Below are 72,089 nucleotides of genomic sequence, written 5' to 3' on the forward strand. Positions count from 1 at the left end.
CTTCAATCTTACTGTATGTGAAAGGTTTTATCTTAGATGCTGACGAGCTTACACTAAAATGTTGAGCTGTTATCTCTATCCTCTGAGGGACGCTGGAAACTTAGAGTGTTATTGGAAAGCTGTGAATGGTCACTTGATCATGACTTTAAAAAAAGGTACTTTTGTGTTAATTCCTGCTATATTCATAATTGGTTATTTGGGGAATATTTTATAAAATGAGAATATTTCCAGATGTCATCATAAATTCAACATGAGCAGTGTGTCAGACTAAACTGCATTCTGTTTTTCCATTTATTAAAATTATTTGCCTGATAGAGATGTCTAATGTTTTTGAAAATAATCATATAGACCTTAATGTATTACAATTTTTTTTTTAAATCTGGATAAGGTCATATTACTAGTTAATAATAAAGATGGAGTTGAATCTGTTTAGACTCCTGGCTCAGTAATCTTTCCTTAACCTCATGTTTATCATTGCACTTGGATATTATGGTGGCTTTAACAGATATCTATAACTTCTTGGAAACTTCTGCCATCAAAAGATGAAAAATAGAAAATGTACCCAAGGAATTGAATGATTCAACTGAGAAGATTTCCAGGTAGAGTGCTTCAGTTGTCATTGAGCTTTTTCTGGTTGCTCCATAGTAAAATGTAAGGGAAGAGAGAAAAAATAAAGGAAGGAAGGAAGGAAGGAAGGAAGGAAGGAAGGAAGGAAGGAAGGAAGGAAGGGGGAGAGAGGGAGGGAGGGAGGGAGGGAGGAAGGAAGGAAGGAAGGAAGGAAGGAAGGAAGGAAGGGGAAGAAAAGAAGGAAGGAAAAGGAAGGAGGGGGGGAGGGAGGGAGGGAGGGAGGGAGGGAGGAAGGAAGGAAGGAAGGAAGGAAGGAAGGAAGGAAGGAAAAGGAAGGAAGGGGGAGGGAGGAAGGGAAGGGAAGGCAAGGGAAAGGAAGGAAGGGAGGGGAAAATGAAAAAGAAATAAGAAAGAAAAAAAGAAAAAGAAAGAAAGAGAGAAATAGAAAGAAAAAAAGAAGAGAATAGTTAAATATAAAAGGACGTGGCCTTGCTAGGTTCAAAAATAAAATGGTTTCTTACTCCCAGACGCTCCAGATTGCAAAAGATGCTGTAATTAAATAACAGCTCCCAGGCAAAGATCAGATCTAGGGCACTCACAGAGAAACATGGTCTAAAGATGAAACCAAGGATGTAACTGTAAATCCCTTTGTTAAGACCTCAGAAAGATTTGAGGGGGTGCTGTATAGACCCTTTCAAATAGACCAAAGGCCTTCTAAGAATCTTGAGAGAACTGTCTCCACAGCAGTGTCCAGGGAACCTAAAGTAGAGCAGGAATGATCTTAAGGACATTTGTTGAAGGGGCGGGGAGCTTTCGTCTAAAGATTTTTTTTTTTTTTTAATTGTATCAGCTTGAACTAAAAGAGGCAGAGACATTACAACATGAAGAGTCCTTTGGGTTCTGAAACCATTATGGGCAGTAAGAAGGCTAAGGAAAGTAATCAGCTACAAACAGCAGCCGTGTTTCAGGTAAAAAGAAGGATGACTCAGAGGATGGAGTCACGAGCCCCGAGGGCAGCGCTACAACCTTTTGAGAACTGTTTCCAGAAATTGGGACTAGCGGCGTGTGCCTGACTAGAATCTGACAGAAGCCTCATGTCACCACAACCTGACAAAGGCAGTGAAATCCTAGACTTCCAGTGTGAGGCCAATGCTGTAGAGCCTTTTGGGAAGCCTTAGGAAGGGATGAGTATTTTTCATGTTGAAGAAATGCAGGTAATTTGTGGCACACAGAACAAGGACTACAGTGCTTTTAAAACATGTCTGCACTCCTCCCACAAAAAAATGAGACTATTTCCTCTCCCGTGGAACAAGGTGTCTGGTCTTAGGTACTTTCTTTTGATGAATAGAATATTCCTTGGCACCGCGTGACTCTATGGCTAAGTTAGAAAAGGCACCACAGTTTCAACTAAGCTAACTTGGGATTCTTCTCTTTGAAATCATCCTTTGGGTCACGTGTCATGAGACAGGTGAGATGACCTGGAAAGGCCACATGAAGGCATTCTGGCCAACAGCCCCGGCCAATCTTCCAGTCAGCAGTCAGATTCAATTTCCAGACTTGTGAGACAACAGACCTTCATTGGATTCCGGTCTTCCAGACATCCCAGTTGACAGCCAAAGGAACAGAGGCAGAGAGGCTTGTTCAAATTACAGTTTCAGGAGCAAAATACCTGTTGTCTCCATCCAAGTTTTAGGATGTTTGTAACATAGCATCAGATAATTAATAGACAGGAGGAGTTTATTAGCAAAAAGTAGAGATGTTACGATATGGTTTGTACAAAAAAAAAAAAAAAAAACACCACGGGGACAAGCACATTAGATATAATTATATATTGTAATTTTATTCATAATTTTATTGTTTCTACAAGTTTAGATCCTTAAGAGTAAAGCCTAGGTCTAATTTACCCCCGATCCTCTACACCAAACAGTTTCTGGAACATTGCAGCTACTAGGTCAAAAAAGGCTTTGCTCTTAGGAGTGAGCATACATTCTACTGACAAAAAGAAAACAAACAAACAAATAAACAGAGAAGGAGGGAGGGGGAAGAAGGAAGAAGGGAAGGGAGGGAGGGAAGCAAGAAGGAAGGGAGAAAAGATAGTCTCACCTAGTGATAAGTAGCTATGAAGACAATTATAAATGTTGACCTGATAGAGAATGGCCGGTTGTAGTAAAAGCACCAATTCTTCAGATGGTTTTCACTCAACCTCACGTTAAAAAAAAAAGCATGTATAATGAGGACCAAATATTACAGATGCAATAGCAGACATCATTCAGCTAAATATCCAAGAAGGTCATAATCTCCAGGGGATGGAAATGGCACTCCTCTTGTCTCAGCAAATGCCTCCTCTACCTATGGCCCATCTGAACACAGCCCCATGTGGATTAATCTGAGCTCTGGCTGCATTTATCATTACTCCACAAACCCTCTCCAGCTCACAGGACAATGAGGAAGTCACCAGAACTAGAGGGATCACCTAGAACCTGGAACAGAGAAGGAATAGCCTGGACTAGGCTTTTAAAGGTAGGGAACCAGTCCATTAGGCACTGAGTGTTTGCATCTGCTTTTCTAGAATGTCAAGCACACAGCAGCCCTTACCGATCTTGTTGACACAGTGTACAGTTAGTGAAAGTGAAAGCCACAGACAGCAGGGGTAACGGCTTCAAAGCAACCTCTCTCCTCCAAGTGCAGAAAGGAGTCTTAATCGAATTCATGAGTCAACAGAGTAATGTGGCTGTTCATGAACAGTTCATTCAGTCATAGAATTGGTTAGTAGACTACAGTGTCCAAAGAAAGGGGGTCAATAACCCCACTCGATTGCTTGTCTGACCATTTTGGGAGAGATTTATTAGACTGTAAGTCTAAAAAGCCACAGTCTAAAAAACACATGGATACATTGCTGAGAAACGTGGAAGTATGATTCAAAATCCTGTCTTATCACAAATAGTCAGGTTTAGGCTGGAGAAGAGGCTTTTGTAGGAAGTTTGAAGGGTGAAATTGCCTTAGTATGTTAAACGTAGTGATGAGCTACAGCAGGGGTCAGGAAGCTATAGCCCTTGGGCCAAAACTGACCTGCCATCTGTTTGCGTAAACAAAGTTTTATTGGAACAAAGCCACATTCGTTCATGGTGTGTATTGTCTATGGCTGCTTTCTCCCTACAACAGCAGAGTTGAGTAGCTGTGACAGGGACCATATGGCCTGCAGGGTCTAAAATTTCGACTGTCTGACCCCTTAAAGAAAAAATAATTACATCTGTGAACTAGACTGATATAAGCATAAACCTAGAACCAATGGATGAAAGTTACAAGAAGGTTATGAGTGAAATTTTTGCCAAATAAAAGAAGCTCTCTGGGAATTAGGGCTATCCTAATATGAGGTGGGCTGCCACTTGTAATAGGGACTTCTACATCACAAAACATATTTAAGACCCAGCTAGATTACATAGAGTATGCATACGCTGATAGATTTTTACCACCTTGAAATTTTTTTCCATCTCCTATAGTGAGTGATTTACCAGTTCTTTCAATGTTTTTTCTTTCTTTCTTTTGTGTATGTGTGTGTGTGTTTGTGTGTGTGTCTTGTTTTTTCCCCAAAGGTCTTGCTAATCCATCTATTTCTTTCTATTCCACATTCGTTGTTATTGACCAGGTTCACCTCACTCAACAGTTTGTGTCCTAAATAGTGTCTTTGCCTCTGGTTTCTCCCATTTAAATTTTTCCTACCAATTCTGTTTCGGATAACTGTTCTTATGTAGTACTTTGCCTCTGAAACCTCCCTACTTAAAAATTATCAGTGTTTTGCCCTTTGCCTATATGGTAATATCAAAACTTCTCAGACTGCTCTTCAAGTCTTTTCACCCTTTGGCCCTTACCACATCTCCGAACTTTATCATCTATACTCTCCTCCATAGATTCTGAGATCCGAAGAAAGGAAGGAATTACCCATCCCCAAATATTTGTACATACTTTTGTCTTGAATTTTTTTATGTCTTTTCACCAGCTGGATGCCAAACTTTTCCAAAGATTACCTCTGAATTCTTGGAGTTCTTCCTGTACCACAAATTTGGCTCTAAGCGTGTATGACGTATGTATGGCTGGTCACTTTGTATGTGTTCACCTCCGATGATATTTCTTTTTTTTTTTTTTTAAAGATTTTATTTATTTATGTGACAGAGAGACAGCCAGGGAGAGAAGGAACACAGCAGGGGAGAGGGAGAGAAAGAAGCAGGCTCCCAGCCCAGGAGCCTGATGTGGGACTCGATCCCGGAACGCCGAGATCACGCCCTGAGCCAAAGGCAGACGCTTAACCACTGCGCTACCCAGGCGCCCCTCCGATGATATTTCTTAGTCCTATATTTAGAAGAGAAGCTCTTGGCCCCATGTGTGGAATGAAGTTCTTGATCAGTACATGCAGTGGAGGGTCCTGGTCCTGTACTACGTCACGTGCCACGTGTCTGGCGTGTCACCCTATCCACGGAAGCTACATAATAAATGCGTGTAGATAATGACAGAGTGCCTTCCGAAAAAGAAAGCACCACATTTAAAACATTTTTTTGTAGGATTTTGTCCTTTCTGACCCCTGTGGAAAACATTATAAGATAAGGAAATTAAGAATTAGAGTATTATTTTCCCAGCTGTAACATTCATTAGTTGCTTGACTGTGGGGCAATTAGTTTAGCCTCTTCATGCCTATGTTTTCCCATTTGTACAACAGAAATAAGAATATGTAGCTTATAGGAAGATTGTGAAGCACAATTAATGTTTGTAAAGTACTTTTTAACAACTTCAATGTCATAGAAATGTAAAATAACCTTAATTAAAAATTTAAAAATATGTATGCATAATGATTCACTTAATAAACACGGAAAGAACTATTTATATGAATTTACATGTATGAATCTGCTTTGCAATATTAACAATTTGTCTTAACTTGGAAATAGACTTTGCTCATTTTTGACATTTTGCATTTGCATTTTGATATCTCCTCCTAACAGTGACTGCTTATGTGATTCGTGTGGGTCAGTGGTGCTCAACCCTGGCTGCTGCACAGTACTGTGTGCTTTGGAAATATACTGATGGTGAGTTTTTGAACACACTGATGGCCAGGCTTCGCCAAATTAAATAAACTCTCTGGAGATAGGGAGCCCAGGCATGAGTATTTTTTAAAAACTTCTCAGGTTATTCTAATATGTAGTCAAGATTGAGAATGACTAATGTCTGTCTCAATGTGTATGTACATTATCATAAGATCTGCTTGATGAAAATATTCATCTATAATGTATTTAAATATATTTTGATTGACATTTTGAACTGCATGATGAGTTTGTACTAAAAGATTTCAAAATTCCCTTTTGGCCACCATCAATGAATCTGTGATGCCCTTTTTGAATTTGTCAGATGGAATAGCAAAGAACCGTGTTAGTAATGCTCAACTATTACTTGTGGAAGGAACAGGGGTGTTTACTCTCGCCTTCACATGCTCGTATTTGTCTGCTTGTACACAGATAAATGCTAAAGCAGAATTCGTATGTGAAAGCATATGTCATGAGGCATATACTATAACACAATTATATTGGTTTTCCATGAGAAATATCATTTTATAAATTGCTCTCTATTTTTGAAATGCAAGTTGATTTTCCACTGTCATTAAGTTAACTGTTACGTCTTCATTCTCTGCTATTAATATAAGATGAAGGGATGTATTTGATGTTAAAAGAAGGACTTTAAATATAACTAGGCAGGTGAAATGTATTACAAATAATTATATTTATGTATGAGAAGTCTATTATATAATTTTCAAGTCTGGTATTCTATTTTCAAGTAGATTTTAGAAAGTTGGTTTTAGGCTTTATGTTTACATGAACATGATTTAGAGAGATGTAGATATGGGTGTGTGTGCGTGCACATTTAAATAAAATAGATCTTTGGAAGTCTGTGACTGTCCAATTAATGAATTTTAAGAATTCTTTTCATAATTCTTTGATGCAAAAAGAGGTTAGGAATCTGACTAGAATATGGCCATGTTTAAATCGGCCGGTAGCTTTTCAAATTACATTTCAAAGTGGATAGAAATGTGATTTCTGATGATGAAAAATGAAGCTCTTGTCCATCCCAGGGTAACTACATTCATTTTGAGAACTTCAGTTAAAAAATATATATATATTGCCCTTTTGCTCCTAAGGCAGAAAAACTTACCTTTCTACTTTGGATGGCATAAGATTTTCTCTTTTCTTTAGTATTTTTAATACATGATTTAAAAATTCAGAGTGTCTGGCCAGAAGTGTAAGTATTTTAACAAAATACTTTCTGAATGATCACAGATCATGCTCACAGTTCCTAATTATTCATCATGACATTTAAAACCAATCCACTTGCCTTGATAGGGAGAGCATATATGGTGATGTTCAGATTTGCTAGAGACTACATTTTTCTCCCTTTGTTACATTCTGGTAACAACCCGTCCAGTACAGCATAATTTTTGCTTTGATACCAATTAAGCAAATTGCAATACAGCTATAATCCAATTGCTGATGAATGATGTGAAACCATAGTTTATCATAATACAGTGATACAAAACACAACAAAAAAGGACAAATGGGCTGCAACGGTACGGATAATATTTGCTGAACTATTTACGTGATTAATGTTCTTATAATGTTTGCATTCTTATTGTCCTACATCATCTGTATGTTTTTAGCTTTTTTTCCCCCCTGAATAAAACAACCTCAATGTTGTACAATGAAAAGTAGAATATCTCAAAGAAAAATTATGCTAGGACAATAAAATAGTACCCTAGTATCGCCTATGTCATGAAGAGATCGTTCCTAAAATAATTTAATTTTAGCTTAATTTAAGTTTAAAGACACTATTTAAAATAGTGGAATTTTCTTTCTTTGGAATAACAGAAACTGACTTCCTATTTTCTCTCACTAAATAACTGGACTTACTTCAAATAAACCTATCATGCTTTGTTTTCGTCGGAAGCCAATGAAACAGTCCATTAAGTATTAATAATACTGCATCCTAATAAACAGGTAATTATGCCTTCTTAGCAGTGTTTTGATTATTAAGAAGCAAAAGGAATATTTTGAAACAATGTTAGATAGAGTCTGACTCATAAAGCCATGGTTGTGAGCTGACTTTTTGTCACTGTTTGACTCCTGATCGGCCCCAAACAGAAAGCTGTCCACTCTGTGTTTTGTCCCTACAACCGCTCATGGGTTTATTGTGATTTAGCATTCTTGGAATGCTACCTTAAGATACAGATTTTCTCTGTGACAGTTACTTACTTAGAATTTACTATCTGGAATTAGTAATGGGTGAAAGTTTTAAGACCTCTTAATGCTCCTGCTCCAGGCTGTTGAATTTACATCTTTTTGATTGTATTTCTTATAATTTTGTTCAGTTCCTATCACATTGCAGGTCATTCTTGAATTGCATGTTGTACAAAACCATACATGTTTCTGAATGGCATAACATTTTGCAGAACTGAATTGGTGATATATTTATGCACTAAAGCAGGTATTATTTTTTAATTGATCTCAGATATAACAAATGTCATAAATATTTGCTAATGTCTAAGAGCTTTTAATCCCGCTGCATTTTGAAAGACTCCAAAATGTTCCTGGACTTTTCAGCACCTTTTCCTGGTCTTTTTCTTTCTTGTGATTGTACTGATTTTTGATAGTCTTTGAATAGGAAGTTTGTTTCGTGTGAGAACGTAAATCCCTTTCCAAACGCCACTCTGAAAGAAGGCTAGATTTGCTCCCTGGAAAGTAAGCATTATCCACTTCAAGCCAAAGAAATGACAGTTATGGAAAAGACAGGCTGGAAATGATATGGATTTGGCTATATTTCATCCCCACAAATGCAATACTTCATAAATATGGAGAACTGACAATGTCGACAAACCCCTCTGTGTTAAAGGATGCTACATAGCCTTGGCCTGCTGAGAGACAATAGCAGTGAGAACAATCTGGCATTGTGCAACCAGAATGGAGTGGTTCTTTATGAGCAAAGGCATTGACCATGATTCAAAAAGGCAGAGATGCAAACAGTGCCAGGTTCTGCAGAGAGCAGCTATAGCTTTAAACCCAAAGATAATATTTCCCTGAATGCTACATGGGATAGACCTTCGGTCAGTTCAGTTAAGCCGCAAGCACACCTATGATCAATTCCCTTTTTAAGGAATTAACTGTTAATTTTGGGGACCTAACCTAGAAGTGCAGTCTTTGCATGTTTGAAATGTGACATCGGCAGATTAGGATTAGAACCCAGGCATGCTTCGCTCAGTAATATTTTTTAAAAATGCATGCCAGTCATGCAATGCTATAAACACAAAGATTTCTTCACATGGTTTGTTTTAATCTAGAATAGACAACATCATCCTTTAACAGTAACTCGACAAGTATTTAGTGAATACATACGATATGCCGAGCAATTAAATAATCCTTACATTTGGGAGATGCACATCAAGTGAGCTAGTTTTTAGATATTATTCTATTGCTTTTCCCAAATCTGTTTCAAATCTAGCTTTTCTTCTTGGGTTGCTGGTTCCTCAACTATGCAGTGAGATAGGTGAACTAGATGACTTCTACGGGGAGTTTTCAAGCAAGAATTCTGGAGTTCTGTTCTGTTTAGAACTATTCACTGTATAACCACGCCCTTATTTATATCGTATGTAATTTTGGATTTTTTAGGTGTCAAGTTTGCTTGAATATATAAAATCTCCCTTTTAAAGGATTGATTGTAGCAATATTTGGTGAGACTGTGGGCAGTAGCACATAAATATTTGGTGTGCATTTGGAGAGACATTAGATACTTATATATATGTCAGTCTATAACTATATCCTCGATAGGAGATGAAATTGCAGCTTGTCAGACTTCCAAGGTCAGGTGTTGGAAACATAATAGGAAGAATTCTAAGCAGGCAGTCTTATCCAAACTGGACCTGTCTGCAATATCTCCACAAGAAAAGTATAAAAGGAAACATTTTGGGAGGGTAATATTTAGTTCTAATGCTAAGTATGCACATAATTAAAGTACAGAGTGTTTTAGGTTTCATGTAATAGATAACAAATACATCGAGATGTATAGAGCTGGGGCAAACCGTGGTGATAAATTAACAAAGGGAAAAATACATAAGAAAGTTATTTAGCCAACGTAAGAATGATTCTCAAGCACATGGACTAAACATTTATTCAGTTTGATTAGAACTTTTTCAAACTGTACATGAATTTGAGGGTTTTTAAGGTATATAATATATTTAACATTTCTATATTTAGTAAACGCTAATTGAAATAAATTAAGACAATTAAAATGGGCCACATTAGAAATTATAAATACTTTATGAGCCTTGCTACCCCAGCATCTCTGTCTAGAAATGATGAAGTTCCAGAAGGGATAACTAAAGGAAATGCTGGCAGATCACAGACAACCCTAATTTAATGGGGTGAAGAGCGGAGGCAAGGGTGCCCTGTTCATTCATTCAATAAATAACCAGTGAGCACTGTGTATATATTAGGCACTATTCTGGGCTTGGGGGTAGAGCAGCGTACAAGACATCCAAGCTTCCTGTTGTTGTGGAACTTACAACATAGTTAGTGGGAAAAGGGAAGCAGGTGATAAACAAGAACCAGGAAGAAGATATATTTTATTGATGAGTATTATGCAGAGAAATAGAATTAGGTAACATGCTGGATTTAAAAAAGAGGGCTAGTCAAGATAAAGGGGTCAGGGAAGTTCTTTACAAGAAGGTGAGTATCAAGCTGAAATCTGACAAGAGAAGCCGAAAGAACATTCAGGGGATGCAAAAATCAGGGTGAAGACGATCTCAGGGAAGAAACAGTGACAAGACCCAGCGTAGAAGCAAGGTTTTTATATTCTAGGAATAGAAGAAAGGCCAGGTGTGGCTGGAGTTTGAGAGACAAGGGAAGGGGGGGGGGTGTAACGAAAAGAAGAGTGTGGGCACAAATTATATTGGGATCGAAAGATTGGTAAAGAAATCAGGTTTTATTCCAGCTCCCATTAATAACCTGGAAGGGGTTCAATGCAGGGAGAGTGGGAAGATCCAGGTAACGGAAGATAACTGGCTCCTGTATATGGGTTTGGGGATGGTGTTAGGTGGGGGTCACTTCAGGGCCAGAGTGAAAGAAAGGAGACCAGCTAGGAGATGGTGGTGATTTATACACAGATCATCTAGAGGAAATGAAGAGAAGAGCGGGATTTGGGAGATGGTCTGGAGCAGATGAGTACCAGTCTTGGCCATCCGAGTTGATTAGGTGAGCGCTGTGAGGTCAAGAGGAATTGAAAAAAGCTAAGTTATATCTTGAACAATACCGTTTTCTACTCGCCCTGAAAACAGTTTTGGTAGTTTTGTTGTTCCACAGCCTGCCTGCTATAGCTCATAATTTTGCTAACTTCATCTACTCACTTACTCTCTTTTTTCTGTACTCAACCCTTTCATGTTTCTGTTGCCATTTCAGCTCATGGCTGTAGCCTGTGTCAAAAGGCTCTCTATTATGTTCCTACCTAGCTCTGCAAAGGAATAAGCCCATTTATTTTCTTTAAGGAAGCCCACTGTTTTAAAGGGAAAGCAGTGACTTACTGATTGAATTACAGCAGGAAGGCCATGATCCTAGAAATCAGCATTCTAAACTACATCTCTTGAATTTCTCCCTTTCAGTCATCTCTAGGGGAAATACAAGGAAAAACTCAAACCTGCAATAAAGAGAAGAGCAGGAAAGGTCATTCATTTTTGCTCCCTATAGTGGTTAACAAAACAGACTAGACATATAATGGGAAACGAATGAAAATGTAAATGCTGTATCTATTTTATGAAACATACCATGTAATGAATTGATCATTCATAATAAGCTATAGAATTGGGGAGAGAAATAAAGAGCAACCGTGTGTAATATCTCTCAGGTGTAAAGAATGAGCTTATGGGCGAGATTTCTGAATAGTATGCAGGGCTTCATACCAATATGTAGAAGTAACATTATTTTTCAACCGTTGACACTAATGGAGTAATTTTCATGATTCCTGCTCGTGGCGAGAACATTGAATATGTGGAGCCAGAGCTGCTCGTCTACCACATACGGTTTCAGTCATTTCGCTTAAGGAGGCACTCTGCCTCTAGATAGCACGTATATTCACCAGCTCATTTAGGAGTGTCTTTGAACATTAGAAGTGACTCAAGAAATTTAATTAGTGGCACTTATTTGTATGAAAAAGGATTATGATAAATATTCCACATAAAGTATTTACATACTTAATTGTTTAAAAGAGACTAGACAGCAAAGAAACGATGCCCAAGTAACTGAGGATGACTGAGGTGATATTTTAATGGAAGTCAAAGTGCAAATTTCTACCTTTCTCGAAGACTTGCACTGTCAACCTTTAGAAAGATTTAAAAGAATGGGCAAAACACGAGGCATTTGTACTTTTATGAAAATTGTTCGGTGTTGTGATGATAATTTATATGCTGGTGGTCCTCTTTTATTTAGATTTTATTTAACAAGAGCCATAGTTTGCCTGTGTGGTTTCCTACAGCTTTGTTCTATTATGCTATAGTTTCCCCCTATAATGTAGAATAAAATATACTATTTGATTTGCTCTTAATCCCTAAAGGATATGATAGTGGTTTAGACCAACTACCTGTTCAGGTGTCTCACCCTGAAAGAAATCTGCACAATGGTGCAGTCCTTCTGAGTCTCTTTCTTCTTCTTTTTTTTTTTTTTTTTTTTTTTTACTATTATGTTATGTTAGTCATTGAATCTCTTTCTAAGCCAGAGGCTAATCACGCTCTTCCAACATTCTGTCATGCTTACTCTTTTTATTCTCTTACCAAGTTTGAACAACATTCTCCCTCAGTGGTGTCTTTATTGAGATCATAGTTTAAATTAAAAACCTGAAGTTTTTCTTCCTAAATCACATAAGAAGCAAATTTTCATAGTCCTCGAGGATTTTCATCACAGCTATAGGTTTCAATATTGTGAATTCCTATAATAGATAAATTTTATCTGTTACATTCATTGCATATTGCGGAGTGAAAAGTCATGTTCAATATTGCCTCACTGTGTTGAGAAAGCTGTCTCATTTACTAATCAATAATGTTTTGGGATTATGGGTTTGTTTTGTTTTGTCTTTATGTATCTATGTCTTTACTCATAATGATTTCATGAGTACATAGAAATATCGAAACTTTTTGAGTTATACACTTTACATAAATGCAGTTAGTTGTATGTCAATTATAGCTTCATATAGCTGTTTAAAATAATTCCGTCCATAAAGGATAAAATTCATAATGAGTGGAAGATTTATTGAGGATTTAATACATACCTGATATTATGCCAGGAGTTCCACAAACATTGTCTCCTTTGATTCCCTCCCTAACCCATTTGAATTTAGAACTATTGTTATTCCCAACTGTTTGCACAGAGGGAAGAGCGTAGAGCTTGCACTGAGTTTATGCTCTGACGGAATTACACATTTGCAAACCATGTGACCTTGGGAAGCTCGCTAGCCTATTCCTCAGCCTCCTCATCTGTGAAATTGACCTGATAATAGTAATTTCTATCTCATAGGATTGTTGTAAGAACTAAATGAGATAATTCACATTAAATGTTTAAAACAGTACTTTCCATGCACTGGGGAGTCATTCATGTTGGCTCTATGTATTTGTTGAATAAATGTTCTCTAATCTAGTAATTCTGAGAGTAGCGCCCAGACTAGCGGCATCAACATCACCTGAGTCTTTTATTTTTTTGAGATTTTGTTTATTTATTTATTTGAAAGAGAGAGAGAGAGAAAACGAGTGGGGGGAGGGGCGGAGGGAGGGGGAGAAGTAGGCTCCCCACTGAGCAGGGAACTGGAGCCCAGCCAGAGCCCCCAGTCGGGCTGCATCCCAGAACCCTGGGATCATGACCTGAGCCGAAGGCAGACCTTAATGACTAAGCCACCCAGGTGCCCCCGAGAGATGAAAATTCTGCTCCCTTTGCCACTGCATTGGAAACTCTGGGGTTTAGGGATGGCAAGCTATTGTTTAACAAGCTTTGCAGGCGATTCTGATCCCTGCTGAAGTTTGCTCTCTTCCATGTATGTCTCAAGAGACTATTGGGAGGAGTAAGTAGATAAATCTGTAAAAGGCCATAAACAAACCTGATAAATGGTAAATTTGCAATACAATATAGAGTGTTCTTGTAATAGGGTAGATTTTCTCCCGGAATCTACAGAATCCGCAGTTCAGGGACAAGAGTTGTCCGTATTTTTAACTTCTAGATCCTCAGTTTCTGAAGGGTTGTCTACCACATGGTAAGCAAGTGACTGATTAAATGATAAAACACCACCAAGTAAGGCAATGCCTAGGGTCAGGACATAACAAAGTTGTTTCTTTGTGTGTCTTAGCAATATTATCTTGATTTTTCTTATTCCGATCTAGGGAGCAGGTGGGTCAATTTGCATAAGATTCCTTGAGATCTCTTGGGAAGGAAGAAATTTCTATTCTTGTCCCCAGGATTCTGAGTAAGAAGACTGGTCCAGGAAGGTTGCCCAAGGGAAGGCCAAATGGCAGGAAGGAAGAGATACCTGAAATCGAAGGGCCTTTAATCTACTGACTGTGCCTCGATGAGATGGTTAAGTGTTTATGTTTGGAAGCTTTCCTAATTCCAGTTATTCCAGTGCATAGTTTGAGGTTGGACGGCAGTGGGTTTATTCATTAGAGAAGCTGCACCTGCAGAATCCAAGACTGAGGCTCCCCGGTAGCCAGGGCGTTACAGGGTAGGAGGGTCCTCAACAGCTAACAGGAGGCTTAGGGATGTTACACTAACGTGTCTAGAGACTCATGAATTCTATCAGAGCCCACACTCAAACACTCAAGTTTTTCATACGCACGATCTTTCTAAATAATGCATTGTCATAGAACGCGGGAAGATTCAAGAGATAGTATATGGAGTTCTTGCTTATACTTTTCAAATATTGTAGTTTATTTAAAAAGTCTGGGGGGAGGGGAACAATAAAAGGTCTAGGGGTAAAGAGCTTGAGACTTTCATAGCAGGGCCAGAGCACTCTGCACGGTCAGCAGCCTGGGAGCCACGAGGGCCCTGCTAGAGGTGTGTCCTGCAGGTGCTGGTGAAACACCCCGGCTGGGCACACAGAACTGCCTGCCCTCTGCCAATCTGGGTATCTGGTTTTCTCCTTAGGTTCAGATGGCTCTTTCACTCAGCTTATCCTTTTCTTGAATAAATGTCATGAATATGGTCCAATCAGGGTAAAGGCCCCACTTAGCATTCTTGCTGCCATCAGGCTCAATATACCGACGAAAGAAATTTAACAATGCAGAACTGCTGTTTTAGTTACCTGTAGTAAGCAGTTTCTTTGTGTGAAATATCCCAGTATGCAATTTATATTAGTGACTGCGTTTTAAAGTCCCAGCACAGCCTTTCAGAGATGATTCCAGAAACCAGATTTAATGACCTTCAGCAACAATCCTGAAAGATGAGAAATAGTGGCAGATGGAGTTGGGGCATTTGGGGGCAGGTGGGTAGTGGGTGTCTAGTTAGATTGGAGGTTATGAGAGTATAAATAGTTTCAACCTGAATGGCTTAATGATTCCAACCTATGCCCTTTTCCTGAGCTGAGAAATACGAAATTGTCGTTCCGCAATGAGTGGTCTGGGGACCAGCAGCTTGGCATCACCCGGGAATATGTTACAAATGCCGCATCTCGGACCCCACGCTGGACCGACTGCATCAGAACAGTCAGTTTAACAAGATCCCCAGGTGGTTATATACACATTCGGATTTGAGAGGCTCTGTTCCAGGGGAGCACATCTCACTCCTAGTGCACATGAGGAGCACCTGGGGAGCTCTCCAAATTCCTATGCCCAGGCCCACTCTAGCCTGATTAAATTAAAATCTCCAGATGGAGTCCAGGCATCTTTTTCTCTTAAAGCATGCCAGATGATTTCAAGATGTGGCCAAGGTTGAGAAAGACCTTTTTTTTTTTTTTCTGGATTATAAATAATTCCTCCAGTTTTTTATTATTTATATAAATTATTGGGATATACCTGATGTATTCACCTGTGACAAGAGAACCACTATTATGTTAGGTCTCTGTTTATACAAAATGAAGTATATAAGATACACTTAAATGTATTACATACATAATTCAGTGAATGTCATGTATAAATGTTTCCAAGAACTACATTTTTTGTGTGTTGGTTGTAAAGAAATACATTGAACAGCTAAATTTTGGTCATTGCTGTTTTTCAACTAGTATCACTAAGTTCTTTCCACCCGGACTGGGCAGCTCGGGCATTTTCTCCATCTGACTCCACTACTCAATCTATTCGTCCAGCTACAAAGTGGACACTTTGCCTCCAACCATCGTATTTTGTTGTGTGTTGGTCTGTGATGATTTCAAATCCACTTCATTATGACTTCAGTGAAGTTGTTTTGATGTACTTGTTCACGGCTTAGGTCAAGTTGTTCGGGTCTGTGGGTGAATTTGGAGGCCGGAGGCCGGACGATGGCGGCAGAATTGCGCTGCCCTGTGCTTACAAACGTGTGGAGAAGAGACTGTGACGTAACGGGCACGTAAACTTCAGATGCCAAGAATCTGCGAGGCCTTACCGAAACTGTTTGGGGTGGGCAAGCCTATTTGTTGATCTCAACGGCTCTCTGAAGATCTTGAGACACTAGCTCCTGCTGTGGCCAGGGTACCCCCCGTCGGCGGGGGTGTTGAACTGCCCAGCAGTCCCAGGAAGAGGGACACCTGTTGCTACCTCGGCGAGGCTACTCCTCGTGGGCAAGTGGTGCAAGCTGTGTGATGGTCCCTGGAGTAAGAGCCTTCAGAGCAGCCCGCCTTGCCTGCCAGTTCCAGCGCCGCCCCCCACCAGTTACGTGCCCCAGCAGCGAGGGACCTTAGCCTGACGCTGATACCCGGATTTTAGTTGGAAGGACTAAATCTACCAAGAACCAACTTGTAAAAAGGTACACCTCGACTAAGTTTGACTTTATTTCTTTATTTCATCATCTCCCCTTTGCCTGGAACAGAAGTGTAATTAATCTCTCATTGGTTTGGAGTATGTTATTTCTCTATTGGCTCATTAAGGGGTATTATCCTAGATGCTATTGGCTTGTGAAATAATACTATTATAAATTAGAATTCCTGCAGTGAACCTGTGTTAAATAAATTATTGGCAAAGACAATCTCAGTCTCTGAGCATAATTTGCCCCAAACAAAACAGTTCGTTGAAGACCTGTAGCTTGGTTACTAAAATGTCAGATGGGTTGCTTTTAAAACTCTCCCCTGCAGGTTTACCTTTCCTTCTACCCAGCAATTGCATTAATAGGTTTTAAAAGGTAGCTGGTCCTCTCAAGATGTTGGCTTCTTTTAAAATTCGTTTAATCAAGGTCTGCTTCGAATGCTCTTCATTTACTTTCTTAAGTGAAAGTATAACATGAAAGCCAATTCCAAGCTGCTGGGGGCAAAAATCACTGTGACAGGGCCTGGACCTAAACAGAGAACCTGTGCCTCCTCTTTGAAGTGCGGCCACCTGTGAGCCCCTATTGATCTTGGGCAGCCAAGCTTCAAAGGGAGAAGGTTGCACTTCTCCCCCACCTGGCCACTGCATGTTATAACACTTTTGAGTCAGCAGGGGCTACTTTCAAGTTAAAATTTGGATTAAAAAGCTAAATTGTGAGTGGTGAATGGCTCATAAGGCAGCTTTTAAAGCATAAATGTGATTTGAGATCTGCTCAGCAGTATCTTCTCCACCTCCTTTCTTTGCCCTCTTGTCCCCCTCTGTATTTCAAAGGTCAGGTTTCTTTCAAATTAGTCTCTAAATCAGAATTTAATGAAGTCACTAACATGAAGGTGAATAGTTGATATATCTAGAGCAATCAGGAAACTGAAAAGCCAAAATAGCTTCCCACCTACAACTATTGACCTTGTAATGAAAAAGAGAAGTTGGTGGAGAAACTAAACTTTTTTTTCCCTTTTTTCTTTACTGTTGCTTGCAAGAGGAATGGTGATTTATTTATAGATTTAAATGTTGAGGGTTGCATTTTGTGATTCTACATATTTACTAAAGTATATGTATTCAGACTATTTCTCATGGCGTGATATAATCCTAAAGGATTCTCAACTCCTTATGGGGCCTTTTTAGTACGTGAGAGAGTCAAAGGAGAGGAAAGAAAGCTTAATAAGAAAAGATTGTAATATTAAGGTTTAGTAGTTGAAAATACTTCGCTTTGTATTCTTTGAGATTAGCGTGTAGTTAAGAATAAAAGACTACTATCTTACATCTGTAATGATAGCATTTTCCTTTAAATTGGACTATTATGTTAAACATATTTTTAAATATGGTATCCACTAAGAAAATACCAACCTTTTAAGTTTCCATTTCCATTTTAATCCTCAGAAAACAACTGTCCTCATGTGACGATGACTTGAAAGGATTTTTTCCTGGATGAATGGCTTAGCCACAGAGGATGTTGTGTCTAGGGTAACACCCAAGTTCCCCCACTTGCAAGAGTTCAAATTGGCTTTGGGTAAAACCAAAATGACCCTGGAGACTTGGCCCAAATCTGTTGCTAGAAGCATCTCAAAACTATGCTCAAACCATAATCTGGTTCCAGGATTGATCATCATTTCCTCTACTTTTCCATTAGAAAAGTAGACAACATCACCTCAAACGGCTTGTGTTCCATACTATGGCACCTGCCATTCAGAGTAGGGAAGATGACAGTCCTAGATGAAAACATGGGAGAGAAATGGAAAAGCTAGGCACAGGAAATGTGTATAAATCTTGTACTCCCGAGGCGGCTGCATCGTAAATTTGATGACAAAGCCTACCGGAAGCTGTAGTGTCTATTCGGCAATTTGTGCAATTTGCAATTACTTATATACTTACCCATCTATAGATATAAAATTTCAAAGCATTCTTAAATTTTGCACGTTTTATATACAAAATGTTATAAGAGTCTGCACTTTTAGAAGGGGAAGAACTGTCAATTTTACGCTGTGGAAGTAACATTTCATTTTTGCCAACACTAGCAACTATGAAACAAAGCCCTCACTTTTTTTTTTTTTAACATTTTAGAGTTATATGGCAATCACAGGGTTTTGCTTAGTCTCTGATAATAGAAATAATGTCAGCTCTGCATTTGATATGCACAGGTAGCATTTCCGAGAAAGTTTCGCACTGCTGCTACAGCTAGTCTTGCCCCTGACTTTGTATGAGAAGGTAAATGACCTCCCATGTCTTTTTCTGATTAAAGATCTTGGCAGGACAGAAACATAAGAATGCCAGCCCTCTGTCAGTATCCCTTTAATCTGCAACCCTCTGTTTATGGGCTTTTATTTATTTGAAGCACCATTTTAGGACAAGAGTTGCAGTTGAGAATACGCTGCTGCCTGAAGCATACAAATAATTTTTTTCCTGAATCTCTACTAGATGCTTCCCCCCCCCATTGATTAAGATTTGGGGTATTTTTTGTGAGGTAAAAACTATCTTAATTATCAGTATCTTATTGATTGGGAAATGAGTCATAAATTCATTGAAATATAGGTGGATAGTGAATTCTTATGCTGATTTTATTTTCAGAAATAAACATTTTATTTCAAACCTTTAAAATATCTTTATTAAATAAAAGGTCTTTCAGGAAAACAAAATCTAAGAAAAACTTTTGGTAAAGTTGATAGAATTTTCTCACTATACCTTAAAACTACGAAACAATGCTAAAAAAGTATTTAAGTTACAAATGATGGTCGCTGCTAAAATCTTTGGCAAATATGAAAAATTAAGAGGCCCCAAGAGCAAGAACTGAAAATTTTAGTTGAAGAAGAACATACATCACCTCCCACGTGTCTTCATTTTATTTAGACCGCAATTCTCATTAGAGATTTTTGAAAACCATGAAACCTATGTAGTAGAAAATTATCTTAAGTATTGATTTAATTAAAAATTTATGAGCACTAAAGCATAGAGAAATGATAATTACAGAATAATTTGGTTATTTTAGTGATTCACATAGGAAAACTAATCTTTTTTCTTTACAGTCACAACCAGAATAATATTTCTCTATATTCCTGGGAAATGAGTATAACACACAAAACATTTATTCAAAATTAGAAATTATTTTCTTTCTCTCAGTAATGCCAGCTTATCCTAGATAGCTGAAGGGCTGCAACTTAGTTTAAATGTTAAGTAGTCACTTATGAAAAACATTATGGCTCCAAAAATAGCTAATGTTTTATGTTGCTGAACCTGAGCCTCGAACGTCTTTCATCGGACTTGCAGAAAAATGAAAGTGATGTAATCTCACATTGTATTATTGTTATTAATTATAGGAATCATATTCCTAATCATATTCTTAACTTTTAATGCTTTATTTTATATCTTTTTTTAAATCCCAGAAGATAGCAGAAGAATAAAAGTTAAATTAACATTTTTTCGGCTTGTTTGTCACACTAGCCATTGTGTTGGACAAATGACAAGAGGGGTTATTTGCCTTTTTGCCTCATTCTGCCTAGAAACATGATCTAAGGAGAAAAATGACTCTATAAATAGAGTCCAAGAAGTCTTGGAAGGTAGGTGGGACAGACAGAAAATCTATTCCAGATAGGAAGCACACATCACTCTTGTTGGGATCCGAACGAACTGAAATAATAATTAGAAATAGTTTGCAATAATATGCCCACTAGCACAAGATTTCCACTTACGTTACCTCTCAGTACTGCAGCCACCGAATGTAGATGCCATGTCTCTTGTTCAAGATTCTGATCACCAGCCTGGCTTTTGATTATGTTGAATGAGTTAGCAAAATTTGGAATCTGCTTTGTGTTGGATGGCTAGGGAAGACCAGGATGGTTACCTGGATTAAACATGGAGCTCAGTGCATAAGTGATTTACGGAGCTTTTGCAATAATTCCATAACTCTCAGGTTGGACAACACTGTTGTCTAGCTTGTTACGTAAAATCAATACACACTTCACTCACTTTTATTACATATAAAATTTTTATTTAGTCTCAGCAGTTGGGATACTTTTCACTTACAAGTTCCAATGAAAAGTGAAAAAAATATATAATGGATTTCCATAGTTTTTAAATCTTCTTTAAAATTTCTGCAGTTTGTTCATTTATTTAAGGGGTCAAAAGTGGGAGTGGGCGGGATGAGGGTTTAACGTACTGTATTTAAAAGGATCTTGGCCTCCTTTTTATGTATATATATTTGTCCTTCTTAGCTCTAAATATGATTGATGCTGTCTCTGAAACGTGAAAATAAAATTATGATGAAAAACAATATGATCTTTGCCATTTTTTCAGTTCATGTTTCTTGGTTTCCATTAAAACAACAAATACATATTGAGCACTGATTACCTGGCCAAAGTATTAGATACTAGAAATGCAGCTCTTAATAAGACAAACCTGGTACAGATGAGGTTTTACAGGAAAAAGTAGCAAGCAAATATAACCTACTGTGGAGGCTTAAGGAGGTCCTCACAGAGAAAATGATGTTTAAAACATTGACAAACCTTAACCAGGAAAAACTGAGGAAGACAATGGGACTTGTTTGAGTGCAAACCAAAGGAGGACATGAGCAGAGTGAGTCTTGAGTGAGCACCGGTTAGGGCCCACGTGGTGTTACCAAGCACATGGGCCTGGGTCTGTTGTGCTGCTGTCCCCTTAGCACGAGGCCAGGCACATCACAGGTATTCAAGAAAAGAGTTCAAAGGAAAATGGGCAAGTACAGGTTAGAGGCAAGGAAACAAATCCTTCATTCCAAAAATAGAAATACTAAATACTTACTATAGGGCAGTGATATTTGGGAAAACTACAAAGATAACAAGGGCTAAAACAGTAGGGACTGAGAAGGTGGAGGAAAGCCTGGATGGAAAAGAATTACCGGGACAGTCAAGAGCAACTGACAGATGAGCAATTTTATTTATTTATTTATTTATTTATTTATTTATTTATTTACTGATTCAAATGCATATATTCTATTCCTTTTGCTCCCCAGACACCGTGACCTCACCCTTTCCTATTACTGTCACCTATCCAGGGTTTGTTACACAATTCGCCATCCAAAAGGCTTATGCTGTTCTCATTAACAGGCAAATGTGCAATCCATCCCATCATGAGACCATACCAGAATGTTGGTGCGCTAAGTTTAGCTGCTCATCCAGGTTTGGTTTTTATATGCAGAACAGGAATTATTGTTAGTAGTGATAGTTTCCACAGTGATCTAAAAGAAAAAAAAATTGGAAATTGAAAATGCGAGGATTTATAAATCTACCTTAGACCCTTGCTGGAGAGTTGACAATGCTCCTGGTCATTAACAGCCTTTGTGTGCCTGCATTTTTGACGACTGTACGTAAGCCAAGATAGAAGGTGGTGTGAGCTTGGCAGAAGGAGCGTGAAACGACGGAGAAGCAACAAAGGGGCTCCACTCGTGTGTGTGTTATTTGAGATTTTTTTCATAATGCTGTGGCCTCAGAGGTGCTTTCCTTATCAAATTCTCTCTCCTCTTCATCCGTTTCAGAGTCCATGCACTTTGTCATCCACATCATGATCCATTACCCATTTTTCTGCCAGGCTGGGAAAAACACTGAACGATGAAAACACTTTCGACTGACATTGGGAGAGCTAATAACACACCGAGCGAGCAGTTGTTCGGGGACTTTATTTCTTCCTGGTGTGTAAGTGACTGCTGCCACGCTGTTCGGTAGATTGATAGGAAGATGAAGGGACAGAGTAGCCTACGTCCCACCAATCTATTTCAAAGGTGACAAGACCTTCACGACCCTTGAAAGAACGTTTCTATTTCTTCTTTCTTTCTGCTTTTATATTAGGCTGTTTGAATATTAGCGAAGAGAAATGTTGGAAACCTCTAGTGGGATACAAAGGAAACAATCTTAAAACTATCACCTTTAGTTTAGTGGAGAGAGCCTGAAATATTCAGCTTTTGGGAGGTAGAAAATCAAGGGCGAGGTTTCTATGAAGCACGGCCAGGTGGAGAGGATTTGGCCTAATTGAACGAGAATGGATAATAGTCGTTTCTATTTTCAGGAGAACAATGGTAGGGCGGCACATGGAGTCAAAGAAGCGTGTTCAAATTCACCCTTTTAAGTCTTCTTTACCCAATATTGATTAATGCGAAAGAACATCTCAGAAGGAGCAGCACGATATTTGAGTTTATATCAAGTTTGTCACGAAGTATTTTATGAACATTGTCATTTTCTAACGGAAAGTGTAGGTCCCTGCAGCTGTGAAGTTCTCAGGTATTTGATGCTTTGTTTGTAATTCTTAGAAGATAGTCTCAGTTGAAAAAGAGAACTAGAGCTGACCAAGAAAGTTATGGTAGATTTGACTCTACTCTTCAATTTATAATCATATTAAAACAATTCCTTCTTACTGAGAGTCAGAGCAAAGTGACTGCTGAATATTTCTTTCAGTTCAATAATAGAATCTCTCCAGGAAACAACAAAGAAGACAAATCAATACACCAAAATGGTGCAAATAATTTTCCCTTGAATAGCAGGCAATACACAAAATGTCTGAATTCTGACAGACTCTCCAGTTATTAAAGGGATTTTATGTCAAACAGTTTATATCGTATATCATTTGGACAGCACTACAAAATTCAAAGGTGTAGTCAGTTAAAGGAATATCAAATGTAATACAATCCAACTTTCAACCTACTGCTTCTGATATTAATATTAACCCAGCCTTTCTGAGAGTACATTGTTTGCTTTTGTAAGATAGATAAAGGGAAGACAAATATTGGAGTAAACTTTAGCTATACAAATAAATCTTTTAATGTTCTAATAACACTGATGAAAAAGCTATTTTCTAAAATTATTTTTACAGAATCAACTGATATTCACTACACCTTTTACAATCTTCCTGCCAAAAAGAGGATGCAACGATAAAACATCTTGATTGTAAATTATTAAGCCAAAAGTCCTTGAAAAGATAAGTTAAAACATTTAAATAACTCTACTACATTTCCGGAAAGTATCAAATATGGTTTGGAAACTGTTGATAAGGAATTCGGTAATTCCTTTGATTCCAACCTTTTAATCATTTATCTTTTAAGAAGTCTAAAAACAGGACTCAAAACAAATACTGACCAGCCTTTTGCCTGCTGTGGTCTGAGGAGTGCATGCTGAGGTTGAACCGAAGAGAGCTGGGAGAAAGTGGGCGTGGACATCTACTATAACCACTCCTGGCTTTTAACCTGCCTCCATTTTTGTTTTACTGATACACAGTTGCAGCCTGTTTCTATCTTTTCATAGTAAAAGCAACCAAACAGATCATAGATTAGTGTCTTGGAGTTTACTTTTTTTTTTTTTTTTTTTGGTCTAATATCATTAACTGAAACACCATTACAGGTTATGTCTTTGGGTCCTACGTGAGGTCTCTGTCTCTGTCTCCTTGTCTCTCTCCCTTTTTAGGAGTTTCTTTTAGCCCTTTATTCTATCTTCTTTACTTCCTCCCTCCTTCCTCTTCCCTCCTCCACATCCCCCTTTCTCCTCCTCCTCTTTCTTCTAGCTCCGTCTCTCTCCCTTTCTGCCTTCACATTACTCAGAACTCAGGTATGGAGACTAGAACGCAAGTAGAGTGATGGTGCTTAGTCCTTTTCTGAATCTGAAGTTCCAGGTTCATCTAAATTCACACAAATTTTAAGAATCAGTTTCTTCATTAGGTTCATTTGAGTCATAAAATGAGTTATTTAGTTTTTTAAATCTCCAGTGGTAGGGAGAGAGATTCCCCGCCCCCATCTTTCTGTTCATGTAAGTATTCTTTTCCCAAAGAAGATTAGCCTCAGAACATCACGTACATACCTTTGTTTTTCTTGTACTATTTTAATACTGCTTCTCTTACCTCCTAAACTTAAAACTGAGCTTTCTCAACTTCTTCAAAATTTGTTTTACTTCCCTTATATCACTCAACATTACAGAATGATCTTCAATATTTATTTTCAAAAGACAGGAGCAATTCCGAGTAATAAATCTAATCCTGACAAAATCTACTTTAGCCTCAAAGCCAAAACGTATTCTTGCTCCATGTATTTTCGGGTTCTCACTCCATTGTGCTGATCAGATCAAGTGTTCATTTTCTCCCATCATTCTTGTCTCTGTATCATTTTATATTCATACTTGCAGTTATTTCGTTATGCCATTCTTACATGTCCTCTTCCTTTCCCTTTTGGATATCTGATGTAGATAATATGTACTATATATCCACCTCTGGAGAACCTTAGTTCCAAAAGTGGCTCCAAATTTGTTTTTGAAAACAATATGAAAAACATGTCCTTGCATCTTGCATGTTATATTTGCGTACACAATTCAGTGTCCTGCCAAATAATCCTAACAAGAAGAGTTTGGTCAAATAGCTGGCTGGTTGCAAAAATTAACTGGATAAACCAGTTTATTCCTGAAATCCCCTTCTTTAGCTTGGGAGACAATTCTCCATGGGTCTCTTTTATATCCGTGCATTTTGCTAGTAGAAACATTGACTGCCCTTTGTTCTAGACTAGCTTTTAAAGGATATTTTTATAGAGAATAGGCTTGGATGGTAGAGTTAATTTCTAAAGCAAGTAACAGTTTTGTTTATAGCCCTGGAAGATTGAGATGGTTGACCCCCTCTGGAGGAAAAGACAGGTAGCTCACTGTGCAGTATAAAATATTCCTCTCCTATAATATAAGCCAGAGACCATATGGCCCAATTTATGTCCCCTTGTAAAAATTGGGGCTCAGGAAAATGGTACAAATGCTGATGCTTAGGACTGCTATTGCAATAAACCAACCACTATCTTTGGCCCTGGAATCACATATCATCTGCCAGCAGCCATGAAGTTTGGCAGGCTAAGTCTGACCTTTCAGAGTTTTGTTGACTATTTTTGATAACATAGGTGATATGCTCACAGAGTCATGGCTTTCCAGAAGAGGAATGATGAGGATCTTGTGGGCTAATTAACAGGATTTGAGTAAAATTTATGGGGATCAGTAGTGATGTGCTGACAAAGTTATATGGGCAATAAATGGTCCCATACTTTGTTGCTTGTTGATGAGAAGGAATTGGGAGATGGTTGAAGGATGAGTACTAGGAAGCAGGTTCAAATACAGATGTCCAAGTACTGTCTGGGTCTTCCTAACTGTCTCCTAGGCTGGGGGTGGTGTTGTGGGAGAGGACTTCCTTACCAAACTGGTAGTCAGCCTCAGATCCACCCAATTATAACAACTGGTATCAAGAGTTACTTGAGGATTGGGAGGGAGAGCAAATTTTTCTGACCCCCTTAAGGGCAGTTACAGAGAAGTGCACCGCACAGGTGAGACAAGGGATATTCATGAGCTCTGTGGCAGAAACCTAGAACATCACTGGAATCTTGGCTGATTTGCTTGGGGGATGGGGGGGGCAGGCGCATAAGGTTTGTTGAGAAGAGTGGTAATAGCTGAGCCATCTTACAGCTCAGCACCTCCTGCAGTCTATCATGCCAACCTTAAATTTATTTGGGTTTTTTTGCAGTGGGTCCTGGCTGCTGTAACAAGCCTTAGGGCCCTCAGGGAGAATTCATGAGAGAACTAAACTCCCACAGGAAATCATAGATGAGGCACTGGCTAGTATTTGGGCTCTTACTGCCTGGATTGGGTTTATAATGCTTTTGAAGGTGACTAGAAAATAAGAAACTGACCCAAAGGAGTATAGATAAACTAACTCAATCAGCCTTGCTACCCTAGAAAATGTCCTAGAGAGAGCCCAAATTTAAGGTTAGTGGCTAAGAGCGATGGAGATAGAGTGTCAAAATGGAGCAAGAAAAACAAAAGAAATCACGTGACTGTTGAAAGGCTAGACTTCCTTGGGATAAAAGAACTTTTCTATGAAGGGGAAGATAACAAAAGTCACTCTTCCTACGGAGTGAAAACAAGAGATGTTACTCTTGTAATGACAGAGATGCCACGGATTAAGGTGGACTCCTGAAAAAAAAGGTCGCCACTATGCAAATCAAGCCCGAATCAGTCAAACGATCCTTCTGGGACCAGGCAGAAAGCAATGTGACTGCTGAGATAAGAGTCGCAAAATGGATGGTGTCAGCAATAATGACCTTGCTACCCTACATAAGGATTCGGATGAGCTGAAAACAGAAGTTTGTTTGGTTGTCATAAGTCACTGCCGTGCTTCTTGTAACTAGAAGTAAATACAAAGCCTTCCTTATTGGCTCAGAGTGGCTCTCTCCCTCCAGGCCCTCGATCCCTCTTTACTCTTCTACCCTGATCTTACCTGCTTTAATGATGAGGATAATTAGGCCAGGGACCATTCTGGAGGATGACTGAAAGCTGTATACACCAGTCTAAGGATTCTGGGGTACTTAAGAAGGACAGAGGCTCAGACTTTAATGTCTCTGTTGGACAGAACTTCTCAAGGCACCATATTACATGCATGTTGCAGGTGGAGAAGAAGGGTATCCGAATTCATCTGAGGGGTTTGGGCAAGGTTCACAGTGGGGAGGAAAGGGAAGCCAACGTGATCTTGTGGGAAGGACTCTGCTGATTTTGTTGCTTCTACGTCTGAATTAATAGTAGAAATTGATACGTTATATTCTCGTACCTCCCTGTCCCACAAATTCTGTAATTCTCCTGATGGAGAAGAGTGACATGTATGTTTTGCTTTGAGGGTCACAGAGTGTTCTCGAACACGTGTTTGCATACACACACACCCCATAGACTTCCCTCCTTTTTGGCCTGAAATGGATTATTTTCAACATTTACTTTACCTTCAATTGTGGACCCTGAAATGCCTCACATAAAATTCTCATTTATTATTTATGAATTAAAAAGCCTAGTTTATAAGACATTCTCAAAAATCTAGACTTTAATGACCTGGCTGAAACTATATTTTTAAACATGGCAGTAAAGAGGTGAGAGAAAAGAAGTATGTGAGGTACCTTTAGAAAAAGCAGAATCCTAGAATATTTAGGCCTCCTATGGGAGAATTAGGTCTCTCCTTGGTTGTTGGCATAAAGGGAGAGATTGCTGAATCAAAGATTAGGGACTGCTCAAGCAAAATTATACTATGTATTTCAAAGTTTTACCATGTCCAACTCTTAGAATAAAAGTAAGAAGACATCCGGTGCTCCAGGTTTGCCTGTTCCATATCTAAGACCCTCATAGTTGCTGGCACCAAAATGTGCATGAGGGGCTACGGGTCCAAGCTTGAAAACAAGAGTTATTCCCTGCGTATACCTTATAAAAACATGTGAGCCAGGGTCTCTCTGCCCCATAACATCTAGGTAAAGCTGCCTTGAGCAATTCTTCAACCCCAATTCTATGGCTTGTGGAAACTCTACAACCTCATTCATTCAAGATTCTAGATCTCTGCTGATTCTAATATCCACGTGCTTTTGGGGAATGTGTGTGTATGTGTGTGGTTCCTCTTTACTCCTTCTGCCTTCATTTTCCACACCATCTCCGTCATACCCCAAGTCAATCAAGACACACTATCTCCCTTAGGAGCTTCTACAAGAAGTTAGTCATACCAAACATCTCATACATTGCACGTGAACTTTATTGAATATTTGGAGTAAGGGGATCACATGTAAATCCTCCAGCGTCTCCCTGGCAACATTATTACTTCTCTTTCCTTCACTGCTCTTCATCCCCTTTCCTTGAGTAGCCTCCTGGAGAAACTTCTTTTCCTGTTATGAACAGGTGTTTTTCTCTCTCCTGATCCTACTTCTCAAATTATATACCCAAAATACAAAGAACTCAGTAGATAGTAGGAAAATTGTTATTTTTCTTTTCATTTTAAACTTCTCAGAGATTACATTATATTATTTAATTTGGACTGTTTCAATATTCATAGATTCACATAAAGATCTTTTTGGTTTAAAAAATTTATCTTTAAATATATTGAACTTTTAGCTCATTTTGTAGAAGCATTGAAATATGTTCTCACCGACCCTTAAGGTGTCTTTTAAAAGTATAAAACAATATTGTAAGACAAATAATTTTTTACCCTTTTACAGAGATTATGACCCATAATTTTAAGAGTTTAATGAGCTTGGAAATTAAGAATGTTTAACTACTGCTGTGATATTTTAACTATCAGCAAATGTTTTTTAAAGTAACTAATTTTATATTTTTCCTCTTCTTGTGGCTATCCTTAAAATATTACAACATTAATAATGTAATTATTATAATTACAATAATATAATCAATGGAAAACATACATTAATAAGAAAAAATATTTTAAATATCAATAAGAAAAAGAAATGAATAATTGGGGAGTATGTCAAACTCAATCTTAAGTATAATACTTTCTGGAAAGCCAAATTGAGAGAACTAGAGTTTTTAAAAATTTAAATGCTATGATATCCAGTTTGAACAACTTTTGTCCTAATTGGGGCATTCCCCTCTCCCTCCCCTGTTCCTCCTCTCTCCCTCCTTCTTCTTCTCTCTAACTCTTTACTCCTCCAGAAGATTTTATGTAAGATAGAAAATACTAGACCTTACTGCAGGACACATATTGTATTGCAGTTTTCTTCGAAGAAAATTACTGATTCAATCTCCTGGACTATATTAACATTTCCTTTTCAGTCACTTTAGTTATATTTTTATATGTCTCCAAACTTTTATATATATTGACATAACATTTTTATAAGACATTATTCATTTAATGTCTGTAGAAATTGTAGCTATGCCCCCTCTTTTGTTACTGATATCGCTTACTCTTGTCTTTTCCCTAACTTAAGTTTCTTGAGAGATAGACAATTTTTCCTGGACAATTTCCAAGAATAAAACCTGTGCCTTTGATCCTTTCTATAGTATATTTGTTTTTCTTTTATTTTATTACTTTCTGCTCTTAATACAGCTTTTCTTCATTCTACAGCTGACCCTTAAACAACATGGGGTTAGGGATACCAACGTCCTGTGCAGTCGAAAACTCATGTAGAACTTTTGACTCTGCAAAAAGTTAACCACTAATAGCCTACTGTTGACTGGAAGCCTTATGGGTAACATAAACAGTTGACTAACATATTTTGTATTATCTGTTTTATATGCTGTATTCTTACAATAAAGTAAGCTAGAAAAAATGTTATTAGTAAAATCATAAGGAGTAGAAAATACATTTCCAGTTCTGTTTCGCATTTATTGAAAAAAATAAGTGGATCTGGGTAGTTCAATCCCATGTTGTTCAAGGGTCAGCTGTAGTTTATTGGCTTTATTTTTTGTTATTATTCAAACTTGTTATTCTAATTTTTGTTCTTTTTAAAAACTTTTAAATCATGGGTACTTTTTAAATTAAAATTTTAAATTTCCAATCATAGGGAAATTTTTTAGTTATTTGATTATTTATTTCTTGCTTAATTGTTTAATAATGAGAGAACATCCTAATATGATTTTAATCCTTTGAAACTTTTTAAAATTTATTTTATGGTCCAGTATAAAATCCATTTTTAGAAATAGTCTATGTGTCCTGGAAAAGAAGTTTTCCTTTCACATGTGTTTTCATGTGTGTGGGTTTTTGTGTGTGCATACTTTCTATAAGTTCACTGAACTTTTTTTTTTTTAAGTTTTTATTTAATTCCAGTACAGATAACATAGGGGGTCATATTAGTTTCAGGTGTACAAAACAGTGATTCAGCACTTCCATACACCACCTGGTGCTCATCACACGTGTGCTCCTTAATCCTCAACACCTACTTTACCCATTCCCCCACTTACCTCCCACTGGTAACCATCAGCTTGTTTTCTGTAGTTAAGAGTCTGTTTCTTGGTTTGCCTCTCTCTCTCTCTCTTTTTGCTTGTTTGTTTTGTTTCTTAAATTCCACACGAGTGAAACCATATGGTATTTGTCTTTCTCTGACTTATTTCACTTAGCTTTAGACTCTCTAGCTCCATCTATGTTGTTGCAAATGGCAATATTTCATTTTTTTATGGCTGAATAATATATATATATATATATATATATATATATATATATAATATATATATACCACATCTTTATCCATTCATCTATCGATGGACAGTGAGCTGCTTCCATATCTTGGCTATTGTACATAATACTGCAATAAACATAGGGGTGTATGTTTCCCGTTGAATTAGTGTTTTTGTATACTTTGGATAAATACCCAGTAGTGTGATTGCTGGATTATAGGGAAGCTCACTAACCTTTTTGCCTGATTTTTCTGTCAATTATTAAGAAGTATGTTAAAATTTCTCATGCAGATTATGGTCTAATTCTCTTTGCAAATTTATATATTCTTTCTTTATGAATTTTAAGACTATGTTTTTCAAAGCATACAAATTCAAAACTGTTATATTATTTTCATAAACCAATGATTTTATATTGTTACAAAGTTGTCTTCTTTCAAAATTTTTGTCTGATATCAACTGCCTTTTGATTAATATTTGCATGGTACATCACTACCATTTTTGAGCTTGAGAATTCAATATCAATCTAATTTTCACTTCCATTTTTTTCTATTTTAGGATTTTTTAAGTTTGTCCTTTATTTTCCGTGGTTTTATTAAATATGTCAAAGTTTGCATTTATTTTTATTTAATATACTTGGAATTTTTTGACTTTGTTCATTGAATATTCTCAGCTATTTTCTTTTTAAATACCTTTCTGCCCCTTCTTTTCTCCTTTCTCTGGAACTCAAAAATATTTTAGACCTTTTCACTCTTCCATCCTTACCTCTTGAATTCATTCTTGTTTTTTTTACTGTGTTTCCCTCTATGTGCTACTTTCAGAATTGTTTTGGCTCAACTTCCATTTTACTATTTTCTCTTCTTTTATGACTAATCTGCTGCCATATTCATGCATGAGCTTTAAATTTCAATTATATTTTCACCTCTATAACTCTCTTTTTCAGTAATGTATATATTTTTAGAAATATTTTCTTATTACATGCTCTCGCCTAGCTTGTCCTCTTTTTCTTAAAAACAGAGTAAGCCTCTTTCTCTATTTTCAGAAATTATTTGCAGCTGATAAGTTGTCTGAAGTCTTTTACTCTGTTTCTGTTTTCTGTTGTTTCTGCTAGATTTCACACATGTTGCCTTATTATCTTGTATACTTTATTATTTTTCCCTTTGAGTTTAGCATCATAAACATTTTCTTGTGATCATTCTCAGAGGGCCAACTAGAGATGCTGCCCTCCAGAGGGAAGTGCATCAATTTCTTTCCAGTGTCCATTGGCACTAACATCCCAGGATCACATTAAACTAAATTCAGGCCTTGAGATTATTTGGGGACAATTCTAATGAGACAAGTTGAGCGCTATAACACAGTAAGGGTTACAGGTATTTGTAGACACTCAGGGATGGATTTCTTCCCTGCGCCCTTGCAAAGAGATAGAGGGTTTACTGTAGGTTCATCTTACCCTGACAATGTAGCCTTTAGTGTTACAACCTAATGCGCTAAGCTTTCTAATCAAAGTCCTCACCTCCAGTGACCCTATGCTTTGTGGAGTCCTTGGAGCCACAGCTAGATTCAACCACAGCAAACGACTTACAGCAGAGTGGGTTCAAGTTTTCATTCTTTCTCTGGTTCGTACTTTCTTTTAGATTGTAACTTGAGAATTCCTTAATATTTCATCAGATTTATGCTGCCTTTATGAAGATTATTCTTTTATTTTATCCATTATTTTTAGTTGGTTTCAGTAAGAGGGTTGGAAAAAATCAAACAAACAAATTAAGCTAACAAACAAACAAAAACCCCAAACCTACATTTACTGAAAACCGGCAATCCTTTACCTATTGATTTCTAATTATATTGTGTAATGGTCAGAGAACATAATCCATTAAAGTTAAATCTTTAAAATTTATCAAGGCTTTATTTATGGTCTAATACATGGTTGTTTTTTGTTATTATTTAACTTGTTTATCAAAACAAAATTTGTTCTTTATTTAAGTACATTATCTCACTTATGTGATAACCTTTTGCATATTAAATTGGTGAGAAAATGTTCCAACATTGTTTGACTTTTGCTAAAATAATTAAGAAAGAAAATATTATATTAAAGAACTTAGGAAAACATTTTCAACCATAGGTTTTAGAGAAAACCAACGTATAAATAAACACTGCTGTTTACAAATTCTTGCTTCAATGAATAGATTAGATTACACCATTACTGTATTAATCAGAAAGTATTTCTTTAATGCCCAGTAGTGTTTGGCACTTTATTAGATAATGGAAGCTAGATCAAAGAAGTATTTGACATGGTTCTGCTCTTCTAGGAATATACAATTGGCCAAAGATGTCATATAATTTCTAAAAATTAAAATATTGCTAGAGAATATAATACCTAATAATGCATAGCAATTTCCAGGATGACTGCTACAAATCTATAAAAGCTGTAGGAATTCAATTAATGCTGGAGCATTTAAGCAAATAATTGTGGATTAAGTGTATGGAGAATTGGGCCTCAGAAAAATGAATGGACTTTGGATGAGAGCAGGCAAAAGAGGCAGCAGTCAGAGAAAGGGGAGATCAGGAGTAATTTACCTCACGTTCCTCTTAAAAATAATTTAATTGAATATCTATGTGGTTATGTCTACTGAAAAGCCCTTAGCTTGTATGTTATTAGAATAATCAGAAAATGAATGGATTGCTAAAAACGTTTTAGTTTTATCTAAAGTTTAATATACCAAATATTTCTTTAATAGATTCTTTTCATCACCTTGTCAGTTACTGACAATTAATAACCTGTTAACATTTGTTTTAACCAAACAAATAATGTTAAGCATGGAGCCCCCTGCCAAATTATCTTTATCCTTTAAAAATTTTAAACTGCTTTTATTTTTTAGTTTTCACTCTCATTCCAAGTAGATTTTGTTTAAAATATCCTCATAATAAACAAACAGAAAAAAATAGAAATGCAACTTATAGATGATGAAAATTCACCCATCCTGTCATTAATGACAATGTCTAAGGACTAGTCATAGTACTTAAAGCCTTTATTGTCTGCCACCCTTCGTGTATCTTGCAGGGCTAACATGTACCTAGATAAAAATACAAGATTACTACAGAAAATAAAGAAGGGTATAATATTTTTCACACATTTGAGGGGAGGAAGGAGCGATCCTAATTCTAACCTGCAGTGTTTTCTTGGTATTTTGACAGTCAAGCTGATTGAAGGTGACTGATTTCCACCATCCTTGAAAGTACCTGTTTTTGACTATAGCAGTCGAGAATGCTCCTGTATTGTTGGAGTATTTAGGGGGTAAAATCTCCCCAAAATAGAAAAGCATGAGAATCACTAACAGGGAAGCAGTGTATTTCTTGCTTTACATTTTGTTTATTAGAGTTAGAATAATTAATGTCTTTTTAAAAATTGGGAATGGGTTTCTTTCTTTTTTTTTTAATAAACTTTATTGTTTAGGGCAGTTTAGATTTAAAGAGAAATTGGGAAGATAGTACAAAGAATTCCCATCTACCCTACATCTGGTTTCACCTACTGTTAACATCTTACATTAGCATAATAAATCTGTTACACCCAATGAACCCAAATTGATCTTACTGTTAACTAGAGCCCATATTCAGTCAGAGTCCCTTCCTTTGTACCTAAGGTCCTTTTTCTCTTGCAGGGTACTGTCCAGGGTACCACAGTACATTTAGTTGTCATGTCTCTTTAGACCCCTTTTGACTGCGACAGCTCCTCAGAATTTCTTTGTTTTTATGACCTTGATGGTTTTGTGCAATACCGGTCAGGCATTTTGTATGATAACCCTCGACTGGAATTTGTCTGATGTTTTTCTCATGATGAGATAGGAGTTATAGGGTTTTATAAGGAAGGTCACAGAGGTAAAGTGCCATTTTCACATCATGTCAATAGTACATACTATCAGCATGATTTCTCACTGATGATGTTGATTTATCACTAGCTGAAGTAGTGTTTGTGAGGTTTCTCCACTGTAAAGTTGCTAACCCCCTTTTTCATACTCAACTCATTGGAAGAAGTCATTATGTACAGTCCACACTTAAGGAGTAGAGAGTTATTTTTTTTAAGATTTTTTATTTTATTTATTTATTTTTTTTGCAAGAAAGAGAGAGAGAGCACGAGGGCTCAGGGGCCGGGGGAGGGGCAGAGGGAGGAGCAGACTCCCTGCTGAGCGAGGAGACAGGAATTTGAAACTTACATATACTTAAGTATTACTGTTTCTTTTTATGTGTTTACCTTCTTGGGAAACGAATCTTATCCAGAAAACTTCTTGGTGAACGTGATGTCATAACAAAGGGAAGTGTATTGGTTTCCTACGGCTGCCGTAACAAATCACCCCAAATTTGATGGCCTAGGACTATTTTTTCATGGCTCTAGAGTCAAGATGCTTGAAATCAAAGTATAGGCAGAGCCACACTTCTCCAGAGGAAGATTATTTCTTGCCTCTACTAGCTTCTGGTGTTTGGTGATCTTTGACCTTTCTTGGTTTTCAAGTGCCTCACTAATCTCTGCCCCCCTTTGTCCCGTGGCACTTTTTTCTGTGTGTTTCTGTGTCCCAAATTCCCTCCCCTTATAAGAACGTAGTCATTTTGGGGTCAGGGTCCACCCTGATCCAGTAATGCATCATCATCCTAACTTGATTACATCTTCAAAGACTCTATTTTCACATTAGATCCCAGTCACAGATTCCTGGTGGATACAAATTTGGGGGGCACACTCTTCAACTTGGTACTGGAAGTTAGATAACTCCAGTGTTTATTGGCACCAGGGTAATGCAGGTTGGTGGCTTGATACAAACACAAAAACTCAGGACCATTTTGTCAAAAGGGCAAAGACATTTTAAATCGAGTGGCTATGATTCCACAGTCATTTCTACAGTCTGTTTGACTTTGCCTCAAGCACCAGAACACTTGAGAAACTTGGCTGAAGTTCTTCCTCTTGGACATGAGTGCTAAGCTTTACCTTTCTGTTTCTCCTTTTCCAGGCTTTCAAGGGAGCCCAATGCCCTATTTGATGGATTGATTCTTTCTTTAGATATGCTAATAAATTCCTTCAGGTTTCTGAAGAGTTTCCCCCATGAAGTAATAGCTCTGTCTATTTTGCCATCTCTGCTGGGATCAATTATTTTGTATTTTAAAATTTGAACCTCTCCGATAATTGCATTTCTGTGAGTGGGACAGGTGGCCGCAGAGATGTTGGTTATTATTGTCTCAGCTACTGACTACCATATCACCACAGAGATAGCAAAATAAAAGAGTGGCCATTTATGGAGAACTTCTGCCTATAGGACACATTACATGTAAAAAGCATAGGTGTTTTACATGAATTATCACAAGTGAACACAAGATAACCTAATAGGTATTTCCCTATTTTACATGTGAAGAAACTGAAACTGCTAAGTAATTTGCTGAAGATCATTTAGCTAGCAGGTGATAGATGAGAAACAGGTTATCTGTATTACTCCAAGATTCTTCTACCTTGATATCAGAACCCTAACTAAACTAGTAACCAGGCGTATATATACTGGAATGATCTCTGAAATTCTTTCTCTCTCTCACTCTTCATTTTTTCACTGATTTTTTTAAATAACATAACATTTGAAATGATTGTACATTTTACCTCCAAAATGGAATTATTACGCAGCTGCTTATTTGACCAGACAACACTTCTCCTGAAAAGCCTTTTCTACACTCTGGGAAACACTACTCTGCAAGTTTTCAATCAGAATCTACATTCTTTTTCTCATTTTCTATTCTTGTCACAACTTCTTCACAGATGATATTTTTTGTCCCTAAAATATTTTCTTTTATTCATCTTCCACAGGTTATCCCACATTTATCTCTGGGACTAAGCCTATGAGTAGAATGGGAGGTTATTAAGTGGTGAGAGTTGAGTTTTATTAAATGCTGACCTGTTCCAAGTCTGACTGTAAATGTGATGAAAATAGCCATTAGGTGGCCACATGGCATAATAGAAAAGGCACTTTTTTTGATAACAGATATTTGCACAAACATTGGCAGAATCCTCTTACAAAAGACTTTCACATACATACTTGATTTGGAGTCTGTAAATCTGGATTCAAATCTGATTTCTACCACTTAAGTAATTTTTAGGCCATTGTTTTCTCCTCTCTGATATGAGGGTAGAATGAATACTTGACTGACGAAGATGCTATGAGATGAGCCTCGGGAAATATGTATGCAAGAGCCCTGGTCAAGCAGATAAGCTCTGCTAACCACCGTTACTACCCCTACCAGCCCCCCACCAGCTTGCTGCCACCGGGCTAAGCGTTTGCTTCTCTTTGAGGCCTTCTATCAAAAGATGCTGCTGCTGAGAATGGTAAAATAATAAGTTGCCAACACCTCACTATGTATCCTGCCTATCAAAAGAGAAGAAAGAATGGGGGCGCCTGGGTGGCACAGCGGTTAAGTGTCTGCCTTCGGCTCAGGGCATGATCCCGGTGTTATGGGATCGAGCCCCACATCAGGCTCCTCCGCTATGAGCCTGCTTCTTCCTCTCCCACTCCCCCTGCTTGTGTTCCCTCTCTCGCTGGCTGTCTCTATCTCTGTCAAATAAATAAATAAAATCTTAAAAAAAAAAAAAAGAGAGAGAGAAGAAAGAATGTAATGAAAGGGGAGGAGTGAAGGCAGGGGAAGGGGCCAGGCTGTGAAAGAGGAGACCGCTGGCCCTCGGAGCCAACTCTACCAGGGTTGCCCAGGCGTGTGTTCTAGAGTTAGGCTGACCTGCCTCTGGGAGCGTAATTGCCATGCAAATGTGGACAAAGAATTTACAGCTTCTGAACCTCTGCGTTTTCATCTATCCGCTGGGATAATCATTCTTAGAAAAATCATTGTGAGAATTAAGTTAAATAGTATATGTTAAGTACATGGTACATTGAGGTGAAAACCAACATATATGTTCTTTATGGGTGGCTATCCATCTGTCTTGTTTAACGCTCTCTTCCCTGAGCTGGCAAAGATACACAGTATGTACTTGATCAACAATTGTTTAAAAATAGCCATGAGAAAGTTCCTATTAATAATTATGTTATTCGCAAAAGGTAACATGGGTGTGAATAGGTTAATGTATTTTTATTTATTAATCAATTGTTTGAGTTAGTTGATTGATAAGTTGACTCACCCTCCTAAAGAAAGAGAATCCTGGGTCATGTGGTCACTGGCGTGGAGAAGAGTAGCCGCAGATGCTGGCATTTCCTGGCGTTCGCTTTGGGAAACCCTGACCCTACTACAAAAAGAACTTGTAAATTAGAATTGAGATATTATTTAGGTTGGAGGGTATGTTAATTTCCTAAAGCTGCTGGAACACATATCACAAACCATGTGCCTTAAAACAATAGGAATTTATTCTTTCCTAGTTCTGGAGGCCAGGAGTCTGGAATGGGCAGAGCTGTGCTGTTACCAGGAGTCCTGTGTTCTCTCCTGAGGTTCTATGAGCGAATCCTTCTTCGCCTCTTCTAGCTTTTGGTGGCTCCAAGGGTTTAATTTTTGGCTCTGCAACTTCAATTTCTGCTTCCATGTTCACACAGCCTTCCCCTTTTCTCTCTGCATGTCTCTCATTTGTGTCTCTTGTAAGAACACTTGTCATTGGATTTTGCGTCCCCTAATCTCACATGATTTCATCTCAATATTTTTAACTTAATTATTACATCTGTAAAGATCTTTTTTTTTTTCCAAATAAGGTCATATTTGCAGGTTCCAGGGATTAGGACATAGATATATCTTTTGGAAGCCACTGGTCAACCCACTACAGAGAGTATGGGTCAATTTCACCTCATTCCAAATCTTTCTAAGGCCCACCTTGTCACTATCCATGAAATTTTCAGGCTAAGTGGAAAAATGATTTGAACTAATTATTCAAATAAGACTGAGTACAGTCACTGGGGCACTAAATTCTGTGGGCGGGGAGCAGGTAGAAATCTGAACAACTTTGGGATCTCTCAAGAAAGAAAATATGATGAATAAAGACGCCTGGGTGGCTCAGTCAGTTAAGGGTCGGCCTTCAGCTAGGGTCCTGATCCAGTGACCCCAGGGTCCTGGGATTGAGCCCCTCGTGGGGCACCCTGCTCTGTGAGGAGCCTGCTTCTTCCTCTCCCTCTGCCTGCTGCTCCCCCTGCTTGTGCTTTCTCTCACTCTGTCAAATAAATAAATAAAATCTTTTTAAAAGTGTGATGAATAGTTGAAGGATAGGTAGATTATCAACAGTATCTGCTAATACAGCTTCTGCATGGTTCTATATGCTCAGTGCTCCCCCCTTTTATAAATTACATGTGGGGACTCTTATCTATATTTTCTAGTAGGAGATCCAATTTCATATCCAATTATTATGATTTTTTGGTACAATCAACACTATCACAAGCTTGTAGAAACATACTTTAATTTTTCCTTGAAATAGTAATGTATTTTATAGACCTGTTTTCTATCTTACATTCCATATTTTTAATTTTGCTGAATGTTACAGGAAAAGTGTTTTCAGATTTATGGTTCCCCATGACTCTTTATTTCCCTTCCCATAATATTCATCAAAATATATTGTAGTTTCATGTCCTTAGCAACATGTGAAAGGTCAGTAAATACTTCGGGTATGAATAAATATTGAGAAAGAAAACAAAATGTGACCAAATAACCTAACTAAAAGTCATATGTGTTTGTTCATGGTCAAAATGTTCCTCTACCATTTTAGTCCTAGTGTAACACTGTAATTGTTAGTAAACCGACTGAGAGTAATATAATGTTACAACATTAATGTGTTTAAATGAAGTGACAATTGGTGAAGAATAAACGAGTAAATGAGTAATATATTCTAAGGATATGGAGTATACAATAAATTCAACAAATATTTATTGGCTCCTTATTCTACACAGCGTATCACGTCAGAATCTCTAAAAGGGCGAGTGGCGAAGCAAAGTCTTTTTTGTGGTGGCTTTTTGCTAAGATGGTTCCCAGCGATCCCTGCCTCCTATATTCACATGACTGTGTAATCCTTTTATATGGTCTGGTGGAATACTGGAACGTGGTAGGAGTGATGATATTGACTTTTCTGGGACTAGGTTATAAAAGATACTGTGGCTCTGTCTTGGTTGTGCCTGTCTCCCTTTCTCTCTTTCTCTGTCTCAGCAATTTAGATTTCTGGGACGCTGCATTGTCATGAGGATCCCTGGGTAGAGGCTCAAGTGGTAAAGAATTGAGACTTCCAAAAAGCGGGGAACTAACGCAGATGTATCCTCCAGTGCAGGTGATGACTTCGGATGACTAGAGCCCTGACTGACGACTTGACGGAAGCCCCACGAGACACACTGAACTAGCCGGCGGCTAGAGTCACTACTGGATGCCTGACTGTCCAAAACTACGTAAGATAAGACTTGTTTTAAACTGCTAGGTTTGGGGGTAATTTGATGTGCAAGAGTAGATAACTAAAGAGTTTCCATCTTAGTGGAAAGGCAGTTTTGAATGGGTGATACGCATACACATAGCAAGATACCTACCAATAGCTGCCTAAAGACTAGGTCTAAATGAGGGGCACGCAAAATAAGTCCAGAGGAGAGAAATACAGCGTTCAGCTTTAGCAGTAGGAAAGCCTTTGTAAAGTGGAAAGGATTGAGTCAGGTAAGAGTTGCATAGATCTTCTAAAATGTGTGCATAAATCAATACACCAGATAGATGTGATTTTTATGTATGCCTTGTGGAAACCGGTCTCATTACTTTATTGTTGAGGCACAGTAATCTATGCAATCTTTCATGAATTCCCCCAGGTAATTAGTTTCCTGCAATATTGCTGGGTGGCAAATTCAACTCTTGTTACTTTGCGGCACTCTGGGAAATATGTGAATTATAAGACACATAATTCTGCCAGAAAGTTATGCTAAGATGTTTAATTCACAGAAGATATATAACATGCATAATCCAACACGAAGAATCTAGATTGCATATAGACACTGAGAACTCTTACAAACTCTTACAGGAACTGTATGGAGTCAGACTGACCTACTGACTTCTCTTATGGTACTAAAGGCTTTATTCCTTAACCGCCCCAGCCCCCCCACCCCTCCACCCTGTGTCGTGCAGGGGACTTAAGGGTTTAGCATTCTTGACCTTTCTGGCATGTTACCTGCCCATGAAGAATCCCAGAAAAAGCTGAAATTTCCTTTTCAGCTTTCTTGAATTGAAATGCTACTTTTCTTTACATACTGAACTAATAATGCTGGTTCTGCCTCCCAGGTAACATCGGTCTGTGGTCTCTTCACAGCTTGGAAAATCTACTCATCTCTAAATGTAGCCTGGTTTATACCCAAGCCATAAGAGCCTTATCGTCAGGAAAATCATGAGGAATTTCTACCTTTCTGTAGTGGTTCAGGAAGAACTCCACTTTACTTGGAAGTAACCACCTTGTTTCTGTATATGCTCTCTGTCCCTTTCTCTTTCAGCCAGGAGAGTCACCTCCGACCCAGTTAAGTCCTCTAGGATCCACTCTTCATCTCTTAGTGCTGCTCTCTCAGACTTGTAGTGAAATAGTGTTACATTGCAATGGGTTTGTAGGTAAAACTCACAGTACTTGTAAAACTTATGTTAGAAAGAACACATGGGAAGTTTTCACTAGTAAAATCCTGTATGACTGAACTTTTCTCTATTTAGGATAGTTGAGGTATTCATTGTCAGTTAGTTGGCCTATGTAATTTATAGGGGCACCTAATGTAGATAATTTAAACAAATCCTATAAAATATGAGGACTATGCTTTCTTTATAAACTTTCAAAAGCATTAGTCCAATTTATTGACTTTTTCAGGCTTGATAGGGAAAAGTGTAAATAAAGCATGAGTGTGCCCGTCTATCGTCTCTGGTATTCAGTTCATCAGTGTGTCATCTAATTAGTCTGCATGGCCTTTTACTTCTCTACCTGTGCTGCTGAGAAGGAGAGGGAGGAGGACAAGGAGAGAGAGCTTTAGAATATATGAAAGAAAAAGCACGTTGGTAGGAAGACTGGGGAATATCTTAAAATAGGTATCTTACTGAACAGTGCAATCGTCCACAAACTAAGATCCATTGGAAGTCCTAGAGATAATTGAGTGAATGTTTTCTCACTTTCACGGGCATCCTGCTATTTATTGGCATTTGTTAAGAATTCATCTGTGCCATCAGTATAAAGGAAAATGTAGAGGTACATGTGATATGCTAAAAAAAATTGTTTTGACTCTTTAGAGTCTCAATCTCAGCATAAAAAGGCAGGGGCAAGAAGCAGCTCTTTTGTTGCAATGAGAAAGGATGGCTCTTTTGCTTTCTCTTTTTGGCTTCATACCCAAGCACTTAAGACCTTTAATCCCACTTTTCCATTCTATGATAAATGGTGTTTCAATGCCACCACTCAGAGAACTGCCCAGGAAATAGCCACCTAGCAGGGCTGGGGGGAAACTGGTTACAAGTGGCAGAAAAAATGTTGTTTAGCAAAAGTGTTTGGTTGGCCTCCACATTTGTCTGTGGTCGTCTTGCACTTGACTCACCACTTTGTGGCTGGAGCTTGTCGTCCTGGCTCCTGGCCAGGGCACTCATTACCTCCATTAGGCACCCTGTGCGCAGGAAATAATAACGCCCTGGCCTCCTTGTGCCTTCGTTTGTCCATGAGGCAGCACTTCGCAGAGAATCATTTATAGGAGGCGAAGAGAGAGAAAGTCTCTTCCACATCCTTCAAAAAATGAAATTAGTATACTGTGGGAGAAAAAAACATGATACAGTTCTAATATGTGTTCTTGACAATTGGTCTTTTCTTTTCGTGAAAGGTATTCTAGAAGTGTGTGGAGTCTGCCATCCATTTTCCATTTCTCATTTGCTGGTCTTTTATTTCTTTCATCTGTGTATTGCCTTTCCCACAGTCCCTGTGTTCTCATCGCCCATCTTCTGTCGTCCAGTGTGATAGCATTTTACCAAGATATCCTTCTTTTTTTTTTCTTTTTCTTTTTCTTTTTAACAGGACCATGTCAAGAAACTTAAGCTCCAGATCTGGCTTGGCTCAATATTACAATCAAAGGACAGACCTCCTAGATTAAAAGCTCTATTTTTCAAACATAGTATAGGATTTCCCCCAGGATGATTATGACATACACAGTGATGCTTCTGTTTATATATACCTATCAAATTCTCTGCAATTACAATGACTAAATTAGGCATCCTGCGTGCAAAAACACAAGCTTCATTTTTAATGTCACGTCAACCAGAAAGGCCAAATGATATTTCAGATCACTGAAATAGCTTATTAAGTAGATACTAGGAAACATTTTGTGAAATTCCCCCCATCCTGTAACCCCATCTTTGCCAAAGAGGTCGAAAATTTTTTCAGATTTTTTAAATGTCCCTAAACTCAATAGAAAATAAAAACACCAAACTAAAATAAAAATAACTTCAAACTTCTAGGGTGCTCTCCTTGGTTGAAGCCTTTTACACATTATCTTTTGCACAAGGTACAACTGTGGTCTTCTACACACCTTTGCTTTGTTCTGACATGACATGACTCAGTAATTACCATATTTGTGACTAATCTATTTGAGCCGACCACAGTATGGGAAATAAGTGTATTTTGAATTTTCAGAGTTTGGGTTTCACAGATGATAACCTTCTCTAAGATTTCCAAAAAAAAAAAAAAAAGAACCCATTAAGCCTCTGCTCAATCTCTGTAGCTTTGCATAGTTGCTACTAAGTATAAACAAGACATAAATGTAAATAGCAGATTTGTATTTCTGTCCTTTTGACTCCATTCTCTAGAAGGCTGGAGCCACTCTTCTTATATTTTCTCTCCAGCTCATTGTGGACTATGGACAAATATAGGAAGTAAATGATCAATAATTGAATGCGGTTCTATTTCCATCTGTTTGTTTGCCTTAGAAAGGCAGGATACATTTATTGGCAACATTGTTTATAACCTGTTAAGCACAAAGAGGAATTGTAGAATAATTGTTTCTTTTGGTTTAGCTTTTCTCCTTGAGGATCTATAGCCTCTTTATGGGTGATGAGCTGTTAATTTCTAGCTTCTGTTTTTAGCTCTTCTTTTTCATGCTCTTTCAATAATTCATAGTGTAAACCAAACTCTGAATAGTTGAGCTGGGAAGGATTTTTAAGTATGTGTCTGTATCATAGGCATTTTCTTTGCTCTATATCGTTCACATATTTCCCTATGAGAAATTGGAAGGACAGCTAGCTTTCTGTGCCTCTGAAAGCCTGGCATTGTGAGCTTCTTTTGTACATAATAACTGCAGGTGCTTTCTGGCGCAGAAATGATCCTGTGATCTGATAGCTGTTTTTCACATTCTGTGATCATGGCCAGTTCACAGAATACAACAAAGGTGGAAGATTGTTGTCTTCCCCTGGGTTGCCTAAAGTTACAGTGCTGATCTTTTGACCCTTAATTTCAGCAAGTTTGATTGCTCAAGGAACCCCAGTGTGCATATTTGGAGCTGGTGTGGCGTTTTGCTGTTGATCGTCAACAACCTACCATGCTCATAGTACTTAGAAGAGAGGTAGAGTCTTTTATGTAATTGTCTTGCATGTTAAGGAGTTAAATGCAACCTGTGTCATCACAAAGAAACTACCTTGTCTCGTTTAGTGGAATATTTTAGGCCCGGTGATGTATTTCAGCAAGTGATTGCTGTGATTAGTGTCCCTGCTTTTCCTCCTTGTGAAGTATCACAGTGCCCACCCTGAGGCTGCAGGGTCACAAGAGAAATGCAGTCAGTCATCACTGGAATGAAGCCAGTGCATGAATTTTTATTTTTCAAAAATGAAATTATTTTAATAAACGATTTTTAAATAAGTAATGCAGCATGGTATTAAAAATTGCTAATCTTGCTTCATTACTAATCTTGTGCCACATTAAAATGAATTGGTTTTACTAAGTATTTTAATTGTTTCCCCTCTGATTTTCATTTCCTTACTCGTCATCAGCATCTCTCATCAGCCAGAGTTTAAAATATTCTCTGTCCTTGTTCATCCCGTGGAAATTGATCAGGTATTTAAACTACGAATTAGTTTTTCATCATAACCAGACTTGATTCTACTTGCAAATCATTTAATTTGAGACCCATGTTAATTTTTACCTCACTAAATGCTGCCTTGCTCTCAATTCCTACTTTGTTTTTCAAAAGGTGACTCAGTTGATGGAGTTAAATGCCTTTTAACCACTAGAGGGAAACATACCAATCTACTATGAGCAATACAGTGTCTTCGAATGGCAAATATCCTCCTGAAGCTGCAGGTCCTGTGGTCTGTTGATCTTTTCCCTCTGAATATTGACAGCATTATAATGAGAAATCAGCAAAGGGTATATATTGATCAAAAAAATTTAGTGAAGATAATTTCCTTTTTATTGAATAATTTGGGACCTATTCCTTGCTGTAGTAAATTTATTTTTGAAGTGAATAAATATCCCCAGGTCACTAAGGACATGCTTCTATGATGCGAGCATTTCTTTGCACATTATATCTGGAAAGCAATGTTATTTAAATGTTGATATACTGTACTCAGACAAAATATATTGAGTGAGTAAACAAACATTTACCGAGGGCGGCTTCATCCTAACAGGGGAAAGATTTCTTTCAGCCAGATCCAATGCTATGTGCATCCTGGAGTTATGATGTTAAAAAGCATTCTACAGATTATCCTCCGTATTGTTCTGGCCCGCCCCTACTTTATTTATTGAATTTATTATTTTTTCAAATTATCTGTGTTTATTTTACTGTTTATGCTCACGGGTACTCGATAGAACCCAGTCCTTGTAGAAATCATCTTTGTACCGGTTATGCAACTCCGTCCCCCTTGCTTAGAGCTTTATGGGATTTTGAAGCAGGAGTTTGGGGAGATCAGGCACAGTGTTGAAGGTTGAGACTCATGATATTAGTGCTCAATGAATGGATTTTAGGAGCCCAGGAGAAATGCAGAGGTGTTTCTGTGACATTGCATGGCTGCCAAAAGTGAAGATGCAGTGTCAAAGCAGTTTGGCAAACTGCGGACCTGTGTACATGTGGGTATTATAAGCAGTGTTCCTACATGCGGCAAAACAAGTGTTTTTTAATGCATGTTGCCAAATGTCTTGTTTTAATTGTTTTTAATGTGAAGAATCAACGCAAGATGCTTAGGGACTGTTTTATTCAGCCTCAGTTGGTTTCTAGATCAGTGTACCCAGGAAAAGAGACAACCCATTTAAGCAGCGTATTAGGCATCTATTGTTTTTGTTTGTCCAGTGTTTTGTCTTACCCCTTTTCCAGGCAAACTCGTTCTCCTGTTTAGCATAGTTGCGGGGGAGCTGCTGCTTTTTTTTTTTTTCTCTTAAACTACCTTTATTCTGGCCATAATTAATTTGGTGCAGGCACTTTGCCAAATTTGGGCATGGTCACATCCCTGAAGCTTCACCAAGTTGTCCCCTTGGTAATTGTGGGACAGAAACCAAGACAGAGAGGGATCTATGGGCAAAGATACCAAAGGAAAAGTAACTCTGATGGTATTGGGCACCGTGCTAGCCACTTGTATTGTTGCAGGGTTGCAGGCTTCTTGTCTCACAGAATTGAAGAATGAATCTCATGGACACAAAAGGGTGAAGTGAAGTGAAAGTTTATTAAGTGAAGGTGAGAACAGAAAGAAAAGAACAAAAAGCTCTCTAGAGTGAGGGGGTCCCAAATGGGCTGCCACTGAAAGCTTTTGTGGTCAGTTTTTTATGGAAAATTGACAGGGGAATTTGGTAAATATCTTGTCTATAACATTTATGACAAACAAGGTGGATTTGCAACTATCATGTAAATATCTCGTCTATATTTAGGACAAACAGGGTGGATTCATTATGTTCCCTCCTCTCTGGTTAATATCTTGTCCATGACATTTCTCCACATCTGTGATTTCTGTGAACCTGGTTGCATGGCCCCCTACCTATCGCTCCCTACCTGCCCCACGTGTCCCTTACTCAGTATTACTGTGCTCCATGCATAAGACCCGAATATCTATTAATCAATCTGCATTTTGGTTTAAGCTCGTTTCTTTTGGATTTCTCTTGTGATTCAGAGTTCCAAGGAATCTTGCTAGGAAGCAAATTTCCACTGAGGACCTCTGTTGTGAATAAGCAAAGGGGGTTTTCAAAAGGCAACTATATTTCTTATTTAAAAATAGAATGTAGATTTCTGTTGGAAACCAACATGATTACATTGGGGGTACAGCCGCAGTTTCTCCAGTTCAATAGGGGTTAATTCCCGGGCTCTGGTTATCTAAGGAAGAAAGAATTGATACTTCCCCCAGGAAGAGAAATGGGAGTATGTTTCACAGGGTGAGATTGGTTCTTTCCAGAAATTCTTTGACCTTCTCTCACCACTCCTATAACCTCTGACTGATACTGAAAATAGAACATGGTATTGTAGAATGTTACACTTGGAAAACTTGTACCCCTTTATCTATCCCTCTTCGCATCCAGTGACTTTTCTCTTAGCCCCTACTGTGTGACTGTGTGGTGGGCTCTGTTCTGGCAACCAAGGCTGCAGAGTTTTTCCCCTGAGACCTGAAAGAGGAGTTCCGAAGTTAGCAAGGGGGTGAGTTGGACGAGCTATCTTCTGGGTGTGTATTCCACCTACTACGAGGAATACAGTTTGTACCCATCCATGGAGCTGTGGTCAGCATTAGTTTTAGCGCCACTTGGTGTGTTTAATTTGTCTTTAGTATTTTTTTTATTATTTTAATGTGATAAAACACTTAACATGAGATCTACCCCCTGAACAGATTTTTAGATGTATAGTATGATGTTGTTGTCTGTAGGCACCAAATTCCGTACAGCAGATGTCTAGAACGTATCTTGCTGAACCGAAATTTTGTACCTCTTGATTGGCAGCTCTCCATTTTTCCCTCCACCCAGCCCCTGGCAAGCATCTCATTCTTTGCTTCTCTGAGTCTATTTTACACACCTCATATAAGTGGAATCGTGAAGTGTTTGTCCTGTACATGGCTTATTTAGCTTGGCGTAATGTCCTCAAGTTTCCTCCATGTTGTCTTTGCCATATATTGCAGGATTTGCTTCTTTTTAGAGGCCTAATGATATTTCATTGCATATATATACTACGTTTTAAAAAAATCTATTTATCCATTGATGGATATTTAGGTTTTTTCCATGCCTTGGCTATTGTGAATAAGTGCTGCAATGAACATGGGAGTACTGGTACTTTTTCAATATCCTGATTTTTAATTTCTTTAGATAAATACCCAGGAATGGATGGTATGGTAGCTCTATTTTTTTTTTTTTTCAGTTTTTAAAGAACCTCCATACTGTTTCCCACAGCAGCAATTTTGCATTCCTACCAACAGTGTGCAAGGGTTCCAATTTCTTCACAACCTCACCTATACTTGTCTTTTGTTTTATGTTATTTTTTGGTCATGGCCATCCTGACAAGTGTGAGGTGATACCTCATTATAGTTTTTGATTTGTATTTCCCTGATGCTTAGTGACATTGAGCATCTTCTCATATACCTGCTGGCCGTTGGTATATTTTCTTTGGAAAAAATTTCCTTAGCCCATGTATTAGTTGGGTTATTAGTTTTTTTGCTCTTGAGTTGTAAGTGTTCCTTATACACCTTGGAAATTCACCTCTTGTCATATACAGTATTTGAATTATTTTCTCCCATTCTGTAGTTAGCCTTTTCCTCTATTGACTGTTTTCTTTGCTCTGCAGGAGCTCTTTAGTTTGATGTCCTACTTATCAATTTTTACTTTTATTGCCTACGATGTCAGTGTCACATCCATGAAATCATTGCCAAGATCAATGTCATGAAGATTTCCCCTTATATTTTCTTCTAGGAGTTTTATAGTTCAAGTCAAATGTTTAAGTCTCAAATCCATTTTGAGTTAATTTTTGTGCATGGTGTAAGGGTCCAGTTTCATTCTTTTCCCTGTGGATATCCAGTTTTCCTAACATTATTTGTTCAGGAGACTATTTTTCCCTGTTTTGTGGTTGACCATATATGCATGGATTTATTTCTGAGTATTTTTATATGGCAGTACTAAAAAATTAGAAAAGTGATCTAATTCGGGGTGCCTCAGTGGCTCACTCAGTTGAGCGTCCCACTCTTGATTTTGGCTCAAGTCATGATCTCTTAGGTCATGATTCCGGAATCGAGCCCCGCATTGGGCTTTGCACTCGGCAGGAAGTCTGCTTGTCCCTCTCCCTCTGCTCCCCCTCCTTTCTCTCTCTCTCCCTAAAATAAATAAATAAAATCTTAAAAAAAAAAAAAAGAAAAAAAGAAAAAAGAAAAGTGATCTAATTCTATATACTTCAGTCAAGCAAATTTAGAATGCTCTTCCTGTTTCTTTGGACTTCCCAAAGTTCAGAGGGTTACAATCATGCTTTTTCTTCAACGAATGCTGGTTCATAGGTATGAGTCTACCATTTCTTTCTAATCTTTGTGACTTGATCATTTGATCATTTCTTTATTATATTTTATGCATAAAAGCCTTTTTCCAATTCACTCATTAATTCTTTTTTTCCATTTGAAACCCACGAAATAACTTTTCTACCAGAGAGATCTTTTTTTTTTTTTAATTGGCTTGGATATAAGTGGCCATTTGCCCCTTCAGAGTTGATACTCATTTCTTTGAACTTGCAGCAATTTCCTCTACATGTAGGACTGCAGAAATGTCTTTATAATTTTCCTAGAGTGGCATTGAACAATAGAACTTTCTCCAATGATGTCAATGTTCTATATCTTTGCTGCCCAATATAGTAGCCAATAGCTACATGTGGTTATTGAGCACTTGGAATGAGGCTAATGGGACTAAAGAACTTTTTATTTTATTTTATTTTACTTTATTTTATTTTAATTAATTCTGATTTAAATTTAAATAGCCAGTGGCTAGTAGCTACATTTGAAAGGCATAGGTCTAAGGTATATAGTCATTAAAACCAAGTGTTCCATGTGTGTTTGTATTACAAATGAGATAATTATTGGATTTGGGGTTATATATGTATTTGTTGTGTTAAATTTACTAACAGTGTGATTTAAATCTGTATCCTTATACATTTGTTTTCTGCTCATCTGCCTATCAATTACCTGATAGAATTGAATTTTAATTCTATGTGGTGAATTTTTCTATTTCCTCTTGTAATTATGTCAAATTTTGGTACATATTTCAGTTGTGTTATTACATACATCAATATTACAATGCCTGCTTTTCTACCAAACTCAAATTTTATCATTACATATTTATGCTTTTTATGATTAATAATGCTTTTGTCCCTTAAAGTATATTTATATGATAATAGTACAGTAAAATTTTTCTTTGGTTTTTCCTTTTAGATCTACTTTCATTATTTTACTTTCAAACACATTCATTTGTCTTGGTTGTGTCTCTTTTAAACCCTTTTATTTATTGAGCTCATTGATGTATATGAATTAATTTCTACTGTAGTATTTTATACTTTCTATTTGTCCTGCTTTGTCTATGCTTCTTTTGTATTTCTCCTGTTCTTCCTCTTTATGTATTGACTGAATTTTTAATATCATTTTTTATGCATTGGTGTAAAATGATCCCCACTATGTGTACAGAGTATTACCTGAGAAATACTAATACACAAATCTTCCTTCAGTCATGCCTAAGGTAAATCAATGACTGGACCTTCCTTTTTGAATAATCCAAAGACATGAAAGGCCTTCTCTCCAAGGTATTCTCTTCATCTGACATTATTGTCCTGTGTAGTAGCTTTATCTGTGTTTTAACATCACAAAGGACATCAAATCATTGTTACACATATTGTTGATACTAGGTTTGCTACTCCAATTCATTTGTTTCACACGCCTTCCTACTTTCTCTTTTTTTTAATTGGCTTGGATATAAGTGGCCTTTCAGACATTCCCTCCGCAGTTGCATTACTTCTTAAAATATAGCTCTTATTAATGATACGTAGGTGATAAAAAATATCAATAGTTTTTGAAATTATATATATTCAGCACTTGCCCTTTAGTGATAATGAAAGATGGTTGATGGTTATTTCCTCTCAACACTTTGAAAATAATTTTCATTGGTTTTGAAAGAAACGTTTTTCTTTTTGGAAACTTTAACCTTTTTTTTTTTTTTTTGTCTTTGGTGATCTTTGGTGTTTCTGTGACAGGTCTCCTTATAAGTTTCGATTCTCTTTACTTAATTTTTATACTTTTCATATGTCTTGACTCTGAATATTCATAATTTTCACCAAGTATTGAAATATTTTAGGCATTATCACATTGAGTTTATACCCCTTTCATTCTTTCTATAATTATTTTTAATTCCTATTTGATTTTTGTTTCATTTCATGTTATCCCATTAGTTTATTAATATCTTTTCATATTTTTTTTACATCTTAGTCTTTCTCTATTGTATTCTAGTTGATTTCTTCAGATCTCTTTTTCCAGAGCAGATTCTGGTTAGCTTTAGCCTAAATGACTGTTTACCTGATCCATTGAATTTTACTGCATTGATTTTCTTTAATTTATAGGATTTTTATTTAGTTTTTTTTATATGCCTAACTCTTTTTGTAGTGTGTTTGCTTTCTTGCTCATTTAAAATACATATTTTCCTTTTTATTACACATGTAAAGCATATGATTTGATATTCAAGATCCAGGAATTCTATTATTTGCAGTCATGGAAAGTGGAAATCTTCTTTTATTTAATTGTTTTTCCCAACTCTTCTTTGTGGTGACTTGTTTCCTTATTTATTTTGTAATTTTGGATTGTGAATTCAGGTTTGGGTGAGTTTATCTTTGGGAATATAGAGGTTTGTTTTGAGGGTGTATTCCTTCAGGAAGAATTTGAGTTTCTTTCTGTCAGGTATAGAAAAACTCTACCAACCCAGGATCAATTCAGCTTAATTTAATGTCTCTCTTGAAGTATCTAAGATCAACATTCAGGTAGAATATATTAGAAGCTAGCAACTATGTGAAAGCAAGCCTGAGGTGATAAATTTTCAGAGAAGTCTTTCTCAGATAGAGAAAATAAATCTCTCTTTGCTCAGGAGTGATATTTTATCCAATATCCTCTTTTCCTAAAGGGGTAAACTTTCAAGGTTCCTGGCTTCATGTAGAAGTGTATGTCACAAGTCCTCAAATTATGGGGACCAAGGACTTATCTCCTGACCCTAAGTAGCCATGAAATCCAGAGCTCTAAATTTCTGATATCAGCAAGCACCCCTGGTCACTGTGACTTGAGAGCCTATTTATTATTCTGCTCTTAGGGTATATATTTTGGGTTCATATGGAGTTTTCTTTCTGTTTCGTAAGCAGCACATACACGTTTACAGTGATATATTGTAATGCTTTAGAGTTTCTAGATGTTTTGTTATAGGAAGAGTTTACAGAATATCTAATCTAGCCTGCAAACTTGCCTCTACTTTTTTCAAATGCATTATCTAATTTATTCTTAGTGACTTGAGGGTGTACTGACGCTATATGGCTTTTTCCCTTTCTGTAACTATTCCGGTCTGATTTGATTGTAAGCTTCTCTGAGGGAAGGAATAAACTTACCTTTTCTATTGCTCTAAATAAAACAATAATTATGTGAACAGGAGATTTAGCTTATATATTTTTTTTAGAAAACTGTCAACAACATATACATTTTACTCAGAAAAGTGGTGTGTATATATATATATATATATACATATATTCACATATATATGAATATTTCTGTATAAGTACTGATAAAAGCAGGAAAGGTCTATATATTCCTTAAACGTAGGTACCTCTCCTGCTAGCAAGTCCTTAGGCAAATATAAAAATGAGGCAAGTTATATTCTTCCAAAGTAGCTCTGTCATTCATACTTCATATGTTCTACTTTTGTCACATACCCTCTTATTATTAGATTATTTTTATGATGGAGAAAATATTATTTTGTTATATGCTAAATTGTGAGCTATGTATCTTTGTTTTTGATCTGTGTTGATTGGAGTTATGCCACATCAATTTCCACTATTCTATTTCGATTACTTGTTGCTAAATTATAATGTCTGTTAGAGGCAAACGAAATTTTAAGTCATCGTGGTGCTACTGAAATGTGATTGGTTAATTATAATAAAGCTTATTTTCTTGTGAGTTATTGTATGACACTGTGTATTTCAAAATATTCTCCCAATCAGATATTACAGCAAATAACCCCTGAAAAAGACTGAAAATTTGCAAATTTGATATTATTCTATTACATAAATGATCATCAGTTTAATAAGACATTTTCAAGTGAAATCATTGCAAATCAAACTAACGAAAACACAACATAATGATAGACAACAAACACTACCGTATTACAGAGACATGTCTCAGTTTCGGAAATGTTAAAATCTGAACACGTTTCAAAATTCAGGAAATACAGTATGTGATTCCCATGTCACACCACTGGATGAGAAAATCAGAGATATGTTCACATCCAGAGATATTGTCTCATACCCTGGAGTTAAAGTGGGAGAGTTTTAATCTTTGTGGAGTGAGTTTTTACAGATGCGACATGGTAGGATAGGTTTACATACTTGCTCTAATTCTGGTGACTAGTCATAGTGTGTGGAGCTATTGGTTTTACAGGGTTTTGAGCTGAGGCCAGGCTCAGGAAAGAAGCGTATGTTAGTCATAAATGCAGAACAAAGGAACCGTGGCATGACTGCTACAGTTTGCCACCCGTGTCCCCATGAATTGCCTTGTTTATCTTACGTTAGATATCATTCTTCTATATCTACATGCCCAGTTGAACAGTGGGGAGGCTGGTCTTCCAAAAAGATAGCAAGATGTCCTTATTTCTGTGCTGAAACCATTCTAGCACTCCCCACGATTTACGTAAGGCATCTAAGTACACTTCTTGACGAATGGTAAGATTGAGTGCGTGTGGAACTTGTGTGTTAGTAATAGAATAGAAAGTGCATTGCAGTTGAGTATGGACCATGCTTACCACTAGGTAGTGATCTCAATTGATTTCAGGGAAGAAGGACTTGCTTCCCCCGCCTATTCCTATACCTTCCCAAACCCCAAAGAGAAAATCAAACTTAAGGCTTGTGATTAATATTAATGAGGACTAGGCCATAATTTTATGAGGTTGGCTGTGACATGGCTCCTTTCTCAAAAGGTGAAACTACTAAAGTAACTTAAATCAATATTGATCCTAAGTAGAAACTAAATTGAAGCTTATATGCTATTGGGAAAAATAATTAAAAATCAGATTAATTTTATGCCTTTGGAAAAGACATAAATCTCTTGCACTGCTGCAGCTGCTGCGAGACAATGACATGTGGGAAGATATAAATCAGGAAGAAACAATACTAGCCAGTGCAATTTCATTTAATGTAACAGAAACAAAAATGACAATGATTATTGATTTTGGCAAATTACATAGACTCTTATAGACTATTACCTGTGAATCTCTTAAATTTTATGCTAAACTAGAGGAGAAAGATTTAGTTCATTTATTCAAAAATTATTTAGTACCTATAATATGGCAGGCACTGCCAGTCTCCGGAAACATGTAGATGATTAAAAAACAATTTTAACCTAAAACGGTTTATAGATTAGCAGATGAGACAGATGGGGTAAACTATTATTAAAGCAAAGTAATGATGGAAGTATGGAGGTTCCCTTTACAAATTAAAAAGTGCTCAGTTAAGCCTGGGAGAGCTAGGGAAAGTTTTATAGCACAGGCTTTGATCAAAGGACACATAAAATTAAAAAACAACTCAGTTTAAATGGGTTTAAAAGAAATAAATATAAAAGTTTCAACATTATATAAATGAACACTAGGGAACTTAAGTTGACAGTGTCCTCATTCATACATGTGGGGGTGGGAGACACAAATAGAAATAAAACTTAGGAGAAGGGAAAGTAGAGATGGAAAGAAGAGAAGTTCTAAAACAATATTTTTAGTGGGGAGTGGATCTGGCCTACACGCCTGCCTCTCAGAGTTGAGAGTGGGCTGTTACCATTACCACTTTTACTCATGGATCTGCACGGAGTTAGTGTCCCCATTGTACCTATTGATGAACAGTCTTGGTCTTGTCTTTTTTTTCTGCATAACAAATAGAACTTATACTTTTTTTTTAGAGAGAGAGAGAGAGTGTGTGAGAGTGGGGATGGGGAGGGGCAGACGGAGAGGGGGAGGGAGAGAGAACCTCAAGCAGACTCCCTGCTGAATGCAGAGCCCAGGACGGCTCTATCCCAAGATCCCGAGACCATGACCTGAGCTGAAATCAAGAGTCAGATGCTTAACTGGGCACCCAGGTGCCCCTCTCATTCTCTTAATTATAAATTGCAGGATATTTGGAATTCTTAGGCTTGCTCTTAAGGTTCTCCATTATTTGGCACAGAATTACAGTTCTTACTTCTTTCCTTTCTGAAACTCTAATCCAGACAAATGGGTCTTCTCATGATCATTTGTGCATGTCTTTGCTTATTCAGGGCTATGTCAATATCCTGCTCAGGAAGTCTTTTTGAGGATTTTGCTGTTCTCAGTACCCACGTGTTAGACTTTTTGCTCCAGACTAGTAAGTCAGACTATTTTAATTAGAGAGGACTTTATAAGAGTGCATGGACAAGTAAGGAAGAATGGAAGAAATCGCAGTGGATTCAGAACCAGAACTCACTGATACTGAGACTTTCAGGAGACAACAGCAGCAACTCCTAGCCTGGAAGAAGCTCAGATAACAATGCAGTGATTATGTTGGTTTTGTCTCCTGAGAAGTGGGTGTCCCTAATTTAATGCCCTACTGTTGCCCTGCCTCTACTTCTTCTTGATTCTATATTCTTTTTTTTCTCAACATCATTTCTCTGATTCCTGGCTTTTCTGACTCACTATTTCTGCTGTCTCTCCCTTTATTTCCTATTTTGTATCACTGCTTTGTATACTGACTCTCTCTTTATATTACAATATAACTCCCTGAGAAAGAAGATTGGACTCAATTCATAAGAGACCGGTGATGGGTAGTAAGGAGGGCACGTATTGCATGGTGCACTGGGTGTTATACACAACTAATGAATCGTCGAGCCTTACATTGGAAACTGGGGATGTACTGTATGGTGACTAACATAATATAATAAAAAATCATTAAAAAAATAAAAAAATAAATCACCATCAAGAATATAGTAATTTGGGGGTACTCTCCTAGGCCCTGTAAGACTTTGAATCAAATACCTAGTTTTTAAAATATCCATGGTCAAGGTAATGAGATTATGGTAATAAGCAAAATGCCTGACATCAGGAAATATCTACCATAGGAGAGACTTGGGAATGGCAAGCATTTAGACTTCTGTCTAAATTCCAAAATATATATCCTTTACTTGTCAAATGAATCACAAAGTTTTTGTGACATCAACTCTCTTCTAGATTATAGATCAATAAAAATCAAATTTTTATTATTACTTCATTTTTTATAAGTTATGTCTTATCCCTGAAACTAGAATATGAGATCTTTGAGAGCAGGGAATTTTAAAATTACATATGTATGTTAAAATTTTTTTAAATTTTATATACACATATATATAATTTTAATTAAAAATTTTTAATCACTGTACTATATGTGAGATCCCTAGGACTTATTCATCTTATAGCTGGAAGTCTGTACCCTTTGACCAAAATCTCCCCATTTTCCCCAATCTCCAGCCTCCAGCAACCACCATTCTGTGTTCTATTTCTGTGAATGCACTTTTCAAGATTCCACATATAAATGAGATCATATGGTATTTGTCTTTCTCTGTCTTATTTCAATTAGCATGATGCTTTCAAGGTCCACTCATATTATCGCAAAAGGCAGGATTTCCTTCTTTTTTATGGATGATATATATCTATATATCTATATCTATATCTATCTCCATCAATCAATGGACACTTAAGTTGTTCGTAGGCCTAAGCTGTTGGGAATAATGCTGCAATGAACATGAGGTGCAGATATCTCTTTGAGATAGTGATTTCATTTTCCTCAGATACATACCCGGAAGGGGAATTGCTAGATTATATGGTAGTCCTATTTTTAATTTTTTGAAGAACCTCTGTATTGTTTTCCATAATGGCTGTACCAATTTGCATTCCCACCAACAGCGCACAAGGGTTCCCTCTTCTCCACAGTCTCACCAGCAGTTGTGTAATTTGATAGCAACTATTCTAACAGGTGTGAAGTGATATCTCATTGTGGTTTTTATTTGAATTGCCCTAATAATTGATGATGTTGAACTTCTTTTTGTACTCCTGGCTATTTGTATGTCCTCTTTTGGGAAATGTCTACTCAGAAATTCGGCCCATTTTTAATTAAGACTTTTTTTTTTTGCTATTGAGTTGTACATATATTGAGTTCTTTCTATATTTTGGATATTAACCCCTTATCAGATAGATGATTTGCAAATATATTCTCTCATTCCATAGGTCGCAAATTGCTTATATCATCTTTGTATGGTAACTTACATCAAATATGTTTAATAAATGTTTCTTCATTTAAACATACAACTGAATCTATTTTTCTAGAACATGTTTAAAGTGATTAATTGTTCATGTAAGTTATTTCACTTTCCCGCAATAACAAGGTACTCAAAATAGAAATCACTATCATTACCATATTGATAGTAATAATGATAACCAAGATTAATAAAATGATCTCTATTTTCTAAAACGCTTCATTAAATATTTCTGAACAATTTCATTTTTAATTTTCACAGAGACTTTATGGATGTCAAGACCTGTGAAGGGTTTGAGATTTCACTCTATTTACAAGCCAACAAGTTAGCCTTCCATAGTGTCATGAATACTGGTCATAAATATGACATCCTTGGTTCAGAGACAAAGGACAGCATATTAGTGAAAACGATCGCAGTTTCCAGAGTCAAATCACTTGTGGCAGCTCCTTGTTTCTCAGGGCAATGCAACAAAGGCCATGTGACATCTTTACATTCACTGGATTGCATTCCAGGAGAAGAACCCCAAGTTTCAGAAACAACAACTTGTGTAAAGAAGCTGATAGCAAAACTGTCCAGCCTTTGCCCTAGAGGGAGACGTTATTTTTATTGTCCAGGAGCACAAATAAATTTTCCCTCTTCTCCAGAGAAAGGCACCATCTTTTAACTTCCGGTGTGGTTTGGTGTGCAGACATTCTTGGAAAGGTAATCCACACAAAAGTTACCAGCACTTCCACTCCAAAGATGTGCAGCAATAGGAAAGACCCATGATGAATTATCTTCCAAGATGAGAAAGATCATCTTAAGCCCTATTTTATGAATGAAGAAACTATATTTCAGGAAATTTAAGAAGCATGTCTCCTATCAAGCAGCTTGTAAATAGTGAGACATACTGTGACTCCATGTCCTGTGACTCCAGGTCATTTTACTTGACTGCACTGCCACTTGGAACCTTAACTACCCATGGCTGGTGAAGATGCCAGGAGCCTACCCCCAGTCTCCTTCTAAATCATACAGCACATGTTTAGGAGTCAGAAATTGTTTCTCTATTAGCTGGAGGCCCAATCACCAAGCATTTACTGCTTTTGATTGTTTGGGGTAGTTTCTAAGTGTCAGTGTTGTACCCTAAACAAATGAGTAAGATCATTTCATGTAGCCAATATAAACAGAGACCTAAATAAACCTTCTCATGTCCACGTAACAATCAAGAATTTGGCCTTTGTTGTTAAAAACACAGTAGTTTTCTTGAAATCATTTTTCTTTCAAGGCAGACATTGACTTTATTCCAATTAGAACTGAAGGTTACAAGTGTTAATCCATCGATGTCACAAGATCCAGGGTTCACACTGGGGAGGACTTTTGACAAATGCGTTTGTAGTAATTTTTCATGTAAAATATAGCAGAATGTTTTTGGAGAGAAAAATGTGCCTGGATTATTTCAGCAACGTAATTGACTGTTTTTATGTGTGTCATGGCATTTCTTAAAACTTTGGCTGGGATTGTGGCATTTCACATCACAGAAAAGGAAATAAAGCTGTATTGTAGTTTGCTACATCAGTACCTAGGGAAAAAAAAATTCCAATTTCAAAGGAGCAAGAGTTTTTCCTTGTGGAAAGCAGGGGTCTGGGTAGCATTTTCATTTCCTGTCTTTTTGACTTCCAGTGCTCCCCTTCAAAAAGTTCTGAATACAGAAAGCAGAACTTGCCTCCAGCATAAAACCAGAGCCCACTTTTATTATTGTTGTTGTTTCAGGGCTCCTGGATCTCATGCTGAACTTTAAAATCCTATTCGCAGTTCAGCTGCCAGCACGCTGTGAGCAGAGCAGTGAAAAGTGGAAGAAATAACAGGCTTCACCATGCAATCAGTAGTTCCCTACTGAAACCATATGTCATGCATAGAATCCAGGAGACTTGAAAAGTCTTGAAAAACTGCAATGACACTAGTGTTCCTAATGGGAATTAGTGATGGGCAAGTGCCTGTCAGAGGGGTTAGAAAAGTAGAAATAAGTGAGCAAAAGAACAACAGTCATTGGCTAAGGGAAATGATCAAAATAATTGTCTTCTATGGATTCAATCACTAAGTGATTGTAACTTCTGTCTGTGAAATGCCTCTTGACCCTAACAATCAAATTCTAAGTGACTAGTGATAAAGAAGTGACAATCTTTCTAATAATGTAGCTCCATGTCTGTCATAGTAACAATCAAATAACTGTCATAACCACTGTAATGACATTCTTCCTCTCTCACCAACTTTTATTATTAAAAGGCAGTATATCATGGTGGGTATGTACAAGGGCTTTGGAATCAAGGAGAACTAGAATCAAATCCTTATTCTGTTTCTTCTAGTTATGTGATCTTAGAAAATGTTTTATTTCTTGGAGCCACAATTGCTCATCTGTAAAATGGGAATAATGGTATTTACCTTAATTATGTACAGAATTATATGGCATCAGGCATACAGAAATATTCAGTAAATGGTGCTATTAGTAATTACGGGAAAAACACTACTATTTTTTTAAGTTGCAAATGGAATTTTTCTCAAAGGAATGAAAAAAATCTATATAATTGAGAAACTTATACTCAGTATTTTGAACGTTCAGCAAAATATTAAAACTTGTCCAGTTATATTTCATATGTGACAGCAAAATACCGTATCCCTTACTTCATCTGAAAACAGTTTAAATTCATGCTAACTTGTATGGATTGAATAGAATTTTTTTTAGCTGTAATGGCCTTAACATGTATCTTTCTTTTATTTTTTAGGACATCTTTAAAATGTGTGGAGGACATGAAATTTCTGTAAATTTTTAATTTTGAAAATAATGGTCATGATAGTGCAGTAGGTACTGAGAATTATCTTTTATCAATGATAATTTCTAAATAATCAGATTTTATTGCCCATTATGGTAAGACTGAAAGTAAAATAAAAATGTGTAATCTTAGTTAAAACAATAATCTATTTGAATTGTATATTTATTATAAGTATATAAAGTTCACTTATTCCTGTGTTTTATAGAAATGTATATAAAGCAAACAAGTATTCATAATACACACCTACACATACATTTGGATTTTTCTGAAACTGAAACTACACTTCAGGCAATTTAAACCTATAATTGGATTGTGTTTAAAAGAGTTATTTTGAAAAATCCATTATTGGGATTTTAGAACCCATTTTCTCTTTGAAATAATGCTATAAATTTTAGTGAAACTCCCTGACCAGCTCTGAAAAGTCTTTTAACCTATCATGTTCCTAAAATATTGTGTTAGCTGAACCATTCTGAATATATCTGACCATTATATAACAATTTTGGAAAGGAAAATACCTCCTAATTCCTTGCTTTAGACACAGAAACATAGATGTGTGTGTGTGTGTGTGTGTGTCTATCTTAATTCTTTTCAAATTAAGGAGAATCAGAATCAAATCCTTACTCTGTTTCTTCTAGTTTTATGTATGATATATATATATAATCTTAATTCTTTCCAAATGAATTTGTAACTATGTATAGAAGACAACAAAAGCAGTCACCCCTATTGAGTTAACTTGCAGGGCTTCCTAGCCAGTCAACATTGTTTCTGACAGTCATTCATTAGAAAGCAGCATAGATTCACTAAGCAGAACACGTCAAGCCAAAGCTAAGCCTGTTTTACATATGCTTGCTTGGTGCACAGAAGACCCGCATGTGTATCATGTTATTTCAAGAATTGTTTGGAGACACATTCCAACTCATCCTGGTGAGTAAGATAGAAGGTGTGGCCTGGATGAGGGACTCACGAGGTGGAGTCCTGGAATTGTGAACCGTCAGTGTAATAAGTAGTAATCAGTGCTTTGGTTTCTGTGTAGGTGGTATGCCAACTCCCAGTACTTTTCAAGAGTTGTGTCAGTGACTTCGCTGAAACACATAGTATCTACTGTGTAGATAAAAAAAGGTTAGAAAAGATGTCTGACAAAATTCACATTCCAAACCGTCTTAGAAATAAATGGGGGCGCCTGGGTGGCACAGCGGTTAAGCGTCTGCCATCGGCTCAGGGCGTGATCCCGGCGTTATGTGATCGAGCCCCACATTAGGCTCCTCCGCTATGAGCCTGCTTCTTCCTCTCCCACTCCCCCTGCTTGTGTTCCCTCTCTCGCTGGCTGTCTCTCTCTCTGTCGAACGAATAAATAAAAAATCTTAAAAAAAAAAAGGAATAAAAGAAAATGATGAATTTTAACTAGAATAAATATCAATGTCTTCATGCAGATTCAGTAAATACTTTATATATGTTCTAATTGCAGCCAAGTGGTTGGGCTCGGTGGCATTACAGATGGAAAAGTATGATGGTTTTAGCTGATCAGTTATTATGTGATCAATACTATTCCACACTGGGCTGCACCTCCCTTCTCTAGACCTACAGCATCTTAGGCATGTGTCTCTAATAGTTGCTGTCTGTCCCACTGGACCATAAACTACTTAAGGAGGACATTGTGTTTTATTTATTTTTGTAACCACAGCACTTAGTCCAATATATGGTAGGCTCTCAGGGAATACCTGTAATGAGTGAACTGAATTTACAATGGGGCTAATACAATGGTAAGCACGGTCTTAGGCCACTTTAACAGATTTATAATGCCCAGATAATGAAAAATTATGATCCAATAAATTTATCACTGACAGTATCTAGAATATTTAGTTCTGAGCAAAACATTTAAAAATAGAATTCACCAAATATGCATTAAAAGTACAAAGATCAGGATGGCAAGGAAGCTAAAATTATATTTTATGAGAAGGAAGAAATAAAAAGATACTGATAACAAGAAAAATGTTTTCAAATTTTTTAAGGATTCTCTTATGGAGCAGATAGAAAGATTGATGTTGTCTCCAGAGGCCAAGATAGCACAATGAGCACATGAGTGACCTACTGTGGCCTCACAAGGGGACGTGGGAGTGAATGCAATGTTCTACAAATAAAATATCTGGCCTCAGAGGGAGTCAGTTTTTGTTTATGGGAAGTATTTAAGTGGGTAACACTTGTCAAGATGCGGCAAAGAGAATTTCTCAGTGTGTATGGATCTCAAAGTCTCTTTAAGCTCCAGCTACCTGTTCTTTGTATCTCAGTTGCTCTCAGCAAGAGCCATGCGTTCTCCAAAATGTTGGATATTCAGGAGCTGTGGTTGAATGAAAAGAATAGATTGCCTTCAGGAACAGCTCTCTGCCAGTGAAAGAATTTCAAGCTCATTCCTAATATAGAGTTCTGATGGTTTTCTTTCTTCTCTCTCTTCTTGTTCCTCTCTACCTCTTCTTCCTCCTCCTCCTCGCTATATTGAATGTCATTCTTCTGCTTTGCTTCTGCTTCTTCCTCACCTTCCCCCTTCTCCTTCTCCTTTTCTTTCTCCTCCTCTTTTCCTCGTCCTCTTCTTCTTCTTGGTAAGTATCAGTTATAAAGAGGAATACTACCTGGCACTTTCTTTCAGGGAGATAGTTTCAAATATTAATTCCATTAGATCATGTTTTATGTTATTTTTCTATTAGTATTTATATGATGTGAGACAAGCTATTTAAGTAAAATGTTTAATTTGTCATGAAATTGTTGAAAATGCTGGTGTTTCTAAGAGAAAAGTAGCTTCATTTGGAGGTTATGATGCACACCTGTGAAAGCCCAGGGTATTGTAGAACATATTCATAATAAAAGAAAAAGGAATGGTGAGACACAAAGTGTTACGTGTGTTTTTGAAATATATTAAAATGATATTGATGAAATTGTGAGAGCACTGAAATCTGTGTGAATTAAATCACCAGATTTGATGTTTCTGATCTATTAGGATGGCTATGAAATGATAAAGTAAGCTATTTTTTATTCTGTTCAAAACGATAGATATCAAGATGGTATATAGTTGTGTATATATATGGTGTATACGGTATATAATATGGCAGCCAACAGCCACATGTGATTATTGAGCTCTTGAAGTGTGGCTAATCTAAATTGATACGTGATCTAAGTATAAAACACAGAGTTTCAAAGACTGTGCTAAAAAAAAGGAATATGAAATATCTTATTATTACTTTATTGATTATACATTGAAATGATAATATTTTGGATCTATTAAGTTAACGAATATATATTATTAAAATTATTTTCTCCTGTTTCTTATTATTTTCTTTAATCTGGCTAATAAAAATGTTTAAAATTATATATGTGGCTTGGATTTGTGGCTCGCATTTTTTTCTATCGTATAATCCAGATCTACGATGAGCTAAAATAAGATTTCCACAGAATCTTGGTTTTGGAACTAGATGGGAACTTAATTTGATCATCCATAAAATGATTATTCTGAGATATTGAAATAAAATGGGTCTCTAAAATGGGAATAGGATGAGTCTACATTTACCTATACAGGGTTCTTCTGAGCACACATTAAGTATGTGTCCAAATCTTTTGAATGCATGTAGGAATGATCTCTAGCTCCTCATAATTCTTAAATATTATATGCTTGCTCAATGATGTCCAGGTTCTTCTGTTTGTTCGTTGCAATCATTTAAATTTGGATTCTATTATAATCTGACAATGCAGGGTTGAGCTCACCATGTTCACATTCTATGAGGACAACATAAAGACACTAATCTCTTTTTCTCCCCTATGAAGATTATCTCAGTCTCAGCATTTCCAAAGGAAGTCACAAACATAGTGTGTATCAGTTCCAACTCAAGAGGCCTTGTTCTGTTTATTATCAACTCTCTTTTCCTAAATTGTCCTCCAAACAGAAAGCAGCAGAAATGCCTATCGGCACCAGGGACCTTCCGCTCAGCTAGTGGCAATCGGGTCCCTCAACAGAGGATGACATTAAACAGAAACTGCCAAAAGCAAGTATCCAAGCCGTGCAGACAACTTCTACTGAGCAGAGCCTCAACTTTTCAGAATGGTGGTTACACGTCTATGCTCTCTTATCTTCGGTCTTTATTTCCCTATTCCCTTCCCAAAGAGTTCTTTCATAGCTTGAGTACAAATTGTAAATATTTCATGATATTTGATTTCATCCAAAGTGCTTGGGAACAAAAGTTTGAATGAGATCCTGAGGGCCTAGATTTCTTTCTTTCTTTCTTTCTTTCTTTCTTTCTTTCTTTCTTTCTTTTTTTTTTTTTTTTAAATAGCTACAGTAAAACAATAATAGAGGCATTCTGCCACCCTAGGAAACGGCCTAGAGGAAAAAGGACGAGGAAGATCATTTTACCAGTTACACACCAGGCCCAAAAGGAACGGCAACTTCATAAATTATTCTGTGGGTATTGCTGAAGTAATTCTTCAGAGTTAGATATTCCAGTGAGTCTACAGTTTATACAGACAAAGGAAATTGAGAGTTGGGACAAATACCTGAATATTTTAAACCTCTTGGAAGCTTATGCTAAATTCTAGAAAATACTTTTTTCTGTAATTAGAATAACTGTACTGTCTATATGTGAAATCTACAAATAAAATTTTCCGCATAAAAGATACATTCTCCACTTTACTTGGTTTTTATACAAGGTATAAGAAATTGCCTCAAGCATACTAACTCCTGCCAAACAGTAATTGGACAGACTAAATGAGACATAAGAGTAAATAGTACCTCCAAAACCCTGAAAATCATTGTTTGGCCAAATCATTTTATTATTTGTAATTAGTCTAATTTTAAAAAGGCAGTGGTTGTTTGATCAATTTAACATGTATCTCTGTGTGTGTGCAAATAAAACCTTTCTCAATTTGTTTAAAATATAAATAATACTATTGACACAGTTAAAAGACTTGGTCCGTGTAGTTTTCAAACAGGTGTACTTTATCCTCAGGTATTTCATATAGAGCCTGGGGGAAGTGGACATGTTCCAAATCTGATGTGCTTTTTCTCTAATTCTGTTGTGTAAATTTTCAGGAAAGATAAGTGATATCTCTTTTTATAGATAAAATATTTACACAGAATAGCCTATTATTGAAAAATTATTACATTCCAATCAGTAGGTTACTCTGATTCTCAGGAATACTTCTTACTGTAAGGTGTATTTTAACTGAAGTATACTGTTTAAAGCTGCAAAAAGAGCCTTATAAAAATGCACATCAAAAGGAAAAATCACTTATTTTAATTGGCGGCAATTATGCTATGTGCCTAGATAATCAAGTTTACTTCTTTTTTTGGCACAGAGATAGTCTCCAACTCCCTTAAGGTGGGATGAGGTCATGTGACTACATTCTAGCCACTGTAATGTGGGTGGAAATGAAATTTGCCCCTTCTAGACCTGGTTCCTTAAAATCTCCATGCAATGTACAACGTGGTCTCTATTCTCTCAACTCTCAGCTGCAAAATTCAAAGGAACATTAGGAAACCCTACTGGATTGCAAAGCCACCATATGGAAGGAAGCTCTGTCCCTGAATCATTGTGTTGTCAGACACTACATTTGGACTGGGATATGAGTAAGAAAAAGACCTTTATTATGCTCTTTGTTATAGTAGTTAGTCTATCCTAACCAATATATCTTGTTTAGAAAAAATATACTGATTATAGATTCCTTACTGCTTGGAAGCTAGAGCTGTCAAGTAATCACTCAGTGGGGACACTAAAAGACCATTGGAAAAACTCAGAACTTTATGTCTAGCTTTATAAAGGTGATTCTTTAAAAAGCAAGGTAGAAAATAGCCCATCCTCTGCTTGAACAATATAGAAATACGAATAGAAAATTAATGTGTATGTGTATTTTGCTAAAACATGCATAATTTTTAATTTGATGTAGTTGCACTTGTTTATTTTTGTTGCCATTGATTTTGGTATCAAATCCAAAAACCAGTGTCAAGCTTACTCTTATTTTTTCTACTGTGAGTATTAAGTTTCAGGTCTTACATTCAAGTTTTAATCTACTTTGAGTTAATTTTTTATGTGGCATAAAATAGGGGTCCAATTTCATTCTTTGGCATATGGCTATCCAACATCATTTTTTGAACAGGCTATTCTTTCCCCATTGTATATTCTTGGCTCCCTTGTCATAAATTAATTGACTTTATATGCATGGGGTGTCTATTCTGTACCGTTGACCTATGGGTCTGTTTTAATGGCAATACCACACTGTCTTGATTATTATAGCTTTACAATATAGTTGGAAATCAGGAAGTGTGGTTTCCCCAGTAAGAACACCCCTACTGAACAGAAATTCCTAAATACCAATTATAAAACACACAAGGAGAATTTGAAATGTCTAATTTTAGCAATGTAAAAACCAGTCAACAAACGCAGCAAGTACAGATTGTTAGACTCAAGGAAATAGATAATATAGAACAATAAGAATGAAAGAAATGTGTATTTTAAATCCTCCAAGAAATAAAAGACTGTTAGCAGTTAGGAAACAAAATCAGAAGATCACGAATGGGATATGAAAATGTACCAATTCTTCATTTAGAAATAAAAAATATAGTCATCAGAAAAAAAATCCAGTAGATAGAAAAAATATTAATATTGATTCAGATGAAGAAGAACTGAATAAATTGAAAGATAGAAGAAAATCTCTGAGAATGAAGTAGAGAGAGAAAAAGAGATGGAATAAAACAAAAGTTTAAAAATGTGGAGAATACAATAAGAAAAAAAATACTCTGTGGTTTTAAAAAAAGGAAAAAAATAAGGAAAGTGCTGTGATCAAAGAACTAATCACTGAGAACTTTTCTAGAATATAAAAGGTATTGAATTTAGATTGCAGTATCCCTATTATGTCCCAAGGGGTAAGAGTAAATCCATTTATTAGAGGAAAAAAGGCAGATAAAAAAATGTAAAAATTACCAGAGAGGAAAAACAAATGGCTTGAAGGCAAATGGAAACTAGATTTATGAAAGCCTTGACATCAGCAACATAAGCCAGTAAACGAGTGGAGAAATGTGTTCAGGATACTGAAATTGATGCATAATAATCAGAATTATACATGCAAAGAGAATCTGACTCCCTCAGGAAATTCTCAAGGCTTTCCCATTAAAATAAAAAACAATAGAATACCTTTTATCACCACTGTCATTCTAAATTTATTTTTATCCTCTAGTCCAGGAGTTTGTAAACTTATCTGTATAGGGGCAGCAAGTAAATATTTTAGATTTTGTGGACCATAAAGTCTCTGTCTCCACTATTCAACATTATTATGATAACACTAATGTACTCATAGACAACATGGACATAAATGGGCACAATTGTGTTCTAATAAAACTTCATTTATAAAGGCAGGTGGGAAGCTGGGTTTAGTCAGTTTACTTATTTAGTTCATAAATGATTACCAAGTATAAATTGTATAGAGAAACCCCCATTCATTATAGAACCAAAAATGTTAAAATATCCCAAACTAAACATGAAATATCTAACATCTCTATCAAGAAAAGGACCAAATTCAGCTAAGAAACTTAAGAATTGGATGTATACACAGAGGTACAATATTCCTGTATGGGAAGACTCAGGATTCATTCACTCACTCACTCACTCACTCACTCTTTATCTATCTAGCAATAGATATCCCTTTCAAATAATAACTGAGAGAATACTGAGATTCAGGCACTCTGCTATGTTTTGAATAATGACAATTGACAAGGCCTTTCTTCTTGTGGAACTTATATTGTATCCTAAAGAAATTTTATTCAATTAGTTATACAAAAAATATAAAATTGCAGCTGTGATAAGAGCCTCACATATGAGGTGTTTGATACCATTAAGTTGTATAATGGAGGAAGGGATTGCCTAGTAGGTTGAGATCAAGGAAGGTGTTTTTTGAGAAAGTGATAATCGAGCTGGGGCTGAAGGATAAGTGTGAATTTACTATGTGAAGAAGGAAGAGAAGAGTTTGTTCTTGAATAATACCGTGTAAAATTCTTGCAGCAAGGAGCATGGTCAGGATAAGGGTTTGAGAGCAGCAAACCTATGGCAGACAGAGAGGGAGGGAAAAAATGAGGTTAAATGAGAAGTAGGTTGGGGTCAAACCATTGTCAAGCACGGAGGGCACTATGGATATTTCTCTTTATCCTAAGAACAGGGAGAAACCATCACAGTATGTTCAACAGGAACTGGACATGTCTGGACTTGTATTTCAAAAATAGGACTCTGGGGGGAAAAAATCACTCTGGCTCTTTCGTGTAGGAAAAACTGGACAGGAACCATAAAGAATGCGAGTACAGGAGTTGGGAAGAAATCACAGAAGTATAAATGAGAAAAAATGGTAGAAAATTGAGAGAAATGGAGAGGGGTGGTCAGATTTGATTGATTTTTAGTGTGTTTTAACATTTCATGTCAAAAAATCATGTTTTAAAATTTTGAAAGATATTGCAATATTGCCTTCTAATATCCAATGTTGCTGGTGGGGAGCTAGTCTTATTTCTTCGTCATTGAAACTCACTTTTAGATTTTTGGTTATTTTCTTTAATGCTTTGAAATGTCTTAACGATAATGTGTTTTGTGTGTGTTTGTGTGTGTGTGTGTTTCATTAGTTGTACTCAGCATTTGACAGACCCTTTCTATCTGGAAACTTACATGCTTTTGGGTTATAGGAAATAGCTTCTGATGATTCATCACTTGACCATTCATCACTTGACCATTAGCTATTTTTTCAAAGGTAGTTAAAATCTATTATCTGCTGGTATCTTCTCTCCCTTTCTCTTTGTTTTTAGGTATTATACCTTTTTTTCCCCCTATTTTTTTAGTAAGGCCTGGAGAAGAAAGGCATTTATAGCATATGGACAATGCAACATGCTTAATAGGAAGTCTTATGATAATGATTTTATTAGCTGGTATCACTTCTAGCAATCTTCATGAGACATGACTATTTTGGTTTTATAAGGCAATATTCCTTTACAGGAAAAGGTTTTAAAAAGCCATGTGCAAAAGCATTGTAGAGCATTTTTACACCAGAATAATGAGTTTACAAAGTGTGAAACAAAAACTAATAAAAAAACAATAAATAAGAGGGAGGACATTCATATCTCAATTATTTATCAAAGATTTGCTGACCTTCTATTACTAATTACTCCTCTCTCACCAGCAATGGCTTCCTTCACATGATCCAAAACGTAGCCATTGAAAGTACCCAAATTCTACATCTTATTTCTTCTACCGGGAAAGAGGATACCCTAATGTTCTCTTTGGACTCAAGTTCAAAAATCCAAAAGAGGAATGCTGTTTGTCTCATCAAAGTCAGGCAACACCTCTGATCCAATCAACCTTTTGTGGATCAAAGCCATAGGGCAAGTCAGTGATTAACTTTGGAGTGGAAAAAGGAAGCAGTACTCAGATAAAATGAGATACTGTTCCTAAAAAAAGACAGACGTGGTAAGTAGATAAAACTAAAGAGGATATTTCTAGAGCAACTGATTAATAGTTTGAGTATTTATTTCACAAATACTTATATTAAAATTAAAAGATTAACAATGCCATAAAGAATATCATTTTAATTTATTAATGTCAATAAGAATATTTTTGTGAATATTTAAATTAAATGGAGTTTAACTATCTATAAATCCTCATTTAAAAAGTATTCTTAGTGATTTAAGATTTGATGGTAAACATTCATTATTTTACTGGTTAATTGAGGGGATATTAAGGTGTTTTGTTCCTTCCTTGTAATTTACTGCTTTTTGTATCTTATTTTTTAAACATCATCTGTTTATTGCCTATCAAAAATATGTCATTATTTTATGCTTCCAGTGACTCTTTTAGTGGATATTTTCAAGTTTTAATTAAATAAAAACTAAGAAGCTAGAGAAAAAAAAATTAGTGGAATAATGTTTAAAAATAAAAGTATTTAAGTTCTGAATGAAGGACATATAGATAGGTCTTTTGTGGTATACATTTTGGAACCTCAAATGCTTTTTTATGAAAGAGCTAATGCTTCTGTTAAATTTCTGGTTCTATTAGCACTGTACTTCATGTAGGTAATGAGTACCAATTAAATGATTTCTAAGATATCAGATTATTTATGTTTATAAAGGATGATACTGACTTATTGTAAAGTTTGCAGAATATTTTATGATATTGGAAAAATATTTTTTAGAAACTGATTACTAATTTTATTTTTCATTTGTTTTTCATTTTGTATTTTTTCTTTGAAACATCATTTGGTGATTACTTTTACATTGAATTATGTAATAGTTTGGCATCACCTATGAATGAATGTTCACTACGACTTGGTTTGGGAAACAAGTTTTGAGGAGTTACTTGTGAGGGTATAATAGACTTGTCATGTTGATTGATGCAAAATGATATGTGATTGGGTTTCTAAGGTTATAAATTGCTTAGCAGTGATTAGGATGAAAATTGGACAGCAGCATCAAAGTGAAATGTGCTTGTTGTCCATCTAAAACTGGCCCATGCTCTTTCTTGATGGCCTATCAATAAATTTATATTTCCTAGAAAATATTTAACAATATTCTTGAAAGAATGAATCATTTCCAAAAGAATAAATCTTCAGTTATAGTTCCATTTTTTGAAGTCTAGCTTCTATTAAATGCAGACTTTACTATTTCCAGTCTGTATGATAGTCAGCATTTTGTTACATACCTTTCTGAGCTGAGAATCCTTACAGAAATCCTTCTTTTAATGTTGATAAGAGATTAATTGAGATGATATATACAAAGGACCTACTGTAGGCCAGGTATATAGAATATATTCAGTAAATGAATACCTTATTGTAATTTTATTGCTATTTTTACTATTTTTAGCAGATCATAAAGAATTACATGTTAATTTTATTTCTAGAAGTGAGCCAGACTAGATACAATTACAAAAGTCTCTCCTTGAAAATATCTAAAAATATTGACCAAAATTGTTAGTATTTTTGCATAAATCAATGAACTGACCAGAAATCACAGAATATTGAGAAGCCAAATAATATTAAGTGAACCTAGTAAAGTGGTAGGCTGTTACTGAATCTGGGTTTTGTGTTAGGAGCCACATAGATGAATTTGAGCCTTTTTTTTCCTGGTAATATATGGAAAAAGGGGTATAGATTTCAAAGTCCAGAATAGGCCAAGTTAAATAGTATAATTGAACACCTGCTCGCATAAGGCCAGAGAGCCAAAATGGCATCATCATCAATATAAGGGTAAGCCTGACCAAACTTATGCCCCGAAAACATTAAAAAAATGTCTATTTTAAGTCTTTAGCAAGGAGTATAACAAAAAGAGATCTCCCCTATGAGTATCACAACTCCTATAACTTTATTGTGGCCTCTAGCCTATAAATGCATTTATATGACTCCAAATTGCAAATATTTTAATTTAGTTTAGAGCTAGTTGTTCTGTTAACTTACGCTACCAGTGGTTTTACAGAAGCAAATACAAATCTTCTTTGCAGAAATTTGCCTTCAAAAGCTTCTCAAATTACTTTGATAGAGAGTGTTACATGAGATAGAATTTCATAGTTAAAACTTAACAAAATATAAAGGAACTAAGGTACCATGAACTCCAGCCAGAAGAAAAAAACAGAGAGAAGGCTTAGAACTGACAACTAATATCAGAATTAGCAGAGGTAGCCAATAATTGAATTAGTTTGTTTAAAGAAATAAATTAAAAACATGAGTAAAAACAAAAAAATGATTTAAATAACCAAGTAGGTTTGAAGAAAAATCACATAGCCACTGTTAATAAAATATAATCATTGAAATGAAAAATTCGGTTATGACATAGCTGCACAGTTCAGCGGTGAACTAAAAGATATATCTGAAGAAATTTTCCTTTATGGGGTGAGGCAGAAGTATGATAAATATGTAAGAGTTATTAAAAGACATAAGGATATAATGAGAAAGTCTAACTTACATATGTTTAAAATTCTATGATCAGAGGAGAAGCAGAATGAGGCAGAAACAAATCTGAGGAGATAATGGATTATAATTATGAAGAAATTCATTTATTCATCCCATAAATATTTATTCAGGGTCTACTATAGCACTGGGTGTATAGCAGCAAACGAAACAGATACAAATCCCTCTCTACTATCGTAAAACTCATAATCTAGCCACCAGCAGAAGACAGGAGCCAATGGACAAATGCTTTCCTCTTCCTTTCTCTGCTCAGATGATCCTGTGTTGCATCTTACAAGATTTGTCAATAATTTCATAGCCTGTTGCTATAGCCAAATTGATAATGCATCCTTTGTTTTATGTTTCACTCACTCTTTCCTTCACTCCTGTTCCCTGGAATCACATTTCTATGTA

Source organism: Ursus arctos, unplaced genomic scaffold, assembly GCF_023065955.2.
Source record: "Ursus arctos isolate Adak ecotype North America unplaced genomic scaffold, UrsArc2.0 scaffold_13, whole genome shotgun sequence".
Taxonomy (NCBI): domain Eukaryota; kingdom Metazoa; phylum Chordata; class Mammalia; order Carnivora; family Ursidae; genus Ursus; species Ursus arctos.